General features: G+C 37.5%; 1 protein-coding gene and 3 long non-coding RNA genes across 10 annotated transcripts; all 4 read right to left on the reverse strand.

Annotated features, from left to right (window-relative positions):
- Nucleotides 1-1,659: 1,659 nt before the first annotated feature.
- On the reverse strand, nucleotides 1,660-4,573 carry LOC111914310 (uncharacterized). 2 transcript variants are annotated; one of them, XR_002857762.3, is made up of 8 exons: nucleotides 4,282-4,572; nucleotides 3,931-3,960; nucleotides 3,585-3,848; nucleotides 3,247-3,363; nucleotides 2,680-2,810; nucleotides 2,503-2,601; nucleotides 2,272-2,396; nucleotides 1,660-1,947 (listed from the first exon to the last, which is right to left on the reverse strand). XR_002857762.3 is itself a non-coding variant. In XM_023910081.3 (8 exons), the coding sequence occupies exons 3-7, from the start codon at nucleotides 3,620-3,622 to the stop codon at nucleotides 2,285-2,287; spliced, it is 483 nt and encodes a 160-aa protein (XP_023765849.1). In that variant the 5' UTR covers nucleotides 3,623-3,848; nucleotides 3,931-3,960; nucleotides 4,282-4,573; the 3' UTR covers nucleotides 1,660-1,947; nucleotides 2,272-2,284. The 2 variants fall into 2 exon arrangements, 1 of the variants encoding a protein (XP_023765849.1); XM_023910081.3 differs by having other exon boundaries at nucleotides 2,680-2,796; nucleotides 4,282-4,573.
- A 1,440-nt stretch (nucleotides 4,574-6,013) lies between these two features.
- Nucleotides 6,014-22,907, reverse strand: LOC111914309 (uncharacterized). Of its 5 annotated transcripts, XR_008225355.1 has the most exons (8): nucleotides 21,559-22,907; nucleotides 21,444-21,477; nucleotides 20,734-20,889; nucleotides 20,498-20,637; nucleotides 20,387-20,425; nucleotides 20,214-20,290; nucleotides 19,092-19,304; nucleotides 6,014-6,151 (listed from the first exon to the last, which is right to left on the reverse strand). It is a non-coding gene; the product is annotated as an uncharacterized LOC111914309 (long non-coding RNA). The 5 variants fall into 5 exon arrangements; XR_002857761.3 differs by lacking the exon at nucleotides 6,014-6,151 and having other exon boundaries at nucleotides 18,921-19,304; nucleotides 20,734-20,914; XR_002857760.3 differs by lacking the exon at nucleotides 6,014-6,151 and having other exon boundaries at nucleotides 18,922-19,304; nucleotides 20,734-20,878.
- A 1,355-nt stretch (nucleotides 22,908-24,262) lies between these two features.
- LOC111914308 (uncharacterized) lies at nucleotides 24,263-26,818 on the reverse strand. 2 transcript variants are annotated; one of them, XR_008225354.1, is made up of 4 exons: nucleotides 26,306-26,818; nucleotides 26,156-26,201; nucleotides 25,675-25,873; nucleotides 24,263-25,591 (listed from the first exon to the last, which is right to left on the reverse strand). It is a non-coding gene; the product is annotated as an uncharacterized LOC111914308 (long non-coding RNA). The 2 variants fall into 2 exon arrangements; XR_008225353.1 differs by having other exon boundaries at nucleotides 24,263-25,873.
- A 17,774-nt stretch (nucleotides 26,819-44,592) lies between these two features.
- On the reverse strand, nucleotides 44,593-45,628 carry LOC128128138 (uncharacterized). The gene is made up of 2 exons (XR_008225798.1): nucleotides 45,370-45,628; nucleotides 44,593-45,127 (listed from the first exon to the last, which is right to left on the reverse strand). It is a non-coding gene; the product is annotated as an uncharacterized LOC128128138 (long non-coding RNA).
- Between the last annotated feature and the right edge of the window lie 26,461 nt (nucleotides 45,629-72,089).

A 72,089-nucleotide genomic window follows, 5' to 3' on the forward strand; every position in this document is an offset into this window, starting at 1 on the left:
CAACATTTATGTCTTTCACAAAGCTTTCCTTGAGTATTGAACCCGACAAAAGTTTGTAACGTATTTAGGGACGGACGCAGAAATACATAGTAGTTGTTACTGAGATGAATTAGATGGTGCCGATACATGAAAAATAGATCAAAACAAAAAAAAATCAACTTTTTTTTTTCACTGTGGACAGAAAAAACAGATGTTGTCAGTGTCACACCGGAACCCGGCTAAATCCACATTTAGCGTCATCACACAACTCACCCCTAACCATTATATAATCAATTAGTATCATCGTGCCCATTTAAATCAAACTCTAGTGAAGACGTGTACCTTAAATTTTCCCTCTTAAGCTCAAAAATTATATGCAAGGATCAAAAATGGATAAATACACAACATAAGAAGAGAGAACACAAAGGGCGCATTTAGGAGCCACTAACGCAGCTCTATGCCTACATTGCATTCGGCCAAATGATCCATCTTGATTCCAAATGTTTTATATGTCTTCGATGTTCAAGTCACATTTAACAATATCCACATTGACTTGCATATACTCCAAGCTTCATAAACCAAAAACTTGGTACTTCCTCCTCCAATTTGAGATGTAGGGACCTAACTTTTGCCAGCATATACTACATTAAGGATGAGAATTTGGCCCGAAAACTCGAACCGAGCCGAAACCCGAACCGAACCGAATTAGGGCCGAATAAACAATTCGATTCGGGTTTCGGGTATCTATATTATGTTTATTCGATTTTCGGGTTATTCGGTTCTAAATACCCGACCTGAATAAACATTTATCCTCCCCTTTTTCAGATCGACAGAAATCAAAATCGCGATTCACACTTCTGTCTTCATCGTTCATAACAATAAAAAATAAATAAATAAAAAACCCTCGGTCGTTCTCGTTATTTCAAAATCGACCAATCTTCTCATTTATTTCCAAACTTGAAATCACTTCTGTCGATGCTTCCTCTTTTTCAAACTTTCAAAAATCAACCCTTCCTATTGTTTCTAAGAATTCACAAATTTCTATATTGTCTAGTTATGAAAAATTAGGCTCCAACTCAAAAAACTCAAGTAAGAAATTAATTCTCAGTATTTTATTCTACTATGTAAACGTTATTCTTTTAATGTGTTATGTTAGTTTTTGAATGTTTTATGTTGATATATAAAACCACATTGTTATTCTATTATTTAGGTTATTCGGGTTATAAAATCTTAATACGGTTTATTCGGTTTTTTCGGTTATATTAGGTCATTGATCATCTTTTACATGTATTCGGGTAATAACCGAACAAAACTGATTAATACCTGAAACGAACCCTGTTTCACCCTTATTGGTTAATCGGTTCGGTTTTCGGTTCATGCAATTACCCGTATTCGGTTTTTGGGTTATTCGGGTTCGGATCGGTTCGGTTCCGACCCGGATAACATCCATAACATCCCTATACTAACATCATACAAAGTTTTAACTTATGCTAACATGTCTGTTGAATTCTCCTTGGTATAAATCCTTAGGATAGATGATTTGCTTTGCTAATATGGACAACACTTGCTTTGGCCTCTATGGCTACACTATCTCTAAAACACTCAACCATATCCTCAAAGTTTTCCACAAAATCTTTGGCCTAAGTCCACCAGTTTTTGCCATCTTAATCAGACTTTGGATTGTTTTATGTTGGATTGCAATCAAAAAAATAAATTTCCATTCAGCAACATTTCTTAATAGATATGATTTATCCATACAAGGCTTAATGAAATAAAAACAAACAAACCCTAAAACTATTAGCCCAAACAGGCTCATAAACAACCAAGCTTCAAGGCCCAATAGGCCCAACTAAGCACCAATCTAAACCTATTTTTACATCTCATTTCATATGGGTTATGGCACTCGCTTGTGACTTGACCGAAGTTTGTGTAAAGTTGAAAGCTTTATTCCTTCGTGCACTCTGTAGCCTGTGCAATAGATCCATTCAATGTACGACAACAACCAATTAACTATAAGAAAGCAAAGTAAAAAAAAGAACCACAAAAACTAGTTGCTTTGCAAACCCAATGAATCTAAAAGGTAAATTACATTTTCGGTCCCAAGGTATATTTGATTTGCAATTCTTGTCCTAAAACGTTTTATCTTGCAATGTGACCAATAACATTACAAGAACCTCAAATAAGGACCAAAATTGCAAGAGAAGACTTGTTGTGACCAAATTTGAAAAAACCAGCTACACTCAAGGACCAAAAAATAACAAAAATAAAAAACAACCATATTCGGTTACTTACCAGAGTAACAAAATTAAGAAGGCTTTTTCCACATCTGCTCTTCATACTTGGCTTCTGCATTATTTGGCCTTTCACCATTACACTTTCGACACACAACATTCCCCGCATAATTAAAGAAATCACACCTATCCAACATTCAATCAAACAATAAATTATTAAATTACACCTCAAGAGCAGGGGCAAAATGGGTATTTCACTCTTTTGACATTTTCAATTGAGAAAAAGACTTACGAAGGACACTCCCACTCTCCAGAATTCAGTTGCCTTTTGGGACGTTGCTCTCTGCAACGTAAACACTTTGTGTTGCTTGCAAAATTCGTAAATTGACACCTAAAAAAAGTATATTTTCATCATATAAAGTATTTACTTTTTTATTAAAAAAATGCATAATAATGTTAATAGGCATACTGTGGGCAGTTCCAGTCTCCTTTCTTCATTTCAACATCATCAATTCCAACCCTTTTAGGCCCCTCAGTTTTGCATTTTAGACACCGAATGTTTCTTGAAAAATTCATAAAATTGCACCTGCATTTATGTCACTATAGATACAATTGTTTAGTTGACTAGAAATAATAAACCAATATTCAAGTAATCGAAAACCTAAATTACATTTTTGGTCCCTGGGTATAGCTGGCTTTTACAAATTTGGTCCCAAAAGTTCTACTCATGCAACTTTGGTCCTTACTTTGGAGTATCGTAACAATTTTGGTCCTCCTCCATACTGCCCTTTATCTGACTAGTTTGGTCCTCGACCCAAGTAAAATGACTATATTGACCTTTATCTGACTTGGGAATTGAACCAAACCGTTAGGATACTTCAAATAAGGACCAAAATTGCAAGAGAAAACTTTTTGGGACCAAAATTGCAAAATCAGCTATATCCAAGGACCAAACATGTAACTTACTTATACATTTATAATCTAGATTTAGTAAGAGTTACTTGACTAAAATATATTTAAGCAGTTACAAACTTACTGAGGACAGTTCCAATCTCCTTTTTTCATTTCAACTTCATCAAGACCAGGTTTTAAAGGACCTTCTTCATTACATTCGCGACACTTTTTATTCCTTGAAAAATTCAAGAAATTGCACCTACAAAAATATTAATTGAAGTACACATCAATTTAACTGCAAAATTGCCCAAAATATTGTGGTTTTTATGCAACTTGCCTTTTTTTAAATGTACAATTTTACTAGTATATGTATGATAATTTCTTTTTGGATATAAGTACTTAATTGGGACACATCCAATCTCCTCTTTTCATTTCAACATTTCTAGAAGAATCGCGTTCTTTAAAATCAAAATTTTGCACCTTTCGAGCAACTGTTGCAGGTGGCTTTTGAACTTCATAGAAAATGGCTGTGTCACTAAGTTCAGTCAACTCCAAAAGCAATTTTCTTGCAGATGCTTCAATGACTTCTGCCCCTAAAGTCTTCTTATTTGAATCAATAACTGGATCAATTGCATAGTTTAACAAAATGCGCACAATATCTACAGTTCGAGCACCCAATTCAATGTCTTTTAGAATCAAATAGGCCCTATCACATGATCCTCTCAAGATGCAAACACCACATACCTGTTAAACCAAGAAAAAAAAATGTCATGAAAAGGGTATAAGTTGATTAAAACTGAATAAAGTTTATGGGAAATTGACATACATCTCCTTCATCGAGTTGTAGATTCTAATTCTGCAAAAGAAAACATATAACATTGTTTGAGATTCTAATTTCTTGATTCCCAAATTCCAACAACAAGAAAATGGAGGAACAATTCAAATTAATTAACAATCTCAGCTCATTTAAGACAAACAACAAGCAATTGGAGGAACAAATCAACAATCTTAGCTCATTTGGACAAACAAGAAGCAATTGAGCAAATGGAGACTGAACAAGATTACACGAAGGAAGTCAGGAACATATAACATTGTTTGAGATTCTAATTTCTTGACTTAATGACTTTCTGATTTTTCTTCCGTGAACAAGATTACACGAAGGAACAACAGAACTTACAGAAGAGAAGACTGAAGATTGAAAGTCTGCTAGCTGCTGCCGCCTGCTGTGTTGGCGTGTTGCGTCTGCTGTGGAGGCCGGAGGGTGACCTGCGGTGGCGGAGCTGACAGTGGACGGTGGTAATTGTGGTGTGAGGCACTGAGGCCGTGAGGCATCTGACGACTAGAAGCAACCAATGAAGAACGGTTTCAACGGAAGATGAGGATCGGGGTTCGATACTTCAATTCACCATTGAGTCGTCACTCGTCAGTCGTAAGTCCTTCACGTCTTTCCAATTGGGCAGAGGGGCCAAAGCCCAATTTTCATACACCTGGCCTATATCTCGAAAAATGATACTTAGTTGGACTACTTGGTCAGGGGGCCAAGAAGCCAAGATCCCTTCAATTCACCATTGAGTCGGTCCCTCGTAGTCGTATGTCTTTGATTTACTCATGATTTTTTAATTTATTTAAATAAACATACTATCAACCCGACCCTCCTTACTAAGGATGAGTAGAAAAAACGGGTACCTGTTTTCGGAATCGGAACCGCCTTGGAACTACCGGTTTTGAAACCGGAACTACCTTAAGCGGTTCCGGTTCCGATTCCCAAAGTGTTGGAACCGCCTACAGCGGTTCCGATTCCCGTTTCAATTCTCAATTTCTTAAAACTGTTACCCACTGGATAACCGTCGGTTCCAGTTCCAATACCGGGTATTTGGAACCGCCGGTTACCCGGTTCCAATACCGGCGGGTACCCGCCTTTTCTAAAGCAAATATATATATATATATATATATATATATATATATATATATATATATATATATATATATATATATATTATTTATTGATTGATGATTTTGTTTTTAAAAAATAATAATTTTATTTACTTTAGGTAAAGACGTAAGACTTCTTGCTTCTTAGGGTTTTTCCCCAATTCATTCTAAAAAACGCCGACACCTTCACAGTCTCACTTTCTACTCTCGTTCTCATTCTTCACTCTGGTTCTCGTTCTTCAAAATTTCGAATGCTCATTAGCTCATGCTCACTTCACGTAACCCTTTTTTGAGTCTTGTTGAGTAATCAAGTTTACAACATCCTATCCCGGGCAGTCTTCTTCTTCCATCGCATTTTCCTGCTCAATCGGCTCAATCGCATCTTCCTGTTCAAGGTTAGTTCCATTGCTTTGCACATGTTAGATTTTTATGTGGATGATAGCATCAGTTACTTCCATTCGATTATTGCATATGTTAGATTATTATGTCGATGATAGCATCGCTTTGCACAAGAACCTTTTAATTGCTAACTGTTAATGGTTAACTGACAAAACTTTGTAACACCCAGTTTTAGATTGGCCTTATTAATTGGGGTTGCGGCTCAATCATTAGTTGTCATGGGGATTAGAGCTTTGGGAAAGGAAGGATTTAGCCCATTTTGAATGAAGTTGCTATGATTCAAGTGACCATGTATTCGATTGTGTCTTCGAGAGCCAAGGGTATGACTGTAAATTAATATCTAGGCCTGTTATGCACTTTAGGTTTTATTCGAAAGGTTTTAACACTCGAGTGAGTAGAAAGGAGCTTAGGGCTTATCGCCACCTTTTCCTGGATATAAAGTTCGTCGGAAACGGACTTAGAACAGAGAAGATATAGTACTTTGAAGTTCCTGGCAGAATTGGTCCCTGAATGGGAAAAACTTGCATTTCAACCCATGCTGTAACATCCATAATTTTTACACCAAATTTAAACTTTTTTCGATCATAATAAAAACCAAATAGTATTGTTTACAAAATGTTTTCAAATCACTATCCATCAGAGTGTCCCAAAATCATAACGTAAGGATGAGGAGCGGTACGGTCACGCCTTCGCCTTGCCATGATCTCCTGAAGTACCTGAAACAATAAACTGAAACTGTAAGCTCGAGGGCTTAGTGATCTACCCCCAAAATACTAATACCACACTGACAAAGCCATGTCAGTAACCATTTAACAATCAATCAACATGCATATTGGCCATCGGCCTGACTGGACCGCCCTACTGGGCCTACAGTCTATCTGAATCCATCTCGAGCCTTCGGCATGACTGATCCGCCTCATGGGCCTGCAGTCTCCCCGGACCGCTCATAGGGTATGTCGGCCTTCAACACAAAGTAGGACCGCCTCAACCCAACCAACAAGCAAATAACCATGTGCGCATAGCTATCATATACTGGCATATACAAACATCAAACGTATCTATCACACTGATCAACAATCATAGAATTCTCTCGTAACTAGAGTGCTGACCTAGCAGGTCACTAACATACTAATCCTTGCGGATCATAGAGCACAACATACTGTCTACCCTGATTCCGATCTAACAGATCATAACCACATATAGCATATCGTAACATCAACAACTAAAGGGTCAACCTTGGTGCCGTAGACCCTATCGATATAGTGAGAATAACTCACCTTGAAAATATCAACTCGGAAGATACACTTCAACGCTCGGATCACCCGACACAGGCTCCACCACCTATGATCATAGTACAATATACTCATAATTCCTTAGCCTTATAAGGTACTCCATAACCCACCAATCAACCCCTGGTCAAAGTCAAAATCCTCAGTCAAGGTCAAGAGTCCATGTTGACCCCTACTCGCCGAGTACCCTTGGCTACTCGCCGAGTTCCTTGAAGCACAATCCAACTCGCCGAGTCATCGAGGTGACTTGTGGAGTTCCTTCGATTCTCATTCAAACTTTAAGGCCACCCGTCGAGTTCCTTCCTTGCAACTCGACGGATACACACGCATACATATTCTAGAGAAAACTCATCCGACTCGCCGAGTTGTTCTTCAACTCGTCGAGTCTTATGGTAATCTTCATCGGACTCGTCGAGTTGTTCATCCAACTCATCGAGTTCACGACCATCTTCATGTGACTCGACGAGTCAACCTTGCGACTCGCCGAGTCCATTCAGTCCTCTTTCCATACAGACTTGTTTTGAGCCATGCAACGGCTCCAAATCATAGATCCAAGCTTCTAGGGCATGCTTATCACGTAAAGTTGCAAACTTTACGTGCATGCATGGCTTTAAAGTCTCTAAATGCCAAATCTAAGCTCTTAAGTGGGCTTCATGCCTAAGAGGGACCTCAATCACGAGCAAAACTGTAACTTTATGCTTCTAGAATCCAAGGAGGGTCCAGATCTGAAGTTACAACTTTAGATCTAGCCCATAGCTCATCATACTAACTTGAAAATCCATAAAAACCCTAGAAACTCAATCAAAAGGGAAAAAGGGAAGTAAAGATGGCACTTTGATACCTCCAAACGATGCTAGCTGAGGTAAATCCTGCTTCCCATGCCTTCCTTGCTTCAATTCTTTTGCACTCCTAGCTTTCTTCCTCCAAGATTCTCTTTCTAAGCTTCAAACACCACACCAAAGCACCCACACACACGTATAAGGACTCTTAGGACTCTCTAGAACTGTAAAGAGGCCCAAGGGAGGCTAAGGTTCCTTTAAATAGGGGTGCAAACCTCGGAATTTAGGGTTTCATCTGCCAGCTCCTACTCGCCGAGTCCCAATATGGACTCATTGAGTAGGTCACTTAACACGCGATCCCATCCCGCTGCTACTCGACGAGTAGGTCAACCAACTCGTCGAGTAGAGCTTAACCCAATAATCTTATTTAAGCAATACCTGAGAATCGGGACGTTACACATGCATGCAAAGGTGGCAACCGGGTGAGTATGCCCAACTTATGTTGGGGTACGCCCAGCGTAGAAATGGTAAATGGTCGCGGGTGTTGGAGACGTATGCCCAGCGTACGCTCAGTGACACTAAACCCTAATTTTAGGGTCAAGCAATATATAAAGAACATTAGGACTTAAAACCTAGCCCCTTATCAGCCTCCCTAACCTCAAAGAAACCCTAGAATGTCTCATCCCTTCATCCTTGTGTGATCTTGACCTTGAGAAGCCATCTTGGTGGGTTTTAAGCTTGGAAGAAGAAAGAAGAAGTGGCAAAGAAGGATTTGGGGTAGCTTGAGCTCATGGATCCAGGATAACATCATCATTTGGGACTCTTTAGAGGTATAAAGCTCATAACTTTCCTCAAGAGTGCTTAGATCTAGTGTAGTGTGGTTTTGATGTCCTTTTGGTCCCAAGTAAAGAACTTTATGGTTCCAACCCGGTTTTTAGACTTAGAGTTGCCACTCTCGATTCAAAATGAGTCCTTAAGGCAGAAAGTTGCCATCTTGAATGTCTTATTGGGTTCATGCATGAGTTAAGATCATCTTTATGGGAATGGAATGCTATTTTGGAGTTTGGGTTTATTAGAGTCATACAAAGTCACCAAGTCAGTGACTTTATGGATTAAGACGTTGAAAAGGACTTGGATCTGTGATTGTAGCTTTTGGAATAGATTATTAAGAACTTAATGGGATAGTGACTTAACAGGGGAGTACGCTGAGTGTACATGTAGGTACGCCCAGCGTACACACGATTTAGCTTGTACGCTTAGCGTACATGGGAGTACGCCCAACGTACTCATCAGATATGGGCTTGACGTGTTTGGGCCTCAGATTGGGCCATACTTTGGACTCTGGGTCTTTGGGCCTCACTGGGCCATCAAAAGTCAGATAATTTGGGCCAAGAATATGTTTGGGCTTAAGGTAAGGCCCATTAGAGGGATTGGGCCCAATTTAGCAAATTAGGCCATTAGTGGGCCAGTGGTGGACCTTTATGGATTTTGGAGCTTTGGGCTTGATTGGTTTTAGACCATTAATGGGCCTTCATGGATTATATAGTATGGACCTTGATGGGTCGGGGGTGAAACGGTCATTTCACCCCAAGTATGGATTATGGATCATGGTTTAGGACCCAATTGCTAATTGGGTGATATTGTGATATTGATAGCTCGGGGAGTCGCCAGAGCAGCAGTAAGGATTTCTAGCAGTGGACTTCAGCAGTATGAGGTGAGTTACCTTCTGATAGAAGTGGGTTTAAGGCACCAAGGTCGGCCTACTAGTAGGAGTTTTAGTTGAGATGATTGTCTTTGTGATAATTATCCGGTATGTTGTTATTTGCTATGATAATGTGATAGTATGTTATGATGTTATATGATATGTGATAGCAGGGGTAGGATAGACCTCAATACCGGTCGAAAGGACCGAAGGGGTAGTTAGTACCCAGTTATGATAGACAGTTTATGTTTTGTGCTATGTTATTATGTGGTAGTAGTATGGGTGAAATAGTCCCCGGAGACCGGTCGAAAGGACCGAAGGGGTAAGCCAACACTCATATATGCTAGGCAAGGTTACCGGTCGAAAGGACCGAAGGAGTAGGCCAACACCCAAATATGCTAGGCGAGGTTACCGGTCGAAAGGATCGAAGGGGTAGGCCAGCACCCAGATATGCTAAGCAAGGTTATAGGTCGAAAGGACCGAAACCAAAACTACAAACCGTAAATATGCTAGGCAAGGTTACTGCTTCTAATTGGGAATTTAACCAAAATACAATTAGGCTTGCTTTAGCAAAAATGATTGTCATTGATGAGCAACCATTTTCATACGTTGAACGTGACGGGTTTAGATATTTTTGTAGTGTTGTTGTTCCATAGTTTTGTATCCCGTTACATTTCACAGTTGCTAGAGATGTTAGTAAAGTGTTTTTTAGCGAGACGGAGCTTTTGAGAAATACCTTTAAAAGTTTGAATTCTAGGATTGCTCTTACTACAAACTGTTGTACTTCTGTGCAAATTTTAAGCTATATGTGTTTAACTGCTCATTTTATTGATGATAATTGGAAATTACATAAAATAATTTTGAATTTCTATAATATCGATAGTCATAAAGGAAAGGAAATCGGGAAAGAAGTGGAATCTTATATTCTTTATTGGGGTATTGAAGAGAAGGTATCATGCATCACTGTATATAACGCAAGTGTTAATGATGTAGTTGTTGCTCATATAAAAGATAATCTAATGGATAAACTTGTCTTAGGAGGTGAATTTTTCCATATGAGATATGTTGCCCATATCTTAAAATTGATTGTTAAAAATCATCTTGAATTGATTAAAGATGCCTTTGTTAGGATTAGGGGTGCAGTTAGATATGTTAGAAACTATACGGAAAGATCTAAATTTTTTGATACTTGTGTTTTAAAATAAAAAATTATGAGTAAAGCATCGGTATCTCTTGATGTACCAACACGGTGGAACGCGACTTACATTATGTTGGAAACAACACTTAAGTTTGAAAGAGCTTTTAAAAGAATGAGACAAGAAGACCCCGCATTTGAGAAAGATTTTAAAGATGGATTTCCATCCTAAAATGATTGGGAAAGTGCTAGATATTTATCTCTTTGTTTGAAGAAGTTTTCTGAAGCCATGAAATGGATATCGGGAACTTTGTATGTTACAACTAGGGATGAGATTTAGAACCGGAAAACCAGACCAGAACCAGAATCATACCAGAACCGTTAGAATCGGAATATATAGAACCAATTTCGGTTCTGAGTTTAAAAATTTGCTTTATCCGGGTAATTCGGGTTTGGTTCCATCGGGTCTGGGCAAACCGGGTCTAAAACCGGAATCGGTGTTAGGAACCGGAACCACTTTTACAGTCGGAACCGGTTTTTGTGAAATGTTTAAAAGATGCATGTCTCATTCGTTTTAACTCCGATTGACATGTTGTGACAACCTTAAATTTATCCCGTCACAGTAAACCCTTTTCCGCTAATAAAACTCGCTTTATTAAATTGTTCCGTTAACCTTTTGGATTAGGTTAATTAAATTGGGACTTTTATCATGACCTCATGAGTGTCCAAACGAATTAGAAACGCATGAAACATCCTCAGTATCCCTTTGAAAAGTTTTTAGATTAAGACCACGTCGAATTACGACCACTTAATCGGGTACGACCATAAGTCCCGTTTAACGTCGGTATCAGGTAGACTTCCATCGGGCCACAAACTCAACCCCTATATAAGGGATTGAGTGGTTACATTGAAGCCTTTCCCACTGTTAACACTCTCTCTACTCTCTCTCTCTATCTACAAAGCCGATTTGGATCCAAAAACGCCTCTTTCGAGCTCCATAATCGTAAGTAATCTACCCTAGCTTGTTGTTTAGCTTGATATACATGCAAATTCATGTTTAAATCATCCAAAAGCCTCAAAGTTATTTGTTTACATCCCAAGAACACTCTTGGACAACAAACACCCATAAGTGGGGTTTTGAAGCCCCAAAACCCTCCCAAATCACTCCTAGTGCTTAGCTATGACTTAAGGGCTTGCATGTACAAGTTTAGAACACCAAAATCTTGTCATTTGAGGAATAAACATGGTTTTATGGTCCAAGAACATTCTTGGACCGTAAACCCCTCTTCATAGGTTGTGAACACCATTTAAGGTGTTAAATTGCCCCTTAAACACCCCTATGGCTTGGAATAATGTCTAGAACCAACCACCATCGAAGTAGGACCCTTAAACACCAAGGAAACCATGACCTTAGGAGATTACGGCCATAAACCCCCCAAGGATTGGTCCATTGGCCGTAAACTCCTCTAAGGAGGTCAAATGGTGCCCTAACTTCCTTCCGTGGCTTGTATATTGGACTAGAATCATGTGTGCTTAACGTAGAACCATTAAATCATGAAGTAAGGGGACAAGTAAGAGTTTACGGCTGTAAAATCTATGTTTACATCCGTGAACTCCCTTAAATGGTTCATTTGAAGCCTTAGCCACTTCCTATGCCTTAGAATTGAACCTAGCCTAATCCCACAAGTGTTATAAGACCTTTGAGCAACCAAGAACACACCACCCATGAGTTTGCGGCCGTAAACTCATGGGGATATGGTCATTGGGCCGAAATCTCCTTTAAGAGTTTACTCTTGAAGAGTAAACTCCCTAACTAGGCCATACACCCCCTTATTGCAACCCAATAGCCTCCCAACACTTTACCAAAGTGTTTTTCCTCACATTAGGATGGTTATGTGTGTTTAATTAGTGTTATGATCACTAATTATATGTAAACATATGTTACTAGGTCATTTAGTATGTTCAAGTCTTTACTTGACACTGAGCACTCAACCGACACCTACATCCGATCCACTCGCAACAGGTGAGTTCATACCCCTGAAATAACCTTTTAAATGATTTTAACTGCTTTTATAGGGGGGAATACAAGTTGAACTGTACAGTTATTAGATAAATCACATGTGATTAATAACTGTATAGCAAAATAGATTTTGCATGTTAAATTGTTTTTATCCAGCTTAAGATTTCCAAATCATGTTTTCGAATCTTGTTAAAGTATGAATATCCCTTTTAGATCATTAAAGGTTATCCAAAGTTGTTCAAAATTTGCTTACTAAAGAGACATCCAATCGTAATTTCTTATTAAAGGTTTTCCAAAGGTTTTATTCACTTAAACTGTTTTATAAGAATCATTTTCAAAGTTGTTTATGAAAGGTTTTTCAAAGGATTTCCAAAGGTTTTCAAAACTTGTTTTACAAAATGACATCAATTCGTAAATTTCTTAAGTGTAAAGGTTTTCCAAAGGTTTTACCAAAGTTTTCTTCTATTCTTTTATTTCGTTAAATGCATGCCTATATTTGTATAGTTATATAAATAATGTTTAAAGGACTTAGGAAGGCTAGTTCACCCTATTTCCTTTTCCTTGTTGGGATGTGGTCTGGTGGGTATCGGTTATCCGTCCGAAGGTCGTTTAAACATTAGTTATATATCATGTACACATTTATGGACATAAAAGCTCTCACTCTCTCTCTCTCTCTCTCTCAGCCAATTCATCGCCTTGAGTAGTACAGGCATCCTTCTATTATTCATGTTTCTGGAACCCTAGTAACTATTATAGGAATAGTTAGGAGACTCTATCTCTCCCTTTATCTCTCTCTCGATCGCTACATCTCTCTCTCTCTCGATCTCTCTCTCTTTGACTTTAGAATGTGACACACTATTTCCCTCTACGACGCTTCATTGCGCCAATGCCATGTAACCAGAGTCTCCGGGAAGGAGAGCGAACATCATGTGTATAGTTCTATACGGGACTGACACTCCCACACCCAGACTACTAGCTACAGTCCGCGCCGGTAAGGCCCATGGGTGACATAATGACACTACCTCTACGCATGACCTGGAGGGTCATCGGATACTCTATCGTCGATCAACATGGTTACATACGAGTTCACATTCACCTTTTGTTTTAGACTTTGCTAGTTGTATCGTTCATTCGATACTGTCTGGAGTCTGTGCTTTCTTTTGTTAGACTGAGCCAGGCGTATTATTCATTCGATACTCTCCTGGAGTCTATGTTTTCTTTTGTTTTAGTCAGCAGTGTTACTGCTGAGGTATATATTATTTTCCCCTAGTATTTTCACTTGTGATTTTTCTCATTATTCTTTTTGAAGTCAATTATGTATTTTGGTAATGATAGTAATTTGGGGAAAACTACTCCTTAAAACATAAATCTGTCGGGTCTTGGTAGAAGACTGCTTTTATTTATAAAATATAGGATTTTCTGGAAAGGACACTAATACACCATAGATTCTAAACTACTATCTTTCATAAAGTTATTTTGATTAAAAATGTGTGTTTATACAAATGACACTAAATACTTATGGACTCACCAGCATTATAAAAATACTGATACTCACTTTCAAAATAACTTATATTCTCAGGTCATCGATAAATAGGTACATCCCGGGAGCTTTTGCGAAGTCAGCCTAGAACCGAGGTGCATCTATGTTATGTTCTGTATTTACTTTGAACTGCGATGAAATGTAACCTATGTAAAAATTATTATTATTAATGCAATGGTTGTTGTACTTTGATTACTATACTGCATATGTTGTGATACTTGACATGACGTCATCCACCCCAGAACGTTTCCGTCGTTCCGGTTTTGGGGTGTGACACATGCGGTTTTTTCCAATGTGTATTTTAGAGTTTGTAAATGATTTTAGACTATAAATTTTCCACTTTTAGTTTTATATTCATTGACTTACAGTCGCCTAAAGTCGAGATATCAAGGCTGAAAGTTTTTAGTTTTTCAGTTTTTTTGTATTTTGTGAATGTTTTAAAACATGCATATCTAATTCGTTTGAAGTCGGATTGACATGTTCTTTTTTTTTCAACTTGTAATTTAGAGTTTGCACATGATTTTAGACTATAATTTTGTCATTTTTGGTTTGATATTCAATGATTTACAATCCCCGAATTCGGGATATCAAAACTGAAAATTTTCAAATTTTTAGCTATTTGTTTTTGTACTTTGTATTCTGTGAAAATGTTAACACATACATATCTCATTCGTTTAAAGTCAGATTGACATGCACTTTTTTCCATAGTGTAGTTTAGAGTTTGTACATGATTTTAGACTATAATTTTGTCAATTTTGGTTTCATATTCAATGAGTTACAGTCCCCTAAAGTTGGGATATCAATATGAAAATTTTCAAAGTTCAACCCACTAAGTAGTAAGTAATTACCAAAAAATTCTGGTTTTTTCGGGTTTCCTGGTTCTACACCCACTTTATCCGGTTCCAACCTACCCACTTTGATGTTTCCGGGTTTTGCGGTTCTAAACCCACTTTACCCGATGCCGTACCCGGAACCGAACCGGAACCGATTCCTATATACCGGTCCGGTTTCCAATTCTACAAAATCCCGTTAACCGATTCCGGGTTTTACAAGTCCGGGTCCATCCGGTCTGGGTTTGGACCCACTTTCATCCCTAGTTACGACAAATATGCATTATCATGAGATATTAGGTGTACTTGCTTCCTTGTTGGAGTGGACACAAGACGAAGATATCAATATTGTTCTTATGGGTGATCAAATGAGAAAAAAGTTTGACACGTATTATGGAGACTTTGGAAAAACAAATGTAATGGTGTTAGTTGCGGTTGCTCTTGATCCAAGGTATAAGATGAGGTTTGTGAAGTTTTCTCTAAGAAAAATCTATCCTTTAGACTTTCGTAGTAATTTGCTTCCAAAGACGGTGAAAGCTTTGATTTGTACTCAAGATTGGTTGAGGGCATCAAATGTTTGTATTGACCTTGAACAGTTATTGGAAGATGGGGAAAAATATGAGGAAGGTAATATGGAAGATACACTTTTATTTATTATTTTATTTTATGTTTCTTGTATAATATTTAATATTCTAATTTGAATTTTTATGTTTAATTCCATTTCAGAAATCAGTCTCAATATGGAAGAAACACATGGAGGGAATTAGTAGTTGCTATTTTTGATGTTGGGATGTAACACCCCGAATTTATAAGACCTGGAAAGGAAAGAAAACCTCAAAATAAGGAAGTGACTCGTCGAGTAGGTAAGGTGACTCGACGAGTAGAAGCGCAACTTGGATCACGGGTTAAGTGACCTACTCGACGAGTCAGAGGACTGACTCGACGAGTTGGTCAGGTTTTGGGAAAACCCTAAATATGGGCCTTGTACCCTATTTAAAGAACATTATAACCCTTCATCAGCCTCCTTGATGCTCTCTCAAGTCCAGAACGAAACCCTAGTGCCTTTCATGAGTTTGTGAGCCATTGTGAGCATTCTTGAGTGTTGTGAAGCTTGAAGAAGAAGGTGAAGCCTTGGGGATACAAGAAAAGACTAGTACATCCATAAACCTCTTGCATTCTCCTCCATTTTCTGGTAAGAAAGCCTCCACCTTGATCATTATGCATGTAGGTCTCTTCTTTGTCACTTTGGGGGGGGGGGGGGGGGGGGGGTTGGTCCAAGAACCCTAGCATGAGAGGAATGGACGTCCCAAGAGCTTGTGTTTTCAGATCTAGCACCCTTAAGGGCTGTTATGGCATAAAGGTGCAAGCTTTATGCCATAGGAATCCCCATGCAAACATATGAAGTGTTCTCTTGGCCTTTTTAGCTCAAAAGGCCATGGATGAAGGAAAAAGGCAGTAGCTTTGCATGGTTATGAGGTGGTTGGGTCCAGATCTATGTTTTGGAAGCTTTGATACCCTCAGAAATCGTCTGAATAGTTTGGGACATAGAGGGACTCGGCGGGTTACTTGTGGGGATCGGCGAGTCAGACCGTTTTCTTGCCCTGAAACCCTTCGATTAAAGGGTATGAGTTGAGTAGGTAAGGGACTCAGCCAGTCTGGGTCCATAGTGAACACGAAGATCATCGTACTCGATGAGTTCAAGGAGGAACTCGGCGAGTCTAAGGCAATCTCTTTAATTTATGAAGGTGGACTCGGCGAGTTCGAAGAGAAACTCAGCGAGTCAGATGAAGGAGGGTCCCGATGTGTTGAAGGTGCACTCGACGAGTTCGCGGGGAACTCGCCGAGTAGGATCGAAGTCCAGAGTATTGTGTGGATTGTGGGACTCAAAGAGTTGGTGGTTTAACTCGGCGAGTTGAGTCAACTCAGAGCATTGACTTTGACCTAGGTTGACTTTTGGAATATTGTGGTCTAAATGTTATTTTGGGTATTGATAGTTCGGGAAGCCAAAGGATCAGCAGTTCAGGAGTTGCTGGTTAGCAATCAGAAGTGTTCAACTAGTCTTCAGCAGTGCGAGGTGAGTCTCCTCACTGTGTGCATGGGTATACGGTCACAATGCAGGCCCATTATGTTTATGTTTGTGTACAGTAGGAAGACCCGTGGGTTAGCCCTAGGCGCTTATGGTTATATGTTCCGGGTTACGACCTGATGTCGGGCGAGGCCCGAGGAATGTTAGGATGCTAGAAGTCTTTGTGATTCTTGCATGTGTTAGTACGATAGGTTCCGGACTGAGGGTCTGATGTCGGGGTAAGCCCGAAGCATGTTAGATAATAGTATTTCTCCAGAACGGGGGTCCAATGTCGGGGCAATCCCGAGGAAGTTCCTTATGTTGTATGTTAGATTATACTTGTTGTCTGCGTGATACTTGTATGTGCCTGGTAGGGAGGTGAGTATGGGCGAGGTCCCGTATCTCATCATTAGCTGAGTATGGATGGGGTTCCATATCTCAATGTGAGTATGGGTGGGGCCCCATATCTCACTACTAGTAGGAGTATGGACGGGGCTCCACTACTTCAGTAGCAGACCAGGGGCGGGTCCCAAGTTAGGCGAGGCCTTAGATCAGGGTACAATTAGATTATGTTATGTATGTTCTAGTATGTTATTTGATCGTATGTATGTGTATGGCGGGCGAGGCCCAGAGACAGGCGGGGCCTAAAGGAAACATATATGTATACCGATCGGGGCTTGATGCCAGGCAGGGCTTGATGCCGGATGGGGTCTGAGGCAGGGCGAGGCCCGATGCAGCAGGCGGGGACCCGGTATGTGGTTATGTGTTCTTGGTTATGCGTATATGGTATGTGGTAGGTTGGGGAAATCACTAAGCTTCATGCTTACGGTTTTTTGTTTTGGTTTCAGTTACTTCCGGTAGCGGAAGGAAGAGCTCGGGATGATCGTATGGCACACACCAAGAAGTTTAGCCTGGGATGTTTACTCTGATAAGATGAACTAGTGTTTAGAAAAGATACTCTGATTTGTTATATAACCCTTTTAGTATGATTGAAACGATTTAATACTTATGGTTTAGTAATGATTTAAAAATGAAAATTTGGTCACAATTTTTAGGATGTTACATGGGATGTTGTTGTTTTTGCTGCTTGTTGTTTGTTGTTGTTGTTATTTGCAGTTTTGCTTGTTGTTTGTTATTTTTTGCTTGCTGTTGGTGTTGTTTTACTGTTGTTGTTTGGCTGTTTGTTGTTTCCTGTTGATGTTGTTTTGTTGTGGCTATTTTATTGTTTCTGTGCTGTTTTGAAAATTGTTGAAAATTGTTTGCTGTTTTGTTGTTGCTATTTTGACTTTTGTTATTGTTGAAAATTGTCATTTTGTTATATTACTTGCTAAATTCCAATTGTGTTGACATGGTGATTTAAGATCAAGTTTTTATGATTATTTTAGTTTTATTTATTGAAGTCCTCGTCTCTTATTGATTATAAAAGTTTATTTCAATGAAATGTATACAATAAAAGGTGTAAATTATCAAGAAGTCGGGTACTTGGAACCGGAACCGGTTCCGACAGTTCCGAGAGCGGTTCTAATTTTCTAGGAACCGGTGTAGGCGGTTCCGATTCCAATACCCAAAACCTAAGAACCGTCGGTTCCGGGAGTGGTTCCGGTTTCGGCTAAAATAGGTGGGTACCCGGTTATGCTCATCCCTACCCCTCACCTTACCTTACCTACCCCACCATTTTTCCCTATTTAAATAATAGTACTTTTAGGTAAGACAGGGACCAAGTGCATAACAAAAACAAACTGTAAGGACCAAACACATAACAAAAACAAATATTCGGGATCTTCCGAGTTAAAAAAAATAAGCTAGATACCAAACGTACAAATTACCCCAAATCACAGGGATCATTCGTGTAATTTACTCTTTTAAATAATATAATATAATATACCATAAATGATTTTACAGATCATAATATTTTAAATCACAGACAATTAAGGATTTCTAAATATTTATGATTTATAATATTTTTAGATCATACTATTTTACATAACTAGGTGCGAAACCCCGCTACGCGGGGTGTGGATTTGTTGATAGTTTTGGTCGTTTCTTCATCGGTTATGTGTCTTGTGTAGCGGAGAGGTAGTGTGTGCTTGTTTGTCTTATCAATATTGTAAAAAATGTAAAGCTATGAGTATACACACAATAAAAAAAGGACTTATATTATACATTTTTTAATAATTGGTACAAAACTGTTATGTTTGTTACTATCTGTAGATATTGCAGCAAGAAGGCAAAGGGAATAAAAATAATTCCATTTAAGAGGTATCACCATTTCCGAACAACAAAATCCTTAGCCTACCTTGTTCATATCGAGCCGGACAGGAGAGACCCTCTTTCAAGTTAAGAGAAGCAATTCCGCTTGAAAATAGGCGTTGTAAATCAATTCAAATAGATAGGGGAGTTCCGAACCAGCAGCAAGCCCTTTCTAATGTCCTAGGCAAAGGCAGTGCAGGTGAAAGCCCAATAGATCCCATTATAGTTCCACCAACAAACAATGTATTCCTTACACCTTCTGCAATTAAAGAATATTAACTATTACTACAACACAACACATTAAAAATAAAAAATCAAAACTTTTTACTCTATGTGATTGACCCTTGGCTTTCAAAAAACGTAAGCACATTGATACCTATATTTTCCTGTTTTTTTTTTGCAATTATTTTAATTTCTTTACCAAAAAAAAAAAACAAAATACATTGCCATTTGGCTCATTTTCTATTTTTTGTTTTAGATACAATAAATAGCACTGTACTTTCAGTTTACAGCTTTTTTTTTAAGATTTTTTTTACCAAAAACAAACATTAAATAACGATGTACTTTGTGTTAATGCATTTTCATTTTTTGTTTTTAACAATTTATTTTATTTTTTTTACCAAAAACCAAAGCACATTGCTACTCGTTGCATTTTTTTTTCATATTTAGATGGTATATGTACTAAAAATAAAAGTTTAACAGATCACTCTTGAAAGATTTTACAAAATCGCCAACAAAGTAAAACTTCAAGTTGTTGAAAAGCTTTGGACTCTGTAAAAAGATGTGATATCAGCTCCTTACACCATGAATGTTAAAGAGTAAAACCGTAAAACTGGTCTTACATTATTTTTTACTCTTAGCCTTCCAGGTTTAGGCCCACCAGAACACCCATGGGTGTGTAGATGTACTTCAAACCAGTTCATTAGTGATTTAGTTTCAAATGGACATCAAACATTAGTGCAGTGACATCAAAATGGAGAATAAACATTGGTTTCCTACATGAAAGTACATTGACTAAACTGGTTCTACAAAATGATTCTGCAAACCGGTTCCTAATAAGCTGATACTGAACCAATTTTTGGTGAATAAATGGTTAAGTTTCATTCCATTCAACAAAAAACAATATGTTTTTTTTCATTCCAATAGAATCAATGATTCCATTCCATACCTTGAGCTTGTTTTTGGTTTCCTTCTCAGCACCTTGAGCTTCTTTTTGTGAACCCCATCTAGATCAACACCAAAAAGCTAGAAAAAAACAAAGAAATCATAATAAATATTAGTAAAGATTGTTCAGTTTCCCAGGTCCTTTAATCACTGCATCAGTAACTTTGTAATGATCACCAAATTCATGTCTTCTAATGCATATACGTTTTGTCCATCCTGAATATAAATAAAAAATATATGAATATAATAAAGACCATGTTATTCAAAAAAATATATTTATATTTTTACCAAAGGTCAAGGTCAAATTAAGTTTATTTATGAATCTTTTCTTCTTAAATTGCTTGTGTGGTTTTCACAAAGTGTTCCTCAAAGCTTTAATCAGAGCACAATGTTTATCAGAAGAACAAAATTGGTGGTCTCCAATGATCCTGAAAATCAAAACAAAAAAAGCCTATTTCAGAAATTCAGTTACAGAATATGGAACTTAAATAACTTGATATGACTAATAGAATATCAAGGTTTACCTGAGATATCCTAAAAGTGCGGAAGCAGAATAAATAACATCAGGTGTAGCACCCAAGTAGGTGAGCTACCCTTAAAAATCACATCCACCTTCTGCAATCACTTTCATTCCTTGTGCAATTCTTCGACCCACTGGTCCACTTTTCGCTGCATTTCCTCTTATATAAAATCATAAGTGTCAAGCTACAAAAAATGGCGTGATGGTTTGCAGTTTTGAGTACATACCCATATACAACACTCTACTTTCATTTTTCTATATTTGACAAAATAGAAAATGAAAGTATGACGTTATATTTGACAAAAAACTGAAAGTACATTGGCATTGGTAAAATAGGAAATAAACATAGTTTGCTATTTTTATCTAAATTATCGACATGTTATGAAGAAAAAACGTCAATGTACTGGCTGTAGGCATCGATCTCATCAGTTGATAGCTAAATATGACATTCCTTATAGCTTAGAAATGAAAATTGAGAAATAAAAATAGGGAAATATGATATGTCATACTATAATAATAAAGCATCCGATAGGGAATCATATATTACATTCCATCAAAACAAAACAAACAGACAAATACGACACTCTTTATGGCTTAGAAATGAAAATTAGTAAATGAAACAGGGAAATATGACTTTTTGTAATGGAATAATAAACGCACCCTATAGCACTGCATTTTATAAATTAAAAAGAAAGGATCACATTTGTAGTTTACCTGCAACTGCGTATGCTTCTCTAATTCTTGTCCCCTGTTTGGTAGTAAAATTATCAATGCAAATAAGAAAAATATAAAATAAAAATAAAATGAAGGAAAACATGGACATATTTACCAGTATGATAACCAAATAAAATCCCTCCAACTCCAACAGAATGCAATCAACGTTATAATACATTACCCGTATCGCACAACATCAATGCTTACACCAGCAATTCCCCGATAAGTTGCATCATGGAAAAGAAAAATTAGGTTAATGTATGGTTTCATGCTAAATAAGATGTGCTGTTAACATGAAATAGATATTATTCACAAAAGTTAATACATGTAGTTTTTGTGCAGAAATTCTACAATCATGCCTAACAATTAGATTTTTGCATATCTAAAAGCCATGCAGCAAAACAGCTATATCACATTAAAAAAAAAAATCAATTTTCTAACTTTCAAAACGCTATTTTGGTCAAATAATCCACTTTTACGCTCGTTTTCTTGCTCAACTTTGAAAGAATATCAATCATCACAGGAATATCAGGTTGCAAACCAGCAGCCAAGGTCTAGAAACGTAAACATAGAAGTAGTAAATTACCATATTGTCCTTATCATCTCAAGTTGAATAATAACACATTAAACTACCATTCCGTCCTCATCGGCTCAAGTGCAATCAGGGAAAAGATGGAATCAGGTATAAGGAAAGGAACAATCTGACCACTGTGGATTTACTGATATCCACAGAAACAAATGAAGAAAATGGGTTTTTTTGATTTTCTTTTTAATATTTTTCCTTAAAATAAGATACAAAGTGTTACGTATTATGCATTTGTTTAATATCAGTGTTTTAGATGTTGGCTATTTTGATGTTTTTATGTCCAGATAATGTGTAGGCAAACAATTTAATAGAACTGTTATTTTCATAAATTATTAAGCTTTTACCTTATGATTTTTGAGAGAATGATCCCATGAAGAACGTCTAGTCACATAATGAGATCATGGATTACTGGAGGCAGGACAAAGACTAATATGTGCATAGAAACATTAGATGAATTAAGATTATGTACAAAGAAAATAGTCTTAAACAACATCCGTATGACCATCAAATTTAGTTATAATCAATGTTTGTAACAATAAAGAAGATTTATTCCATATTGGTACTAAAGATGCAGGAAATACATGACTCCGTCCAATAATAAGAGATAACCACAACCTTTCACAAAGAACACTATTCACATCTCTAAATAGCATATATTTTTACGGATGACAAAACTATAAAATTAGTCCTTGTGGTTTGCAAAAAACTTTGGATGGGGTCCAAAAAGTTTTCGACTTGCATGGAAGGTCCAAAATCAAGAATTTTCTTTGGTTTTGGTCCTTGAAAATTTGAAAAGACTATTTTGCCCTTATTATTTCTTTTTTACATTTTCTTTATTTGTATTAATTGTTTTATAATTAAAAAAAAAAACAAAAGAAAAAAATGGGCCTACAAACCCCACCCCACCCCACCCTATATTTCTTTCTCGTGTTCTTTCCCTCTTCATCAAAAAGACATTGACTTTCAGATCATCTCCAAGTCTCTCACCCCATCGAGAAGCCCTAATGGTTGCCACCCCTTCTGGTCGGTGAGTATTTTACCTCTCATCTCCTCCATTCCTCATCCTTCCTGAGCCAGTGGATTTACATCTTGGAGCTTGAAACCTGCCTTAACCTTAATGAAGTCGACAACGTTAAATCTAGTAACAAATCCGAAATCTTGAAACGTTCTAACTTGTGGCGACATACTCATCTCTTTCCCTTAGCCGCCAGAATATTTTAGGGTTTCAATCCAGATTTTGATTTTGTGTCTTCTGCAAATTTCTAGGTTGGTTTAGAATTTGTATTTTGATTTTCTGCAATTCTTGTTCATCATTGTGTTGATCATTTTCTACGATTCGTGTTCACACTGATTTTGCGTTTTCTGCCTACTCATGGAAGAAACCACTAAGTCAATTTTTTTTGGGCATCACAGGTTTTTTTTCAATGGTTTTTAAACATGGATTTAGCTAAATTTTATCATTTGGCTACTGTTGCTCGATTTGTGGTTATCAAGAGCTTGAAGAGTTTGTGTTGGGATGCACTTTGACTTGAGGTCCATCCGGGAACTGCCTCAATTTGTGATTGTAACACCTTCATTTTATTCTTCCTGTTTTGATTACAAAAATACTTTATGTGGCTGTTCTGAAAAATCCAATATTGTATCAAGAAATCGACCCTTAATGACTTTGGTGTCTCCACTGTAATTTTTCGGATTACAATACACTTAATTAGGATGAATTTTGGTGTTCTAATTTTAAGTGTTTTAGGCATAATTGCAAATAAATTTGATTTTTTTGTTGGCATTTGCTTCTACAATAATTTTATACATTTCGATGAATGGTAAACTCATTGAAGAAGAAGGTTGTTGCAGATTCTGGGTTTTTTGTTCATATTTTGTGTGAGTTTTGATTTGCAGGTGATGTGTGATGAAGAAGAAGATGGGAAAGAGAGTCAAAAGAAAGAGAGAGAGAGAAATTGGGGTACGGTGGAGAGGAGGTGGTTGAGATTTAGTTTTTTTTTTAATTATTTAAATACCAAAACAAATAAAGAAAATAGAAAAAAGAAATGAAAAGGGTAAAATCGACTTTTCAAGTGTATTATGGACCAAAAACACAGAAAAATCTTGATTTTGGATCGTCCATGCAAGTTGAAAACTTTTTGGACTCTATCCAAAGTTTTCTGAAAACCACAGGGACCAATTTTGCAGTTTTGTCTTTTACGGATATTCCATTCTCACTGATGCATAGAAACACTAATCTCCAACAAACCCTGCTTCTATATTAATCTAATAAAAATGTATTATAGCATAACTAAGAATGGAATATTATATTACAATAGAAACAAATGTTAAAATGGGTCTCTAAAACCATAGTTAAATATTACTTTAAAACCAAGAATGTGAACCCCAAATGATGTACCGTGTGGGTTGATATCTTTGTGATTCCCGTTGAGAGAGCATGCTGCAAGCCATTTTCTTTAATTCCAAAGATATGTGCATTCTACTTTCTTTTGTATAGCTTATCTTTTCATCTCCTCAGCCACCGCCTGTAATTTAACTGAAATATATAAATTAATTGATATAGTAAACTAAAATATATTCTAATTCATAAGTAATTATTAAACTGCAAAAATAACAATAAAACGAAAAAGGTAGTTATTGTGGGACTGGATCCACTTCCAATTGTCCCATTCTTATTATAGGGAATTTCTTAGCAGCAAGCTCCCTGCTCCACTTCCGTTAAAGCCAACCTATAGAGCTTTCTGTTATTCTTCTTTATTCACTTTTCCAACCTACTAATTGATTCACTTCAACTTTTATTACTTATAAAAATGCAAAAACATCAATAAAGTATTATATTTATTATAACTAATGCCTGGTAAAAAATAACATGAGTTATTATACATATAGTCTATTTTTTGGAAGTAGGTAGCATAAATCCCCGCGGTAACCTGCGTGGACCAATCTTTTATGTCATTTATAGCTGAATGGGTAGGAAATAAGCTTATCATCCCCTGTTGTTGATCAAAAAAGACTTGATTTCTTTGAGTACTTAAATCAAACAATTGGTGTGCAACATAACACATCGTGGAAGGAGGCGGACCATGGAAACGGTAGAAACAAAGAAAAATAGTACAACAATTGAAGACGACATGAATGAACCGAACCCCGAGACAATTTTTTTCTTATTAGGATAAGGAATTAGCAGTTTCTGTATAAAATTGTAACTAAGTACATTTGTAGACAATTCACACTTTTTCATATTATATGATACAGGAAACACCGAAATAAAAATCATAACAAAAAAATCATAATATGAATGAATGAATGTATTGTGAAGTATAAAAACGTCTCCCACTACTACTTTGAAGTCCAAACCTATGATACAAATCTTCTAACATTAACTGCATGTTTTTAAGCTGTCCATTAACAATTAAGAAAGACAACTCCCACTAAGTTAGAAGATATTCTTACCAACATCATCCAACAACATCCGATTCAGGTAACTTGTGCATGAAATACCTAATATGCCCTTCTAATCATCATCACGGAAACAAAAATGGCGTTTTCTCTCCTCCTCTTCCTTAAGCAAACAGTTTTGCATGATTTTTTGGAATGATTAAGTGGTTAAAAAGCAAAATTATTAATGGAAATTAGTACACTTACCGGGATTCTGGAATATATAACGATTGTAAAGCCTTGATAAGTAACTACGTTTGTTCTTTTTGAAGTTCAAATATCTTTCTTCCTTCTTCATAGCTACTACCAAATGTTGTACATCCACTGCACATGATCTTTCTTTTGTTAATACTTCGCATTTGTTGATCATATCACTGCAACTAATGTAAAAGGCCGGTACCATATGCTACAAAAAGGAGCATTAATGGAATCAGTTGTTTATTTACCATATGCTACAAAAAGGAGCATTAATGGAATCAGTTGTTTATTAATTTTAGCTACAAAAAGGAGCATTAATGGAAGGATAAGGAAGGTTTATCGGTGAAGGCAGGGACCAAGTTGCCTATCAGGACGTAGGCATTCTTGAAAACAGCCCCAATCAAAATATGAAGGAAACTAACATCAAAATGATTCAGAATCGAAAACAACCAAAACCAAAAGATGATATAGTGAGGTGAGTGGTATTTACCTGATCGATCTGTCATGTATTTCGGCATATCTCTACATCAAGAGGGCTACCATTTTTTATAAAATTGGAAGATTAGGGTACAGAATATGAAAAACAAAGAATGAAAAAGGTAAAAAAAAAAAAGGAAAGCAGAAGGAGATAGTGTCGTACCAGGAGCCCCTACCATTTGTTGTTCAAAATTGAAAGACGGAGTGTGTTTGTACGTCTTTCATCTGGCGAAACTCGATTTCTCTCAGATAGATGAGGCCAACAAACGTCGATTTCTAGAGTGGGTAGACAACGACCGGTTGCAATTAACTCCTTCCGTCGCCAACTTTTGAACAGATGATTTCAATGATTCAATCGATGCTTACCAAAGCAACCATTGGTAGATTTAGAGGAATTGCAGTGAAGGAAACAGAGGGACCGCTCATGGGTGCATAGAGTAGTGGAGTAGGTTGCCGATGAATGACAAAGACGACCTAGAAAACGCAGACCATCCATGGAGAAGCTGAGATAATGACGGTGGGAGAGAGAGAGAGAGAGAGAGAGAGAGAGAGAGAGAGAGAGAGAGAGAGCCGATAAAAGCAGTAGAATGAGTCTGGGAGAGGAAAATGAAGCTGTGGAAGGAACTGGAAGGTAGAAAGAGGCGGTGGAATGTGGATCGGTGGGAATGTGGGATTAAACTAACCCAGTAGGTACTATACCTGTTCGTAAGCTTGAGGCCAAATGTGAAAAGGCAGATAGAGAACAGGGATCAATTTTGTCAACTTCCTAAGATGTTTACTGTAGCTAACGGAAGATAATTTTAATATATAGTATAATAACATTTTGGTTCATAGAATTTTTAATCATAATATTGAGGATCATATCATTGTTTATCAAAACATTTTAGATCATAATATATTCAAGTAAATCAAGTTTTTCGTCAAAACATTTTGAATCATAACAAATTAACGATCATAAATATGTTGATTTCATAATGTTTTTGGATCACAAATATTTTGAATCATCTAATTTTGGATTGTATTATTTTCAAACATTTTTTTTTAAATTTGTAATATTTTAAGATAAAATCTAATAGCTAAACAACCTTATTTTTTGAAGTTTCTTTTCGGAAAACTTAAAATATATGATATATAACAACACTTTAAAAAGATTTTTTGATTTTGAGAAGGAAATTTTTAACGTTTTGCTTTTTCATATATTTTGGTTTATTTTAGAGAAAATGAAACATACTACCTATGAACTTTCTAGGGTTTACCATTTTAGTCACTTAACTTTTTAAGTGGCTTTATAAGGAAACGAACATTATATTTTCGGGTCGAGTACGTCATTATTTCATTTATGAAGGGGTCAACCGGTCATATGCATGCCACTTGTGCCACTTAAACCCATTGGTTTGCTAATTGTGTGTCACACCCCCAAACCGAAATGGCAGAAAACATTCGGGGGCGAATGACGTCATATACAGTATCACAGCAATGCATAATATATAGTAATCAAAGTACAACAACCATTGTATTGACAAAGTATATGTTTTTACATCTGTGTTCAAATCATTGTATATTGACACCAAAATGTAATGCAAAAGTAAAAGACATGAGTCTATAAGCTCCATCTTGTCAAAACTTGTGGCTATCTGTTTATTGATTTCCTGAGAATACAATTAGTTTTGAAAAGTGTGTCAACAATTAAGTTGGTGAGTTCATAAGTGTGTTTGTAACTGAAATTTGTTTTCTGTTCCTTGATAATGTAAGTATGTTTTCCCAGAAAATCCTATATTTTCTGTGGTAGTATGTTGTAAGCAAAACATGTAAATGTTATTGTACTCTGAAGTAGTAAAATGTAGTTTAGTTACATCAAACCATGAAAAGTATGTTTTCTCTGTACTGAAATAGTATTCTATATTTGTACTTGTATGCAACCCATGTATTTGTAATTGTCTAGTTTTACCAACTATACTTGTAAAATATTATATTATAGTTTTATTATTAAATAAAACTATGTGAAGTTGTCTACTTATTCAAACACTAAACATTTTATTCAATACCAAATTGTGAATTATTATAACCATGCTTGATGACCTAATATAGCCTGAACACGACGTTCTTCAGGCGTCGCAATCAAAACGACATTTGTCACCACAGGCCTGTCGGCCTAGCTGTTGCGAGGAACTCTGGTGCGGGATTGTCAGTCCCGTATAGATCTATACACAAGTGTCACGCTCTCCCTCCATGAGACTCTAGTTATGATTTCAGGACTTGGTTGGTACTTAAATAAGTACTTGAAGTGTGTCTCACAAATGCTATATTGGTGATTACGCGTTGAATAATGAAAAGTTACTTTGTAATGAATAAACTGTAAGCATGTTTCATAAACTATATTTAATGTAATTTATATGTTGGTTTTCTGTAATGTACTTTGAATATGTAAAGTAATGCATATGGTCCATAAACTATACCCATTATAGTTTATATGTTTGTTTTCTGTTTTGTAAGCTGAACCTTGAAAGAAATGTGTAAGTATCATAAACTATACCTATTACAGTTTATATGTTCATGTTTTACTGTAATGGAAACCTTTTTCAAATTTGTAAAAATCTGTAATATAGCTGTTCTGTGACATCCCCATTTTTACGGCCAGAAAAGACCGATTTTGTTTATGCTTTATAAAAGTCAGAGTACTTCTTTTCATAAAAATGTTGCGGAATTTGTTCCTAGAAAAACACGATAAATACGTTATTAAAACATTTTCGAAGAAACGTATTTTATTCATTTTAAAACATTTGGGATGTCATTGTCAATACAGAAACATAAGCATAAACAGAACTTACATTTATTTACACTAGTGATCTACATCTCTTTAATCTCTCAGTGTAATGTGACTTCATATCAACACCTGTGATATAAATAAACTGAGTGGGTCAGGTTGGGAAACCTGGTGAGTACATAGGGTTTTCAACCCACAATAATATAATTATTAGGTTTAAACAATCAAGCAATTAAACCCAATTACCCATCCCCATTATCTTCTTTACTCTTAAGGATCTACCCTAAGAATCAGCTATTTCTCGTTCATTCATTCCTAAGGAATCGGCACGAAGTCCATCATTACCAAAGCTTATAGATTACAACTGGTGAACACATAGTCCAAAACATCTAGTAAACACTTAGTTCAAAAGTAACTAGTGAACACACTTAGTTCAAAATACCTAGTGAACACACTCAGTTCAAAGATACGTAGTGAACACACTCAGTTCAAAATACCTAATGAGCACTTAGTTCAAAAACACCTACAGGTTACGAGCTTACGAGCGTTCCACCGGACCGTCTAGTATCGCCCATGGTCATCATCTATACTCCACTAGATGACTGGATCATTGGCAACATTGATGTCTCCCATCGTGTTATCACAAAACAACTATTTCATCTACCCATGTTTTACCCAACACATTTTGTAGATATAAAATACATATACAGTTTAAATCATTTAAAACATGTATAAAAATCTTTCACCCAGCATAGACAGCAAGTATTCAGACAATATGCACACACATCACATAATTTATATTAAAATACTTCATATCTATGTGTAAGATGAAAGAGACTATGCACTCACCTGAGAAGGTGGTGACTCGGTACTCGGACAACGCTTCGTTTACTTTAAAATAATTTCCTTCGACGAAAGCTAGTATTATTATCACTAGATTTTAGTCTAATATTTACCGTGACTAATTATTAGTCTTATTATTATTATTATATAAGCGTTTAAACAATACTGACCAACCACTATGTACAGACACGGGCCAGACATAAAACACCGGAGGACAAGACCATTTTGGCATATAGCACTTCTGAAATCCAACAACCCTATGCGGCCCTTTAAATCAGATTCCCTGTACCGCGAGTAGTTAAAAAGATATTATAACGACACTTATATAAGTCATAATAATAGCTCAAATATTTATTATAAATTTATAATAACAATACTAATTTTAAATATAAACTTTATTTAAAATAGGATAAGCATAACTAACTTACAAGGGGATTTTAGCTAGGAGTCGGGCTCTGTAGGGGCAGAACTTCGTCGCTGAATCTTTCTAAGAAAGATTCGTGCATCGTTTCAGCGCTCACCTTACTATACTAAAACTACAGAAAGAGAAGTCGAATCACGAGGGACCGAAATGCTCGGGGGATAAGGAGAGAAAGACTCTTGAATCAAGCGAATGGTGCAAGAAATATGAGAGCCCAAACCTCTTATTTATAGTAATTGAATTTACAAAAACTACCCTCCATAATTACTTAATGACCTTATAGTTATATAAACAACTAAACATCCCTTTATAATACTATTTTAAATAGATTTAACAATATTTGCACTAAACTAATGTCGAAAGAACTCAACATTAGTCTTATAATGACCGCATCGTCGATACATTTCTAACGATATATACATATGTATATATATGTGTACGTATATATGATTTATACTTTATTTTAATACGTAAATATGCTATTATAATTTGTAACTCGTTCATATGAACTCCGTTTTTGACGTTCTTTATATCCACGCGTAGGTGGAGACGTACTCTACAACTTTCGTTTAGACTCCATCGGCTAATTTTGACTTTATTTTTAAAGTTATATTTTTAACAGACCGGGACAGGATTGGTCCGTTAAATCCTCATAACTTCTTCATCCGACGTCCGTTTTCGCCCATCTTTTTCTCGTTATGCTACTCGTAATGAGATCTTTGATTCTTGTTCAGGTCGTGTCGGCTAAAAAATGCTCGATCTAATATTCGAATTTCGGGCTGTACACTGCTAATCCAAAACTTCGAAAAATCATAACTTCTTCATACGAAGTCAGATTTGGGCGTCCTTTTTATCGAATTTCTTAGTTTAACATATTCTACGACTTTTGTTTAGAGCGCCAAGGCTAAATCTCGCTCTATCGTAGATTCACTATTTACGCCTCCCGGTATCGAGCCGGTTCCGTCACGAAACTTCGACGGGTCATAACTTCTTCGTTATAACTCGGATTTCGGCGTTCTTTATATGTACGGAAACCTAGTGACATATACTACAACTTGGTTCAAATTATTTATAAGCTTCTGTCGAAAAGTCGTTTTCGACACTTATTGCCTCTAATTTGACTAGCCAGGATCTGCGGACGTTAGATGTTCCTTGAAATCCAATGTTTATATCCAAATGGTACTAAAACAGTTTACAAATATCATAACTCCGTTTAATAGTTTGAAATCACTTTATATTTATATAAATATAATATTTATATAATTATGATTAAATAGACAGTTAAATAAATAATTTTACCCCGAGTCCACAACCAAACAAGGAAAAGGAAATAGAGTCAAATTATCAATTCTAAGCCTATTGAACCGTAATTGTAACATGCACGTTTTGAAATCGTGTTTTGTAATGAATAATATTATAAAATATTTTGTGATATTGAGTATTGATTTCTAACAGATATTTTTTACTCGAAATGAAGTAAAACTATGTTTAAAATAACTCAGAAAGTATTGGAAGTCTTATGAGATTTCCAATCAAAATGCAAATATTAAAAGTTAACGAAAATATAAAATTTGAAATAAGTAAAATTTATTATTGAAAGTTGTAGATAATTACGTTAGAAACATTTAGGGGAAAACTTCATCGAAATCCGAGTTATAACGAAGAAGTTATGATTTTTCTAAGTTTCGGTATACCAATAGACAGTTGAAAACTCGAAATAAAGATCGAGTGATTTTTTAGCTGACACAACCTAAACGAGAATCGAAGGTCTCGTCAATAGTAGTGCAATGGTAAAAAGACAGACGAAAACAGACGTCGGATGAAAAAGTTATGAAATTTTAACGGACTTATCCTGTCCCGGCGTGTTAAAAATATAATAATAAAAATAAAGTCAAAATTATCCGACAGAGTCTAAGAAAAAGTTGTAGATCATAATTTCACCTACGCGTGGATATAAAGAACGTTAAAAACGGAGTTCGTATGCAAAAGATATAAATTTTACAAGTTTATGGCATGAAAATCGAGGCTAGCCCGATGAGGTACGCCCCGTGTACAAGAGCTACGCCCAGCGTACTGAATCCGACAAACACATATCATGCATTCTTGACACGTCCAAGGCTCGGGTTCTGATCTAATGACTCCTCACTAGTACGCCCCGCGTACGAGGGTTACGCCCCGCGTAGATGGCCGCCTCGCGGTACGCCCATCATACCAAGGACTACGCCTAACGTAGTCAACAGCTTCACATACTATAAATAGAGGCCGAAGGCTTCCAGACTTTGTTTAGAATTCTTACACTTTTACACCTTATATTTTCTCCAAATTGTCCCTAACACCCCCGAATCCCCGGTATCATTCCCGACACCTGGAGCAAGTCCCGACACCCCAAAGTTCCCGAGAAAATTATATTTTCAAGTCGAAACTCTGCCCGTGTAAGACCGGTTTTCAACTAAAATCCCCGGTTTTGTCACAGAAAGTCATATTGAGAACCGAAGTTTTGCCCAAATTAATATTTTAAACACCGGTTATTTCAAGGTGAGTTCAATATATATGAACCATTGTATGTTATGTGTTATATATGCTATGTGCTTTTCCATGTTATCATCTTGTGTTATTATTTCTGCTATTCTGATAGCAAGGCTATACCTCCGACCACAAAGTGTATGACATAAGCATCACTTGGGTATTGGTGTGTACTGTTGACCATGAAGTGTATGACATAGACATCACTTTGGCATCGGCAGTATGCTAAGATAAGGCTGAAAGCCTGGATATTCTAGCAAAATGATATTCCTGAGTATTTTTTGTGCCACTTGGGCTGAAGTTTTATTGATGTATATGAAGTATTGAAATTGTTATGTCTTATTGATTGATATGGAAAGTCTATCGCATGATTCACATATATTTTTATTGTTCCTTGTTCCTCTTTGCTTTTGCCATATTGAAGTATATATATGGCATAACGTTATATTGTATCTATTATTATACTCACTATGCATCACCGATTACCCCTCTCAATGTTTAACAATTGCAGGTGATAAGCAACCAGTATAGTTATATATTTTCGGAAGATTTAGAATAGTTTATGCTATTACTTTTATACTTCAGTTTACGTTTGTATAAAAACTTTCATATCCTAGGAAGTTTTGTAAAATATTAAAATTTAGTCGGTTTGTATCCAGTCGTTTGTAATCGAAATTATCAATGTAAATATTATTTATGAATATGCATTTAGCATGTTTTGGAGTAATAATGTTTCGAGTATGAAAGTTTAGGGTCTTTCAGTAATTATATAATTTATACATATATAAATATATATTTTTAACAACAACAATAGTTTTTAAAATATTGAAAATATTTAGATATTAACACAATTTTTATTGTGTTACACTTGTATTCCCCCCCCCCCCCCCCCCCCTAAACAGTGAAAAATTATGAAAACGTAAGGATATGAACTCACCTTATATGTGAGTTCTCGGTTGGTTGTGTATTAGTTGTGTATATCTTCGGGTTAGAACTCGTATTATAAATTGTATCCTAACAATATTGTATTTAAATCACATATAACAATTTAAATACTAAGTTTAAAGTCTTAAACAACACTTAATTATTGTAAGAAAACTTACAATGAGCCTTAGATTATTTGTAGGTGTTCTTCGTGTATATAAGAAGATGGGGTGTTTTTGGTTGGGTAAACTTACTGGTGTTATTCGGAAGACTCTCGAAGAACACAAAAATAATGGTGATAAAGGAAAAGAGAAAGTCACCGGAGAATCTTCTAAAGGGGAGACGAGACGCCCCTCATTCAAAACTTTCAAGAGTAGTGGTGCTACATAGTTTTTTGGTGTCCTTAATCCCATAGTTGTTCTAACTTGGATTCAGAAAACAGAGAAAGTATTTCGTATCTCTCATGTGGATAATGAAGACAAGGCTAATTATGCTTCTGCAATGCTCATCGGAGAAGCATTGGTCTGTGGGAAGCAACATATGAAGCTCTCAACGAGTATGACCAGGAGAATATATCATGGTAGATGTTCAAAACCCGTTTGTTAGGAAAATATTATCCTCTTGATATGAGGAGGATATTGGAGAAAGAATTTCTCGAGCTTAAACAGGGAGGAATGACTGTGAATGAGTATGAAACTCAATTCAACCAAAAAGCACGGTTTGGTGCAAAGTATATTCCAACTGAAGACGAGAAAATTCAGTTATTCATGGAGGGACTACGGCATGAAATCCACGATTTCGTAGCCAATCAGGATGTTCTATCATTTAATAAAGCCAATGAATATGTGTGACGACGCGAGCATGACTTAGAGATACGTGGTGCCACTTTTTCTGTTCTGAAGCATCCACGTACTGATTGAACTGCTCCTCCTTCCTCTATTCCACCAGCTCAATCCGTTCGATCTGAACCTAGTAAGCAAGTGCAATCTCAGAGTGCTTTTTGTGGCCGCGGCAGGTCACAATCTTTTTCTCTTCAGTCTCCATCTTGTCGAAATTGTGGAAAGAATCATCTGGGTGAATGCAAAATAGAAAAAGGATTTGTGGTTTGTTATGGATGTGGAGAAATAGGCCACAAAAAGCCCGTATGTCCAATAAAGGGTGTTACATGTTTTTCTTGTGGTGTTACTGTCCACAAGAAGCGTTTCTATCCTACTCTTACTAGCCAGATTGTAACATCCCGAAATTCAGGTGCATCTCTTAAACCCTTCTTCTTTCCCAAGTTGTCAAGTTTAGCCCTTAAAAGAAAGTTATGGCAAATGAGTATGTTGGGCGTACTGAAGAGTACGCTGCGTGTACTCATGCGCTTAAGTTGTACACAGACTCGCCTAGGTACTCTGGGCGTACCTAAGGTTACTTCAGGCGTAACTGGCCCAGATGCAAAACCTTAATTGTGGCTTGAGCCCTTTATAAGGAATGGGATGGCCTTGTCCTCAGCCACCATTTCAGAGAGTGAAACCCTAACAGAGAGTCTACATTCTTTCTAAGCTTTTGGGGATGTGTTTTGAGCTTGAAGTTCCTTTGTGTGTTTGTGAAGAAGGAGAAAGGACCTTGGTGGAAGCTAGTCTTGGTGTGCAAGCATTGGATCTGAGCTTTTCAGAGGGGGAAACATCACTTGGAGGTAAAAAGCTCAGAACTTTCCTCTTCATTTTGGTTTTGTGTTTCATGGTCCAATTCCTTAGGGTTTTGTCCCAAGATGGAGACTTTTTGAGTAAATGGTCTCCACAAGCCTTGATCTGCCCCATTTCAGCTTTGGATGTGTTGTAGATGCAAAAAAATCCAAGCTTGGTCGTCATTATGGAATCATGCATGAGTTATGATCTTTATGAGAAAAGGGGATAAGAGGTTGGAAGAAGTTATAACCTTTTTGGCCATGCAGAGGCCTAAAGGTTTCGACTTTATGGTTTAGAAGGCAGTAGAGTGCCTAGATCTGTGATATGGACCGTTGTCTTAATCAATTCAGACCAAAACTTTGGAGAATGGTAAACTGGGACTTACGTTGGGCGTAATCCCAATACACGCCACGTAAGGGGTCGAGTCCCGCGATTCTGGTTAGCCGGAGTATGCCCTGCGTACTGCTTGTTGTTGACTTTCGTTGACTTTTAGGGTCTTAGTCAACAGTTGGACTTTTGGGACCATTGAGGGGTAAAATGGTCTCTTAGCCTTTTGAGAGGACATAGGAAGGGATTAGTCTAGCCTTAAGATTCGTTAATGATTTGAAACAATTACTTTATGTGATTAGGTGGGGCTAGGTCGTTGTTTCAAGATTCAGGGATTGAGCACGTGAGTTACTAGACATCAGATGGGGTGAGTCTTCTCACTATACTGTACCTAGAAGGGTACCTATGTGTGACTGGAAGGTCTTATATGCTATGAGATGTATGTGCTATATGTTGATATGTGATATGTATGTGTTATGTATGCTATGAATGATAAGGACCGGAAGGTCAAGATGATATGGACCGGAAGGTCACGAGGACATGGACTGGAAGGTCAGGAGGTTACGGACCAGAAGGTCGATACGAGTAGGACCGGAAGATCTACCGGGATTTGGGACGGAAGTCCCCTGAGACACTTGGACCGGAAGGTCCCACGGAGTTATGGCCTGGAAAGGAGTACGTGTTTCATGTGGTATTTTGGGGAACTCACTAAGCATTTATGCTTACCATGTTATGTGATATGTGTTTCAGGTACTAGCGAGGATCGCGGGAAGGCGCCGACATGATATATACACACTGATGAAGATTTATGCACTTGAGATTCTGGGATATGTTTTATGATGATAACATGGGATACATTATGTTTTGATATTATCTTGTGAATAAAAGTATGTTTTAAAAATGAAAAATTGTTTTGAAAATTCACGTTGTTTCAAGTTGGTATCAGAGCCTTGGTTTGAGGGATTCGGATGCACCTTCAGGCATATTTGAACTCAAACTGAGGATTTGAGGAAGTTTTTCATAAAAAGGAACAATTTTTCTAAAAGAGTAAAAGACTTTGAGAAAAACAGAAAGGAGCAGTATGTACGATCAGCCAACGCCCGAACGGTGATTTCCCAAAATGCCCTTAAATTATGTGTTATGAGATATGATATGATATGGTATGCATGCTAGAGTAGGCTAGGTATTCGTATTAGGACTAGAGGGGCCTGATTTGTGATGCCTTAGCCTACGAGATTACTGCTGCTATGAGATGCTTCAAGAGTGAGTAGGTAGCAGCGAGGAGCTTATGAGAAGTCTACCGAAGGGTAGCCTATGTCTAGCGAGATGTAGAGTACCTGTGATCTGGGATCCTAGGAGGAGGACCTGGAATGAATGTTGATGCGGTGTGGAAGTTAGTATTGGGCTCGTACTACTGAAAACATTGGATCTTTGCGCAGTCCAAGTAAGAATCCTTAGAGTACCAAGGAACAAGTAGGGTTGGGTGATCGAGTGCGAGTATACTCGATCGAGTCTCTAGTATCTTTGTGTTGTGTTTCAGAGACATCATGGTGGGTACACATCACACCCCAGAGAGCAGCGGAGTTAGCGATGACGAGATTTACATGATAATTCGTGATGAGGTGTTCACGACCATACGTGAGGTCATACACGAGATGTTTGGGTCTATCGAGATCACGTTGATTGAGAAGTTCGATGAGTGATACGCTGCTGATTCGGAAGTTGCTGCTGCTGTAGCCACCAAAGTTGTCGCGACTGCTAGACCACGAGGGGGTGACTCGTTGCTGTACCGGGAGCTCAGCAACACAAAGTCACCAGGGTTTGATGGGTCAGGATCCGATAGCCGCGAGAGGCAATATCTTGGTACGAGTACCATGATAAGTAGCAGATTGAGAAGTGACGTCATGGTTCGAGTACCAAGAGTTGTAGCAGGTCGAGAGGTGATGTTATGGTTCAAGTTCCATGATGTGAGAGGGATTAAGAAGAGGGAACATGGTTTGAGTACCATGATTCGCAGAAGATTAAGAGGAGATAACATTGTACAGGTACCATGATTCATAGCAGATCGAGAGGTGGCCACACGGGTTAAGTATCATGTCAGGTGGTGGATAGTGTTTCTAGTTTTTACCGGATATTCTGTGGGGATTGCCTAGACTGAGATCAGAGGTGAATGAGTATGGGGCCAGAAGGCCATGATGAACAAGTTTTAGTGGAGCATCACTTGAAAAGGAAAATCGAGTGAGCTCTGAGGGAATGTGGGTGATATGTCAGATGGAGTCGAAAGACTTAGGGACGAGTAGGGATGGTGCGTTATGGGAGAATACGGTTTGCATCGGGCGACCGGCCCATAGTGGAGAGGTCACTTTCTGTGATCCGAGTGGTGCTATTTCTGTTTCATGTGGGAGACATAAAAGGTGCTGAGATTTCGGTTTTGAGTTCGGGGGTGAGCCCTGTGGGATTGCACGGATGGTGACCTTCAACCATAGTATATGGCAGTAGGTTTGCCGCAAGGTAAAGATATATCTTGAAAAGGTCGTCAGTGGGGACTGAGATGGTCCAGGACCAGGATACACCCTAATGGAGTATAGTAGGGCATGTGTTAGTTGCAGCGTCGGGCGACCAAGATGAGTATATCAGGGCAGTGACCCTTATTAACTTTGATGGGTATTAAAAGTGAAAAATATGGTTTCTGATCTTATGATAAGTGATGTGATGGAACGCTGGTTGATGAGTCGATGATGAGGAGTACGATAGATCATTACTTTCAGACTAAGAGTCAGGGTAATACTGGACAGTTGGGGGGGGGGGGTCCGGTGATGGAATGGTGTGAGATCCTGAATGACTAGAGACAGTCACGGTGGGAAGTTCTAAGGATTTCATCTGAGTTTCAGGGAATTGAAGCTACTCGATCTCTATCAGAAGATCATCGAGCGTTGCGTAGCACCTTCCAAGAGTAGGTGCGATGATTACTGGTGGAAACTGTCTGTGTGGGGGAGAACCGAGTATTGTATTGAGGGGATCAGGGATTCAATTGAGAATGGTTAGAGATCTGGATATAGAGACCGGCGGTGCGAATTCATTGAGCCCGAGGTTGTTGGTGACTGAGACGAGGTGCAGAGCAAGATAATGCATGTGTTATGTTTGAAAAGTATGAGTGCCACCACGGAAAGTGGCCGTTGATTGGAGACCTTGGGGTGAACGAGAATTCTTCAAGGTCATAATGGTGAATTCGAGATGGTTGGCTCGTAGGGTGAGTTCGGCGGTTGAGAAATTCTGGGTAAATGATGGGGTTGTTATTCAACTTGGGAAGGGCAAAAGTTGAATAGACAACCAATTTCAGGTTGTGGCACAGGAAGATCAGTGGATGAGACGAGTCGTCGTGAGGTTCTATGTAGTGTATCGAGGTATCCGAATTTAATGCATTGGCTTTCGGATAAGTTTGAGTCTCGAGTGGAGACGGCAAGTGGTGGGTTGAGCATCGATGGTTCCAGCAGGAGCCTTTCGGTTAATGGAAGCAAGTGAGATTGTCCAAGCATTTGGACTGTAGCAGGGAAGGGTGTTTTGTTATGACAATTTCCGCCAGATATAATGGTTCATAATTTGGGTAAGTGCATGCACCTATCTATGATTGATCCGCAGATTGTTAGATAGAGGTTGTTGTGATGCTATGGGAAGCTGTAGTACTCACTAGTCAGAGGTTGTTGTGATGCTACGGGAAGTCATATTACTCACAAGTAAGAGGTTGTTGTGATTCTACGGGAAGCCGTAGTACTCACTAGTCAGAGGTTGTTGTGATGCTATGGGAAGCCGTAGTACTCACTAGTTAGAGGTTGTTGTGATGCTACGGGAAGCCATAGTACTCACAAGTTAGAGGTTGTTGTGATGCTACGGGAAGCCGTAGTACTCACAAGTTAGAGGTTGTTGTGATGCTACGGGAAGCCGTAGTACTCACAAGTTAGAGGTTGTTGTGATGCTACGGGAAGCCGTAGTACGCATTAGTCAGAGGTTGTTGTGATGCTACGGGAAGCCGTAGTACTCACTAGTCAGAGGTTGTTATGATGCTATGGAAAGCCGTAGTACTCACAAGTTAGAGGTTGTTTTGATGCTACGGGAAGCCGTAGTACTCACTAGTCAGAGGTTGTTGTGATGCTACGGGAAGCCGTAGTACTCACTAGTCAAAGGTTGTTGTGATGCTACGGGAAGCCATAGTACTCACTAGTAAGAGGTTGTTGTGATGCTACGGGGAGTCCTAGTACTCACTAGTCAGAGATTGTTGTGATGCTACGGGAAGCCGTAGTACTCACTAGTCAGAGGTTGTTGTGATGCTACGGGGAGCCGTAGTACTCACTAGTCAGAGGTTGTGGTGATGCCACGGGAAGACGTAGCACACGCTAGTCAGCGAGAAGTTGTTATGGTAAAGTACTCTTTGATCGGAGCAGGGCGTAGAAGAGTTTTAGGGATGGGGTGGCCCTAATTTATGAGTTTTTGGGAACCTGGTGGTCGGAAAAAGGGCGAGACGGGGGTCTCCTCAATGATGGGGAAATTAGTTCTGAGCTGAGTGCTTCGTTGGGACGAGTGGTCCCAACTCTGGGTCGGACCAAACTCTCGAGTTTAAGTTTGGCTCTGGTGGTGCGTTGGATAAGCGAGATGAGATTATGGGTTCAGAGGTGGGTTCCATGTTGAGGAGTATTGTTTGTCATCCAATGTCTTAGACCGGTGTGGGTCGGTACTAGGGTACAGGAAGTACCACAAGTTGCATGGAACGATGAGTAACAGATGACAGAGGTCGGGGTTGAGTCGATCTCCATTTGGGAAGGTAGCATTCGCTTAGGGTTAAGCGAATTTCGTTAGTTGTCTATCACTTTGGGCCGATGTGGTTATAGTAAGGAGGAAACCATGGAGAATAGGATGACCCTGGAGGTGCAACTGTTGGGTCGAGATTAGACCTGGTACTCAGTGTTAAAGTGGGATACGAGGATGCAGCTGAGGCTTATGATTTTAGATGTATGAGGACTTCTGAGCGAGCATGATTTTCTGGTGTCAGAGAACAAGATGTTGAAAGTTTATTGTTCGGATGGATTCTGATAGTAGTTCAGTGGTTGAGCCCTGGTGGGATGTGAACACTTTCGTCCCTTGGGGCGTGATTCAGACTATTTTGGTACGTTGGTATGAGTAATCGGTAGCCGATTGTCGGATTTGTCTTGTGAGGATCAGAGGAGCAGTGAGTTCTCAGGGTTTGATGTTCGAGGAGCGAATATCATGGTGATGGCGTGAGTGGGCGGTCTGGCGGCGGGCCAGGCCACAAGAGTTTTCCAGATCCTGGGAAGGTCAGAAAAGGGGTATTATAGCGTCAAAGGGGTCGGTTTTGTTCCAAACTTGGAGTTCCTAGTCGGATCCAGGTATTCATGGAGAAAGATATCGTTTTGGTGTGAGAACCTCATAGTGGTGCTTTTCGAGCGGTTGGTTTCTATCTTTATGGTTTGAGGAGCGATTTCGAGGGCGAAATCTATTTCAAGTGGAGGAGAATTGTAACATCCGGAAATTCAGGTGCATCTCTTAAACCCTTCTTTTTTTCCAAGTTGTCAAGTTTAGCCCTTAAAAGAAAGTTATGGCAAATGAGTATATTGGGCGTACTGAAGAGTACGCTGCACGTACTCATCCACTTAAGTTGTACGCGGACTCGCCTAGGTATGCTGGGCATACCCAAGGTTACACCGAGCGTAACCGACCCAGATGCAAAACCGTAATTGTGGCTTGAGCCCTTTATAAGGAATGTGATGGCCTTGTCCTCAACCACCATTTCAGAGAGTGAAACCCTAAGAGAGAGTCTACATTCGTTCTAAGCTTGTGGGGGTGTGTTTTGAGCTTGAAGTTCCTTTGTGTGTTTGTGAAGAAGGAGAAAGGACCTTGGTGGAAGCTAGTCTTGGTGTGCAAGCATTGGATCTGAGCTTTTCAGAGGGGGAAACATCACTTGGAGGTAAAAAGCTCAGAACTTTCCTCTTCATTTTAGTTTTGTGTTTCATGGTCCAATTCCTTATGGTTTTGTCCCAAGATGGAGACTTTTTGAGTAAATGGTCTCCACAAGCCTTGATATGCCCCATTTCAGCTTTGGATGTGTTGTAGATGCACAAAAATCCAAGCTTGGTCATCATTATGGAGTCATGCATTAGTTATGGTCTTTATGAGAAAAGGGGATAAGTGGTTGGAAGAAGTTATTATTGGAATAGTGTCTAAGCCCGTAACTATATTTGGTATGTACTTGACCTGGTTGTGCATGATCCTTTTGGGTTGCCTTCTCCAAAGCAACTTGACAAGGTAATTTAAGGAGAAAGAGAGAATATTATGGTTTATTAATATATTATAAGAATAATATATTAACGGAGAAATCATATTTATTTGATTAGTATTAGTCATAAATTAATTTGGTGACTAAAAGAGACTAATTAAATAAAGGGGTATAAACTATCAAATGCATGATAGTTGAGTTTTGGGCTGGAGAACCTAATGGACTAAGGGGGAACAAAATTATGATGGGGATCCATCATATTTTCGTCCAAGGGCCCTAATCTAGAAGGTTCTATGGGTTGCTTGGTGATTAAGTCGTCCATTAGGGTTTATGCTGAAACCCTAGTAGCTAGCAGTATAAATAAGACCCCTAGGCTATGGAAATCGGCTACCACTTGATTCTAAGAGAACCCTAGGCCGATTTCTAGCATCTCTCACCCTCTCTCATATTGCCTTCTTGCTTGTGGGGTTTGTGAACCATTAGAGGAGTTACATTTGTGACTCTAAGCTCAAGATCAAGAAGACTACAAGGATTCAAGCTACTTGGAAGAGGTAAACCACTTAGATCTGTTTTCTTATGGTAATTTCGAATTATATATGATAGAACTAGGTTTGTAAGTCTTGGAATCAAAGCATGTACAATAGAGAAACCTAGATCCAAGCATTAGGGTTTGTATGAGCACATAGGCATGTTTCTTATGCATAAATCTCATCAGTGGTATCAGAGCCATGATTGGTTTCAATTGTATGTGATGCTTAACTGTTTTGTTTGCTAAAAATTGAGTTTTTTGCCTCTGCCTGACTCAACTCGGCGAGTCCAGGTTTGACTCGACGAGTTTGTGCGTCAGACAGAAAGTATTTCGGGATTTAGCTGTTGTTTTGACTTGGATTTGATGCCTAAATCATTTTTTGAAGTTAAAATACGAATTTTATCTTAATTAAATGATTATCCTTGCCAAAACAATAGATAATTTCAAATATTTTAAATATTGGTTGTTTATATGATAAATATGGATTATTAAAAACTAGTAGGTGTCCCGCGCGTTGCGCGGGGTGGAAGAAGATAGTTTGTTTAGTATAACAATGTACTTTCATTTGAAGCTATAATGTTGTATTTGGATGTAAAAAAAAATAGTAGGATGATGTTGTTATAAAAAAAATGAAATACTTGAAAGTACATTGCAATAGGTGGACCATGATTGCCCTCATCCTCCTGCATATCTTAATTCCTTAATTACTATTGATCTTCGGTTTCAATAGCTAGTATTCACCAATGTCATTAACTTAATCAGTCTTAAGGTTAAATCATTCTTTTCAGTTCCATCACTAACATTATAAGACGTTTTCCAATTATACATTCAACATCTGTACACAATTGTAAAATTTTCATAACCATAAGCTAAGGTTAGGAAATTTCTAAAAAATTAGTTACCAGACACTCACATTTTTGCCAACAATAGTAGTGATAACAATTATAAGTACAAAATAAACCTAATAACAATCATTTCAACAATATGTAATACATTTTTTAGTTTTATTTGAAGAAATTTGTTACCAAATGTGTTGGTTACATTAAAATAGTTTTTTGCCAAGTTTTTTGCCAAGCATCACCAAGGAATCAGGTTTCCATACCTACAATTCCAGCCACATTTTCTGAGTATAAATTGCTTACTCTAATGAACTTTGGAACAAATTACTAATAAAAGAGCACATCAATATTGTATCTAGGTCAATATCAAGGACGAAACAGATACATTTATAAATTATAAACCCAAGATTATGTAATAAATCAGAATACAAGATATAAAACTCAAATAGAAAGACAATCAAACAAAAATTGAAGTTTGGAGCCGGTGGTTTTCTGGTTTGGCATTTTTGGCTGGTATTACATGTAATTTTTTTTTATTAATTTAAAGATTAGAAAAAATAAAATGATACCACCATCTTTATCTCTGTTGTAGATGCTTCCTTTTAACCCTCTGTTTCTTCTTTTGAGGCTATATCTCCTTTTCATTTTCTTGCAGTATGTTAATATTCCAAAGAAAATATGTAAAAAATAAGGAAAAACTTAAAACTAAAAGCATAGCTAGATTCACGCAACTGGTTAACTCATTTTTACAAATAAAAAAAATGCTATTTCTTTTTTAAGGAAATGTAAGGAACAAAAAAAAATGATAATCCCTTTTCAAATCGTTTTATCAGATTAAAAAATAATAACACGTTTTTAGGGACAAAACAAATTCTACCTTACCAAATGTTTGATTCCCAGTTAAGTAATTTTCTAAACCATCTTTTGTGAAAAACAATTATGTTATAAGTTTTAAAGCAAACCTAGATTACACAATAACATATATGAACTTAAAAAGCTTGACTGGAAAGACGATCACTAAAATAGATTTGAAGTGGTGGCTATGATATTGCTCACTTTAATCCAATATCTAAAAAAACAGATCATTGCAGAAAAATGGAAGCTAAACGCTTGAATCATTAAAAGCATTCAAAGTGGAAGTTAAATCAAAGAGAAACTGATCATTGCAAAAGGGTAATATCAGAAACTGCCAAATCGAGAAAATCATCAAAATGTTGAATATAATTTTTGAAAGCGAAAATACGTGAACCGATGTGAAAATCATGCATACCTGTTATGTATACCTACTAAGCACCCTATCATTTTCTTCCTAGCCTTCCATATCTCTATCAAGATCAACACATAATAAATCACATAAAAGTCCCTGGGACATCAGGAGGTCCTATATTCCTAATTTGGTCCATGTTTTTTAAGTCATGGGACAATACTTTGTGTATACAAAGAATCTTTTCATGAATAAGAGGATAAACATGGAAGCAGTTGAAACAGTCGGTGAGTGTCTTACATAAATGGACATTGAACCTTCTTCGCCTCTTTAAGCGAGTTTGCATGATATTTCATTTTTTGCTCACTCAACAAATAAAGAGCAGCATACGCTTGTACCCAAGGGAAAACCTCCAAAGGCATCCCGTTGGGGTCACAAATATTCTCCTACAGGCGTCTTTTAAATATGTGAAGAACACTTTCCGATGAAAACCGACTTCAATTAATCATAACCCAGATTCATTAATTACTAACACAGCTTCAATCGATCGAAAAACAGGTGTTTTGTGCTCGAAATGGACGTGTTCTAGCCTGATTGAAGTGTGTCGACTATTCTTTCAAGCATTTCATCAAGCACTTAATATGCATCTTCAAATCTGCCAAGTTTAAACAACAAAAACAATATAATAAGCCCCAAATTAATTTATTTTTAACAGAGCATGTTTGTCCGAAATTCGGAGCATACAATGGATTTAAGAAATTCATAATCAAAGTTCAGCAAGCAATCATAATTATAGAAGAAAGAAACCAATTTCAAGGAGAATGTAGAAAATGAGAACATATACAATAGATGTTTGGAGAAATAAATAGATTTCAGGGAAGAGAGTTGGAAGCTTACCTGTGACACTGTTGGTGGAGGAAGACGCTAGATTGGTTGAGGAACTCGCAAGAGTGCGAAGGTGGGGTTTGCTCAAGTGTGGTGGTTATAAGCTTCTCACAAGCTTTGACAATGGCAGAACCAAATGGAAAAGAAACAGAGTATATGAGGCAAAAATGCTTCGTATTATTCAACTAATGACTGAAGAGGGGATTACAATTTATATGGAGCATAATGCCACTGACTTGAAAGAAACAATGCTAAAAATAAGGAACTAATCTGTTACTACCTAAAGACCCGACACTAAGCCATGTGGCCTTGATTTATTCAAAATAAAGCTACTAAACTGAAATAAACGTGCAGTAATAAAAATGACTTCTGAATTATTGCAACAATTTCCCCCTTAATTCTGAAGTACCTCAATCTTCTTGATACCAATCAACCTGCACATTTCATCATGTTTCACTCTTGGTAGAGCTTTTGTGAGCATATCAGCCTTCTGAAACTTTCCATCTACATGTGTAACCACAATTTCTCCAATCTCCACACATTCCCTGATAAAGTGAAACCTTATGTCTATGTGTTTGCTCCTGCCATGGAAGACAGGGTTTTTCATGAGTTCTAGAGCAGACCTATTATCCACATACATCGTCACTGGGGGAACCTTTTGCCCTGTTATCTCTGTTAGGAGTCTTCGCAACCAGATGCCTTGGCAAGCTGTCAATGTAGCTGCCATGAACTCTGCCTCACACGAGGATAAGGCTACACATCTTTGTTTCTGAGATGACCATGATACTAGATTCCCATTCACATAGAATACCATACCACCCGTACTTCTCCTGTCATTCACATCCTTCCCATGATTACTATCTGAGTAGCCTGCAACTGTGATTCGTTCTTCCCCTTTTGTATAAACCAGACCATGATCCAATGTGCCTTTGATGTATCTAAGGATTCCTTTTACCGCTTGGAGGTGGGATACTCTAGGTTTCTCCATAAACCTGCTTACAGACCCGACTGCATATGATAAATCTGGACGAGTGTGGGTCAAATATCTTAGACCACCCACTATACTCCTGTACTCTGTGGGATTCACTAGTTCATCATCTCCTTCTTTGGTCAATTGAAGTTTGTGATCCATGGGAATTTTCGTTGGATTACAGTCACTCATACGAGTTTTAGCTAGCAAGTTCTTTGCATAAGCTCGTTGATTTATAGTAATACAGTTTTCTTGTTGACATACCTCGATACCTAGATAGTATGACAGCAGGCCAAGATCGCTCATCTCAAACTTTGCCTTCATCTCCTTCTTGAAATCTTCTATGTCTTCTAATCGACTCCCAGTCACTAGCAAGTCGTCGACATAGACTCCGACGAGTAAAGTCTCCCCTTTCTTCTTTCTCGTGTATACAGAATATTCCAAAGGACATCTTTGAAATCCCAGATTCTTTAGGTAGCGATCTAAACACGAATTCCACGCTCTCGGCGCTTGCTTCAACCCATATAGGGCTTTCGATAACCTGTACACCTTCTTCTCTTCTCCTTTTTTCTCGAAACCTTCTGGTTGTGTAACGAATACTTCCTCTTCTAGCTTCCCATTTAAAAACGCTGACTTCACATCTAAGTGGTGTACTCCCCAGCCGTTTGTGCCTGCTAATCCCAAAATTACTCGAACAGTTTCAATTCGAGCAACAGGGGCGAAAACTTCATCGTAATCCACTCCATACTTCTGCACATATCCTTTTGCAACAATCCTCGCTTTGTGTTTGACAATCTTGCCTGTTGGATCGCGCTTCACCTTGAATACCCATTTTAAACCTATTGGTTTCCGATTCCTTGGGAGTTCCACCAATTTCCAGGTTTTGTTGCGTTCAATCGAGGCAATTTCATCATTCATCGCCTGTATCCATTCTTTCTTTTGTTTTGCTTCGACATAGCTTGAGGGTTCGTCATCATTGCTCATGAACATCAGTTCTTCGGGGGGTAGTTCAATTTCGTCGGTATTCTCGAGCAATTCTGAAATAAGACGATAGCGTTTCGGGGCTCCTCCTCCAGTGGAACTCGAAGCTTCACTCTGTGAGTTGATTGGAGAATTGTGCGTAGCGGCTGGAGTTTGAGGGGTACTTGAATCATATGACGGGTTTGGGCTAGAAACCGACATGTGAGGGGAATTGGGCTCAGGCGTTTCAGCCCAATTATCATTATTTTGCTGTGACCCGTTTTCCTGATCAGGGGTATCCGGTACCCACTCGCCATCAAATTCCCCCCCATCGTCATGATCGCCATTTTCAAAATCGAAACCTTCAACTGAGAACTCCATACCTGGAACGGATTTGATCGTACTCGACTTGTTCCATTCCCACTTTCGATTTTCTTCGAAAACGACGTCTCGGCTCACAAACAATTTCCCTGTTTCAGGATCTAGCAACCGATGAGCTTTTGATCCCTTTTCTGTGCCGAGATATACCACCATCTTACTTCTATCTTCTAGCTTCTTTAGGTGACTCTTCATCACTTTCATATGTCCCACACACCCAAACACTTTCAAATGACCCATTTGAGGTTTTCTACCCGTCCACATTTCGTAGGGTGTGCAGTCTTTTAAGGCTTTTGTTGTCACTCTGTTTAACACATACACAGAGTGACTCACTGCTTCTCCCCATAATGCTTCTGGAACATCCATGGTTTTCAAGCTACTTCGCACCATCTCAAGAATTGTTCGGTTCCTTCGCTCGACAACCCCATTCTGCTGCGGGGAATATGGGGCTGTATAATGTCGGTGAAGACCTATCTCTTCACAGAACTTCGAGAACTCATGTGAGAGGAATTCTCCCCCCCCGATCTGTTCGCAGCGTTTGTATCTTTTCTCCTGTCTCAACTTCAACTTTAGCTTTGAAGTTCTTAAAGGACTCGAAGGCTTCATCCTTTGATTTGAGCAAATACACCCACTGTACTCTGCTATAATCATCAATAAGCAGGAGAAAATACTTGTTACCAGATGGTGTTGGTGGAGAGATGGGACCACAGAGATCACCGTGGATGAGTTCCAGTCTTCGTGTTGCTCTGTAACTGGTTTTAGAAGGAAATGGACTTCTTGTTTGCTTTCCCACCAGACATCCTTCACAAGGTCGTGAGGGAATCTTAATTTCTCCAATTCCTTCCACGAGATTCTTGTCTGACATCAATTTCAGAGATCCAAAATTGACATGTCCAAGTCGTGTGTGCCATAACCATGAAGAATCTAGGGCTTCAGTAACCATACACGAGACATTGATTTCTTCTAGACTGATTTTATACAGACGATTTTGAGACCTTGGCACCTTCATTAGTAAGCATCCTGCTTTGTCTCGAATCCACAGGTGAGAATCTTTCAGCTTTATCTCATCCCCACCTTCAGCCAACTGTCCAAGGCTTATTATATTACTGCAGAGATCAGGGATATAATAAACCTCTTTCAGTTTTCTTTGCTCTCCATTTTTACATTGAAATACTATAGATCCTTTGCCTTCAATTTTAACTTTGGACCCATTTCCAAATTTGACCCATCCCTGCACCATGGTGTTTAGAGTTTGAAACTTTCCCTTGTCTCCAGTCATATGATTACTGGCACCGGTATCCAGGTACCAGATGTTTGACTGGAGGTTTTCATCACATCTTGATCGTAGCTTTGGTGTCACATTTTCTTCATTTAGATAGACTTCTTCACTTTCTTTCTTACCTTCAAATGCTGAGAGTAGTAAAGCGGGTTCATCATCATCTTGAATCAGATTGTTCTCTTGATTTCTCTCCTTCCTTGGATTCTTGCATTCAGCAGCAAAATGTCCAAGCTCTTGACAATTGTAACATTGCATTTTACTTTTGTCAAAGTTGCTTGAACCATGTTCACCTCTGCCACGACCACCACCTCTACTGCGTCCTCGTCCTCTTCCTCGTGAACCGTTAAATCCGCCTCGAACTGATTTGAATTTTGAGTCACCACCTCTGTTTTTCTTGGTTTTTTCGGACCATTCTTGATGAGTTAGAAGCAATTTCCGATCATCAGTTTCACCAAATCCTTTCATCCTCTCTTCATGGGCTTTTAGACGGCCAATAACTTCTTCCACAGACATCTCATCTAAATTACCGAATTGCTCGAGAGTCGAAGCAATTTGAAGGAACTTGCTTGAAATTGCCCTAAGTAATTTCTTCACGACATAAGACTCTTCAATCGTCTCTCCCAATGTTCGCATAGTACTTACTATGTTTGTGATTTTTCCTGCGAAATCATCCACACTTTCTGACTCTTTCATTGTCAACGCTTCAAATTCAGCCTTCAACGTTTGAACTCGAGCTGATTTCACCCTATCTGCTCCCACGAACATTGTTTTTAGAGCTTGCCATGCCTCTTTCGCCGTCTTCTTCTCCGCTAGTACCATTAGAAGGTCTTCGGGTATTCCTTGATAAATGACTGCCAATGCCATGTTATCTTTCTTTGATTCAACGAGAGTATTTGCAGTTCTAGGCTCGACTGCATCCCATACACCCTGTGCCAGCATGAAGACTCTCATCTTAATCGCCCATGCACCATAATTCGATCTTGTCAGCATCGGATAGTGGAGTGTAACTTGACCCTCTTTCTCACCATTTCCACTGCTGCTACCATTCGTCATCTCTTCACGAGATTGTATTTTCATAAACTACCAGATTCGCTCTGATACCAAATATAAGCTTCTCACAAGCTTTGACAATGGCAGAACCAAATGGAAAAGAAACAGAGTATATGAGGCAAAAATGCTTCGTATTATTCAACTAATGACTGAAGAGGGGATTACAATTTATATGGAGCATAATGCCACTGACTTGAAAGAAACAATGCTAAAAATAAGGAACTAATCTGTTACTACCTAAAGACCCGACACTAAGCCATGTGGCCTTGATTTATTCAAAATAAAGCTACTAAACTGAAATAAACGTGCAGTAATAAAAATGACTTCTGAATTATTGCAACAGTGGTCGTAGGTGGAAAGCAAATAGAAGCATAGAAGGAGGCGATGGTGAACGGATATTAATGGAAAGGAACTGAGACAGGGGAGGCGGTGAAAAGATGAGGAAGAGGAACACGTAGATTGCATCCTGATGAGTCGCGTTCCTTTAACAGTTGACCTTTGATCAGAGATATTGACTACAATTTTATGAGATGATTAAAAGTGATAAAATTCACAAACATAAAAAGTCCAGGGGGAGAAAACGGAAAACAATACCAAAATGGTCAATAGAGAAAAAAAAAAAGGACCAAAATAGACAAAAAGTGGGCAAGTTAACTGTTACTTTCCTTCAGAACTTTAATATATATATATATATATATATATATATATATATATATATATATATATATATATATATAATTATTTGGTAATTATCTTATTACTAAAATAAGACTAGGTAAAATATAGATAGTTATGAAAGTAATTGTTTAATTTGAATTATTTGTTATTTGATCCCATGTGTTTTAAAATGTTCAAAACTTGCCCTCAAGTTTTGAAATTTAAATTTTGTGATTAAATGTTTAATTTTGAATAATTTAAATTTCAAACCCTTAGAATTTTACAAGTTTAAAATTCAACCCTATACTATTATATATTATTACAAGCTTAATTTATATATATATATATATATATATATATATATATATATATATATATATATATATATAACTTAAAATGTTAGTCTTATCGTTAGTAGGCCTCATTCACGAAGCCAGTTTATAAGGTGGGTATAAGGTTGCTGCCTATAAAATGGTGCTTAATGGGTGTACACTCACACCCACCGCTTTCTTGACTAGTGGAGGGTCGTTAGTCGAACGGGTAGGATAGGGCAACCCTCTCCTCATTAAAAGTATGATGTAAGATACAAAGTAACTACATGTTTTTCAAATTCTCAATCTTAGTTACTTTAGGGTAAAATATGAAAATGATGCAAATCCATGGAATTACACTTCGTACCCTTGTTAAACGTTGATGGAGCGTGTGTGGTTAACCGGCACATCAATTTAGGGATGACATTGGTAGCGAAGGGTGACTCGATGTTTGTCATAGACCAATGGAGCGTGTGTGGTTTACCGGCACATTGATTAGGTGAGTGCACCATGTTGATTCACATGGTTATTCACAATTTGTTTGTGATCCTCAGTATCCCAGTCGCAAATTTGAAATGCATATCGAGATTTAAACATGCCATTGAAAAGTTCAATGAATCTCAAAGATCTAGGAGTTTTCAATACATTTAAAACCTAAATTGCTTTTTCGTTTTTCATGGTGAGAATTAGTGAATCGTCATTCACTTACCTTCAAATTATTTACTTTTAGAGTACTGCATCCCTTTCTAAGTTGTAAATATTGTTGTTGGATCCTAGCCCTAATTTCTCATTTGGGTGTTTAATTAGGGATTCATTTCTAATCAAACTTTGTTCCTTTCTTTTTCAGATGTCTGCAAACAACAACAACAACAACAACGCTTCTGGGTCATTCTCGTTGATGAACCTGTGTCAGAAAGTGATATTTGATGGGTCAAACTTCAACGAGTGGATGAGGTATATTTGCATGATCACACGCTACGAGGACAAAGAATATGTCCTCGATGAAAAGCTTGAAAAGATCATCCTAGATGTTGCTACTCCTGAAGAGTTGGCTTCCTTTGAGGCGCACGAGCGTGATGCTACGAAAGTTCACTGCATCATGCTGGCCACCATGAACCTCGAACTCCAAAAGTCCTTTGAGGACATGTATCTGTATGAAATGCATCAGGGTTTGCTGGACAGGTATCACCAGAGCGCGAGGCAAGAGCGCTATGAGATCATTACTAACATGATCACCGCTAAGATGGGGAGTGGAGAATCCCTAACCTCTCATTTGCAAAAAATGCAGAGGTATGTTGATCGTTTTCTCAAACTTAATGTTAAGTTTGATGAGGATTTGGCTGTCGACATAATCCTCCACTCCTTGCCCTCCTGCTACAACCAGTTTAGGATGACCTACCACATAAACAAGGAGGAGGTCTCCTTGAGCAAGCTCCAAGGACTCTTGAGGACTACAGAGAGCAACCTCAAAGATAAATCCGTTGCACCATCCCCTGTTGTGGCCGCTCCTGTGATGGCAATAGGTCAAGGAAAGGGTAAAAAGAGGAAGGCTCCATGTAAGAGCCACCATAAGGGGAAGCCCCGAGATGGTTCGTCCTCAAGTGGTACCAAAGTCGGCCCTGCTAAACCCTCTTCCAATCCCAAAGAAGCAGAGTGCTTCTATTGCCACCAAAAGGGCCACTGGAAGCGAAGCTGCCCTCAATATCTGCAAGACATAAGAGATGGGAAGATTAAGCCCACCTTTGCAGGTATGTATTCTATTAAATCTAATAACTCGTCATTTTCTACTTCATGGGTTCTTGATACAAGGTGTGGTTACCACATTTGTTCTAATATGCAGGGCCTAAAAAGAAGTAGGGAGGTGGAACATGGAAAGATGAACCTGATTATAGGAAACAGAAGATTGTCGCCTGTGACCAACGTCGGTGTTTATTCTTTAGTGTTGAGCAATGGGTTAGGGATATATTTAAACAATTGTTGTTATTCGCCAGATACGGCAAGAAACATTATTTCATTTCATGGGTTGTTTAGACAAGGTTTCAGATATTCTTTTGATAATAGCAATGGTTCTATTAACGTTTATTTGAATGGTGTCTTTTATTTCAATGCATTACCTTGTAATCGGATTTATGAATTTGTGATGGTTCTTGATAATTTAGGAAATAATGTTTTGAATATTGATTCGTCTACTAGTCTGGACAAAGCATGCTTGTGGCATTGTCGCCTTGGCCATGTCAACAAGAAACGCATAACCCAACTCCAAATGGATGGAGTGTTGGATTCATTCGACCTTAGGGACGATGACATGTGTGGATCTTGTTTACTTGGGAAGATGACCAAGTCACCCTTTACTGGCACTTGTGAAATGGGTGAGGGTTTATTGGATCTCATATACACCGATGTGTGTGGGCCCTTTAGATCCACCACAAGGGATGCTTGCCGCTTCTACGTGACTTTTACGGATGATTATAGCATATATGGATATATCTACTTAATCAAGCAAAAGTCAGAAACCTTTGAAAAGTTCAAAGAGTTTAAGAATGAAGTGGAGAATCAGTTGGGTAGGAAAATCAAGATGCTTCGGTCAGACCGAGGAGGAGAGTACCTAAGTCTTGAGTTTCACGACTATCTACAAGAATGCGAAATTGTTTCGCAATTGACGCCTCTGAGGATGCCACAATTGAATGGTGTGGCTGAGAGACGTAACCGGACCTTGTTGGACATGGTTCGTTCTATGATGAGTCAGACTTTGTTACCAATAGCTTTCTGGGGGTATGCCTTAGATACTGCCGCCCATATCCTTAACTTAGTTCCCACCAAGAAGGTTTCCAAGACTCCTCACGAGATGTGGAAAGGGAAGGCTCCCTCGTTGGCACATAAAAAGGTTTGGGGTTGCGAGGCTTTCGTAAGACGAGAGACTCACAATAAGCTCGAACCTTGTAGTGAGAAGTGTTATTTCATCGACTATCCGCAGAAGTCTTTTGGCTATCTTTTCTATAGACTGAGTGACAATGTTGTTTTTGTTTCTAGAAGAGGAGTTTTTCGAGAAAGGGAATTGATAAGCCAAGAAGACAGTGGGAGGCAAATTGAACTTGAAGAGATTCAAGATCATAGCAATGAAGGAACCTCTGACACTGGCACTCAACTTGAGGAGGAAACTCCCGTTGAACCTGTTGACGAGTCCTTACCTCTTCGACGTTCCACTAGGGCTAGTGTTCCACCCCAGTTTTATGGTTTTCATATTACTACTGAAGGGGATACATTTATTAGTGATAGTACACTAGTAAATTTGGACGAGCCTAGCAGCTACAAGGAAGCCATGGCAGGCCCGGAGTCTGCGAAATGGAAAGAGGCGATAGACAGCGAGATTCAGTCCATATACGACAACCAAGTTTGGAATTTGGTTGATAATGTACCGGGTCGTAAGACAGTCGGGTGCAAGTGGATCTTCAAGAAGAAGACGGACATGGATGGGAAAGTGCATACTTATAAAGCGCGATTGGTTGCGAAGGGCTTTACTCAAACTCCCAGAGTTGACTATGATGAGACCTTCTCGCCAGCTGCGAAGATAAAGTCTATTAGGGTAATGCTTGCAATAGCTGCGTTTCATGATTATGAAATATGGCAGATGGATGTGAAAACCACTTTCCATAATGGAAAGTTAGCTGAAGATGTTTACATGAATCATCCAGAGGGTTTTGTCGATGCGAAGCATCCAAATAGAGTATGCAAGCTTGAGAAATCCATATATGGATTGAAACAAGCGTCTCGCAGATGGAATCTTTGTTTTGACGAGAAGGTTAAAGAGTTTGGCTTTCTGTGAAGCGAAGATGAATCTTGTGTGTATGTCAAAGCCAGTGGGAGTATAGTGAGCTTCCTCGTATTGTATGTCAATGACATACTGATCATAGGAAACGATGTCCCAACCTTGTAGGAGGTCAAGTCCTGGCTTGGGAAATGTTTCTCTATGAAGGACCTCGAAGAGGCTGCTTATATTCTAGGAATAAGGATAGTAAGAAACAGAGAAAAGAGACTGATAGGACTCAGTCAGGATACATACTTGGATAAGGTACTAAAGCGTTTTAGTATGGAAAATTCCAAGAAAGGGGAGTTGCCAATCCAAAGCAATACCAAGTTGAGTAAGACTTAGAGCCCGAGTACAGAGGTAGAGATAGTTGATATGAGCCGAGTACCTTACGCTTCCGCAGTAGGCTCTATCATGTACGCTATGACTTGTACTCGCCCTGATGTGGCCTTCGCTTTGAGCATGGTCAGCAAATATCAAGGGAAACCTGGTAGAGCCCATTGGATTGCAATTAAGAATATTCTTAAGTACCTACGAAGGACCAAGGAATGGTCTCTAGTCCTCGGTGGGAGTGATGACTTAAGGGTACGAGGGTACAATGACACTAGTTTTTAGACGAATCGGGATAATTTCCAATCACAGTTGGGCTGGGTCTTTACCCTAAATGGAGGAACACTGACTTGGAAAAGTTCATATCGACAGAAAATACCATTTTATCAGACATCGGGTAGAAGCGGGACTCCTCGTTGTGAAGAGGGTATCATCAGAAGAAAACCCAGCAGATCCCCTTAAGAAGGGACTGAGTAGGGTCAAACACTTACAGCACGCTAGGAACATTGGGCTGAAGGATGATATAAGTTTTGATTAGATAGGAAACGTCTAATAGATAGTTTGTACTTGACATTTGAGGAATAAATAAAACTGTGTTATTTACGAGTAAAGCTACTATCTTGTGTTGGTTATTTATCTATTTTTCCAATTTTGCATGTTTTGACTTCCTGAATGATAGGATTGTTCAAACAGTCCACAGTCGGTCATATTTTGGAAGTAAATATGAATGAAGACTGTCATGAATTGTTTGTAGAGTGTCTAAAAGGTTTTGAGCATAGAAAAGGTTTGATGCGAAGTTCATGAGTGCTTATGAATATGATTTGAGCATTGGAATAAACCCGAGTTTGCTGGTATCACTTCGTGGTGTTTTGCCTTAAGTGATCGCAAAGCGATAATATTATATAGTCTTAAAACTTAGAGATATGGTTGTTGTTTACTGGTTGGTTGTGCATTGATGATGTGTAAACGCATCAATAACTTGATGTTATAAAACACATTGTTGTGCATGATTCAATTAGTGAATAATAGATGCATATGAGTCGAAGCTCCCTTTTGTTCTATGAGAATGAAAGTGATATCTTGGCCACTTGATGATATGGTTTGACTTATGTGTCGGGCCCAGTCAGAATGAAGTTGATGTGTTCAACTAAATTCTTTTTCAAACAAATCAGAAATCGAGAAACAAGTACTGGACAATAAGCATTGTCAGCATGATATCCAGAACAGAGGATTATACGATCCCTTATCTAAAGGACAAGTTGATCAGAGTTGACAACAGAGTATAAGAGCTACGATTGCTAATCGGATTCTGAAGTCATATGTGAGATATAGTTACTAGACTTATCCAAGTGGGAGACTGTTGGAATAGTGTCTAAGCCCGTAACTATATTTGGTATGTACTTGACCCGGTTGTGCATGGTCCTTTTGGGTTACCTTCTCCAAAGCAACTTGACAAGGTAATTTAAGGAGAAAGAGAGAATATTATGGTTTATTAATATATTATAAGAATAATATATTAAAGGAGAAATCATATTTATTTGATTAGTATTAGTCATAAATTAATTTGGAATTAATTTGGTGACTAAAAGAGACTAATTAAATAAAGGGGTATAAACTGTCAAATGCATGATAGTTGAGTTTTGGGCTGGAGAACCTAATAGACTAAGGGGGAACGAAATTATGATGGGGATCCATCATATATTCGTCTAAGGGCCCTAATCTAGAAGGTTCTATGGGATGCTTGGTGATTAAGCTGTCCATTAGGGTTTAGGCTGAAACCCTAGTAGCTAGCAGTATAAATAAGACCCCTAGGCTATGGAAATCGGCTACCACTTGATTCGAAGAGAACCCTAGGCCAATTTTTAGCATCTCTCACCCTCTCTCATATTGCCTTCTTGCTTGTGGGGTTTGTGAACCATTAGAGGAGTTACATTTATGACTCTAAGCTCAAGATCAAGAAGACTACAAGGATTCAAGCTACTTGGAAGAGGTAAACCACTTAGATCTATTTTGTTATGGTAATTTCGAATTATATATGATAGATCTAGGTTTGTAAGTCTTGGAATCAAAGCATATACAATAGAGAAACCTAGATCCAAGCATTAGGGTTTGTATGAGTACATAGGAATGTTTCTTATGCATAAATCCCATCAGTTATAACCTTTTTAGCCATGCAAAGGCCTAAAGGTTTCAACTTTATGGTTTAGAAGGTAGTAGAGTACCTAGATCTGTGATATGGACCGTTGTCTTAATGAATTCAGACCAAAACTTTGGAGAATGGGAAACTGGGACTTACGTTGGGCGTAATCCCAGTACGCGCCGCGCAAGGGGTCGAGTCCCCCGATTCTACGGTAACTGGGACAAGTACTTACCTCTTGTCGAATTTTCTTATAATAATAGTTATCACGCTTTAATCAAAATGCCACCATATGAAGCATTATACGGTCGTAAATTCCGTACGCCATTATGTTGGCGTGATGTAGGACAGAAAATCCTTGGAGGCCCTAAAATGATTCAAGACACCACCGACAAGATTCAAATCGTATGAGAAAGATTGAAAGCGGCCCAGGATCAACAAAAGTTCTATGCAGAAAAGAGGAGACAACCAATAGAATTCCAAGTAGGTGATTCTGTAATGTTGAAGGTATCCCCATGGAAAGGCCTTATGCGATTTGGGAAAAAAGGAAAGTTGAGTCCCAGGTTTATTGGACCTTTCAAAATCATGGTAAGCAAGCATACCGCTTAGAATTATCAGAAGATTTGGCAGGTATACTTGATGTATTTCATGTGAGTTATCTGCGTAAATGTTTGAGCATATACGATGAAACGGTACCATTATCCGAGGTGAAATTGGATAATAAATTAAGATATGTAGAAGATCCTGAAGAGATCGTAAACGAAAGAACGACTGAGCTATGTAACAAAGAAGTAGAGTTGGTTCTTGTCAAGTGGAAACACCATCGAGGCCCAAATTATACTTGGGAAAATAAGAATGAGATAAAAGCGAAATATCCCCATTTATTTTAATCGATGTAATTTTGGGGACGAAATCGTCAAAATGAGGAGGTATTTGTAACCTACATGTTTTGAAATCGTGTTTTGTAATGAATAATATTATGAAAATATTATGTGATATTGAGTATTGAGTTCTAACATATAGTTTTTACTAGAAATGAAGTAAAACTATGTTTAGAATCACTCAGAAAGTATTGGAAGTCTTATACGTTTTCCAATCAAAATGCAAATATTAAAATATAAGGAAAATATAAAAATTTGAAATAAGTAAAATTTATTATTGAAAGTTGTAGATAATTTTGTTAGAAACATTTAGGCGAAAACCTCATCGAAATCCGAGTTATAACGAAGAAGTTATGATTTTTCTAAGTTTAAGTATAGCAGTAGACAACTAACAACTTGAAATAAAGATTGAGTGATTTTTTAGCCGACACAACCTAAACGAGAATCGAAGGTCTCGTCAATAGTAGTACAACAGTAAAAAGACAAACGAAAACGGACGTCGGATGAAGAAGTTATGAAATTTTAACGGACTTTTTATGTTCCGTCCTGTTAAAAATACAATAATAAAAATAAAGCCAAAATTAGCCGACGGAGTCTAAACGAAAGTTGTAGAGCATAATTTCACATATGCGTGGATATAAATAACGTTAAAAACGGAGTTCGTATGCAAAAGATATGAATTTTACAAGTTTATGGCATGAAAATTGAGGCTAGCCCGAGGAGGTACGCCCCGCGTACAAGAGCTACGCCCAGCGTACTGAATCCGACGAACACATATCATGCATTCTTGAACGTCCGAGGCCCGGGTTCTGATCTAATGACTCCTCACTAGTATGCCCCGCGTAGATGGCCGCCTCGCGGTACGCCCAGCATACCGAGGACTACGCCTAACGTAGTCAACAGCTTCGCATACTATAAATAGAGGCCGAGGGCTTCCGAATTTTGTTTAGAATTCTTACACTTTTACACATTATATTTTCTCCAAATTGTCCCTAACACCCCCGAAGCCCCGGTATCATTCCCGACACCCGAAGCAAGTCCCGACACCCCGAAGTTTCCGAGAAAATTATATTTTCAAGTCGAAACTCTGCCCGTGTAAGGCCGATTTTCAACTAAAATCTCCGGTTTCATGACAGAAAGTCATATTTAGAACCGAAGTGCTGCCCAAATTAATATTTTAAACCCCGGTTACTTCAAGGTGAGTTCAATATATATGAACAATTGTATGTTATGTGTTATATATGTTATGTGCTTTTCCGTGTTATTATCTCGTGTTATTATTTCTGCTATTTTGACAGCAAGGCTATACCTCTGACCACGAAGTGTATGACATAAGCATCACTTGGGTATTGGTATGTACCGTTGACCATGAAGTGTATGACATATGCATCACTTTTGCATCGGCAGTATGCTAAGATAAGGCTGAAAGCCTGGATATTCTAGCAAAATGATATTCCTGAGTATTTTCTGTGCCACTTGGGCTGAAGTTTTATTGATGTATATGAAGTATTGAAATTGTTATGTCTTATTGATTGATGTGGAAAGCATGTCACATGATTCACATATACTTTTGTTGTTCCTTATTCCTCTTTGCTTCTGCCATATTGAATTATATATATATGACATAACATTATATTGTATCTATTATTGAACTCACTAAGCGTCACCGCTTACCCTTCTCAATGTTTAACAATTGCAGGCGATAAGCAACCAGTATAGTTATATACTGTCGGAAGATTTAGAATAGTTTATGCTATTACTTTTGTACTTCAGTTTACGTTTCTATAAAAACTTTAATATCCTGGGAAGTTTTGTAAAATATTAAAACTTAGTCGATTTGTATCCAGTCGTTTGTAATCGAAATTATCAATGTAAATATTATTTATGAATATGCATGTAGCATGTTTTGGAGTAATAATGTTTCGAGTATGAAAGCTTAGGGTCTTTCAGTAATTATATAATTTATACATATATATAAATATATATTTTTAACAACGACAATAATTTATAAAATATTGAAAATATTTAGATATTAGCACAATTTGTATTGTGTGACACTTGTATTACCCCCTAAAACAGTGAAAAGTTATGAAAACGTAGGGATATGAACTCACCTTTTATGTGAGTTCTCGGTTGGTTGTGTATTGGTTGTGTAGATCTTCGGGTTAGAACTCGTATTATAAACCGTATCCTAACAATGATTATACACAATATTGTATTTAAATCACATATAACAATTTGAATACTAAGTTTAAAGTGTTAAACAACACTTAATTATTGTAAGAAAACTTACAATAAGCCTTAGATTAGTTCTTCGTGTTCTTCGTGTATATAAGAAGATGGGGTGTTTTCGGTTAGAAGTTAAGGAGATTAGATGGTGTTTTTGGTTGATATTAAGAACACTTGAAGATTTAAAGTGATATCCTATGAAGATTCAAAGGATTTTTGGTTGATACTTGAGAGAAAAGTGGTGTTTTCGTATGTGTTTTTGAGAGCAAAGGAGTGATTTCGGTTGAAGGATGTAAGAATGAAGGGTACTTTTCGGTTACACACACACATACACACACACACACACACACACACACATATATATATATATATATATATATATATATATATATATATATATATAGAGAGAGAGAGAGAGAGAGAGAGAGATAGGTTCAGGTGTTCAAAGTAATTATTGTGTTAATGTATGCATAAACATGGGCCAATCAAAGTTAAATAAATAATTAAATAATTAAATAAACAAATAAGGGTAATTTAGTAATATGATTAATAACTTCCAAAAATAATCCTTATAATCATGTTATTGACTTTTAACCTAATTTTCCAGGTTTATATCTAATTGACTTTGTCTAACCCTAAATTTATCCCCTTCATAAATCGCCCTCACACCCTTACCATCGGCTGACCATAGCAACTCCATATCTTCAATTCGACATCAACCCAACTTCACTTTCTTCGTTTCCAGATTTCCATTCCCGATTTCTAACCCTTTCGCTCCGAATCAACAGATCACAAACCAGATACAAATCTCCAGGTAAACATGAAACATGATCTCGATCTTTTTCTTTCCCTTCAAGACAGGGTGCTAGACAAGCCATTCAAATGGTTTTTGGGTGTACAGTAGCGGTTGCAATGCTGGATGCAAAGAATTTAACAAAAGAAGGGTATGCGGTGAATCATCCTACTGGCCGGATCGAAAAGAGTTTGATCTTTAAGGTTAGAATTCAGAATCGAGGAGCTAACTAGTAAAGGATGTGGTTGTCTTATGGTAATTGATGATGATTATCACCTCATAGGGACATTCACTGATGGTGATCTTAGGTGTACACTCAAAGCTAGCAAAGACGGGATCTTTAAACTTACTGTTGGTGAAATGTGCAACAGGTAACATTGATCTTTAATAACTTTGAATTTGTGAAATAGAGGATGAAATCTACATTTTAGAACTTGAAAATTGGATCTTTTTTTTAATAAAGATTAGAAATGTGTTGTGATTATAGGAACCCAAGAACCATAAGTGCAGAAAGAATAGATGTTGAAGCAATGAAGAAGATGGAGGCTCCTCCATCCCCTGTAATCAATGAAGACAAGTTGATAGGTATTGTCACACTACATGGATTGGTGTCAGCTGGGCTTTGAAGGTTATATATATATATATATATATATATATATATATATATATATATATATATATGCATTACTTCTTCATTTGTATCATGTAGCTATTGAGGAATGCCTATAATCGAGTATTACTGTTCCTTTGATTTATTGATTTTTTACTACTCTTTAAAGACGTATGTGTTTCTAAGTAGATCAATCATGTTGAGGGTTACAAAAAATTCCCCACCATGGTTTTAGTTGATTTGAAGGTTTTGGGGCCATATTTACCCTCCCTTTTACACCATTCCTATGGGATTTAGGGTTTCGTTGTTTTTGTTATGGTATTCTCTGTAATGCAATAGTAGCTTTATTTCTGTTTTCTTACTTTTAAATTGGATTTTACTTCTATAGGTGGTTGAGAGCCGAAATCAACTAATTTCTGAACTTGGAGAGTTAGATGTTGCTGATGAAAATGAACGAGTTTCTATCTTGGAACGTCTAACTATATCATTCTCATTGAATTGTTTTTTACTTTGGACATTTTTCCAACATAATGCATACCGTAACTGAATCTTGAATTCCAATTCTATTAGAACGGAATCACGAATTCCAATTCTGTTGGAATGGAATATGTATATTTTCTCACTGATTTATGCACTGGATTTGTTTCCACAGAAGCAACTGATGCTTGAAGAATGGACCATGAAATTGAAAGTGATTCTTAGCAACATTATTCTTTTAGAATGTATTAGTGTCCTTGTTAGATTTTGATGTTTTTTTCCCGATTTGAATTTTTTTTTTAGTTTTATTCTTTAACAATAAATGTAATTCTTAGCAATTGTTACCCGTATTCTATAAGAAATTATGTAATTTTTGTTTTTATTCTTTAATCGATGGTTCAAGAATTTGTTATTCTCCAAGAAGTTTTTAAAGTTATGATCAAGAACTATGCTCAAAAATATTTTTATTATTTTATGGTTCTAGAATATTTTTATTTTTGATAAATATATTCTATCAGAATATCCGAGAATTATCATCACTACAATCAGATTTTTAAAATTAATAGAATCTATTAACCCTTAAAATATGCAATTTTCCTTTTTTAAATTTATGTTAATTGACTAAAATACCCTTAAGATGAAATTAGATGGTATTTTCTAATTATCTTTAATTTAATAATATGTATTATTCACTTTCTTAAAATATGTAAAATTGATTGTCCCACATTTATACATACAATAACACAATAATTACTTTGAATAGAATAACCTAAGTATATATATATATATATATATATATATATATATATATATATATATATATATATATATATGAAACAAAAAGTGAGGCGGTTTAATGTCTTCGGCCAAGAACACAAACCGAGGAAGGGTTTCTCGGTCAGGAACTCTACCCAAGAAGATGCGTTTTTGGCCGAAAAGGGAAACCTACTGAGGAGGTTTTCTGCTAGGGAGGGCTTTAGGTCTCGTACATTTGCGGTCCGGGGTGAATAAGGAAATGCGAAGGTTTTCGGTTGAAAATCGTTTTTGGTCTGAGGAGAAAGTCAATCCGAGGGTTTTTGGTGTATGCGAGAATCCTCGGTTTTTGGGTGATTTCACTTCTAATTTTTACAACATTTTAATACAAGGTTTATACATATCAAATTGTTTAATTTAACTTTAATAAATTAACAAAACAACCATTTTGACTTTTATTTGATATGTTTGAATTTTGTTGACTTTTACAAGATTGAAAATTACGGGTTGTAACATTGTGTATGCCATGTCATTTAATAATAGCTTTACTTAAATGAGATCGTTTCCCGTCGACTGTTCACCACTTCCATCTCTTTCGATAAACCCTTACATGCTTTCGTCTCCTCAAACCTCAAACATGGATCCCGTATTCATCCAATTCAATATGCATTTCCAAGGAAACTTCGCAAATACCCCATACGCTACACCAGGGAGATTACTTAGAGGTTTTCGGACATCGATTTCACAGGCATGGAGAAGAACGGGTGTTATGAATTTATCAAAATGTTCACTGGGGAAAAGTATGAGAAGCTCTATTACTGCCAACCAGATATTCATTTTCCCAAAGGTTTGACCTTAATTTCCAATGAGATGGATTATGCTGATTTTATATCAATAGCTTAGTGGTGTTATACTCCCTATATATGTAGACCATTTTGGTAATAGTAACATGCAGGAATGGTTGGAAGAACACAAAGAAGGGTTTTTGATAACATAATTGTTGGGTCAAAAATATGGTTTATACTTTACTTTTGTAGGAAAATGTATTTTTCTGTAATATTTTATGAGTTTACGGTCAGTGAGTGTTTACGGCCGTAAACCCATTTACGACCCATGTTCCCCTGGTATATATATAGGTGTTAGGGTGAGGAGTAGAGATTGATGAACGTGAGAAGAGAGAAACTAGAGAGAAGAAGAGAACATTTTGTGTGTGTGTGAATCTATTGAAGGAACTTAATCTAATCATATCATTCAAGATTCATATTATTTTTCTTCTCCTTCTCTTCTATTTGATCTGACATCATTTAATTGATTGGGATTCCGCACCATCAATTGGATTTGATTAATACACAAGCAGATTAGGGACTTACAATTGGTATCAGAGCTTGGATTGTATCAGTCAATTTTGTCATATCTGGAGCATATTTGATCTTATTTTTGAAAGATTTTTGTGTTTTTGGATAAATCTCTGAAAATTAAGGGGGTTTCTTTTTTGCATTTTTCATAAAAACGGACTTTTGATCGAGTTTTGGAGCAAAAAGGGCAAAAATCACTGTTTTAGGTCGAAACCTGCGAGGGGTGGCGGAGTTTGCGGCCGGCGGCTAGGGTTTCGGAGTTCACGGCTCGAGGTTCACGGTCCGGAGTTTGCAGTCCGAGATTACGGCTCGGAGTTTATGGCCTCGGTTTGCGGTCCTCGGTGTTTTACGGCTCGCACGTGTTCAGCCTCGTGGTCAGCAGCATCCTCGCACCTCGCATCGCATCGCAGCTACTTCCTCGCCTCGCATCACATCTGAAAAAAGGGGTAACGGATTTGGGGGTGCCTGGGATCGAACACGAGACCTCTGGTTCATAAACCAAGCGCTTTACCAACTCCTCCAGCCACATCTTTGTTCCTTCCCTCCCAATTTTAATTCAAAAGCACTCCCTTTCGTTCCTAATTTCACATTTTTTACACTTTTAGCCCAAAATTCAATTTTTTATAAAAAAATCCTTTTCATCTAAAATAAAAAAAATATACACATAAATAAAATAATAATAATTATTATAATAATAAAAAAATTAATAAATAAAATTAAATTTTGATTTTTGACTTTTATTTTTTTAACTTTTGACCTTAAATTTTGACTTTGATTTTCAAGTTTGACCTTTGACTTTAAACTTTGACTTTTTCGTTTAACTTTTAAATTTTCAAATTTAGCTTTTCGGTTTGACTTTTATGTTTGACTTTTCAAGTTTGACTTTCGAGTTTAACTTTTTAAATTTGACTTTTAAGGTTGACTTTTAAGGTTTATAATCAAAGGGTTTGACTTTTAAGTTTGATTTTGGCTTCTAGTTGTGCATTTTAATGGCTTTTAAGGTCTACGAGGGAGTTGAAAACATGAAAGAGAGTCGTCAGGATATGTTAAGACAAAATTTCAACATTTTTTATTATATCCCTAGAGAAACCTCAAAACTCAGTTGCAGCGATTTACCACACTCATTACTAAGATGAATATAGCTGGGATCTTATTGACCAAATCTGAGATAAACATACAGCTACTGAATTCACTTTCGAAATTGTGGGATATGAACGTAGCTGTCATCAAGAAGACAAAAGATCTCAATCGTCTTAGTATTGCTGATGTAATTAAAGAGCTTGATGCTTTGAAGTGTGGAAAAACAATGAGTTCCGTAAATGAAGTTTCATGTTCTCAATCATGTGAAATTTCATGTACACCATCTAGTGAAGATACGATTGAACAAATTGATTTAATAAAAAGAGAAGTTGAGGACCTGAGATATGAAGGATATCAACTCAGGAAAGGACAGAAACCCCTGAAGGCTGAATTAGAAACAAAAATAAAGGACTTTAAGAGAATTCAACAAGACTACAGTGAAAAATGTGAACATTATGATTATATCAAGAGACAGAATGCTGAGTTAATTACAGAGCTTGATACATTAAAAGGGCAATTTGAAACTGCAAATTTTGATTTTAAAAAGTTTGATGTATCAAGCGAAGTAGTTGCCAACATGATTGACCATTGCATGCAATATAAACATAATCGGTCAAAGGGTTTAGGATACGATAATGTACCTCCTCCTTTTAATCATACATATAAGTATCAACCTTTGTCTAAAGAGGAGATTGCCAACGAACCATTCATGGTTTATGGAAAGCCATCTGGTTTTGTTTCAGGAGGATTTATTAATGTTGAAAATACTAACGTTTCTACTTCCCCTGCAAATCAATCCTTAAATCAATCCAAGCAAGCACCTGAAGAGAGAGTGTCTGATAGTAAAGTAGCAGAAGATGAGAACAAGGAGAAAACCATTGAACAAACCAACATCCCCTTGAGCTCTGAATATGTTGCTTTGAACTCAACTTCTTCTGATCAACCTGCTGTTGAGAAATATAGACCACCAATTCCAATGAAACAAAGTGCTTGTAGTAACTGTGCTTGTGGGAACCATAAGAGACAAGGCAAAGATACGCCACCAGGGGCAGGAAGAAACAACTTTACAGTGAAGAAAAAGGCATGTTTTCACTTTGGAACACCTGGACACATTACCCGAAACTGTACAAATCGCGCATACATTCCTTACAACGCACAAGGATGGCAAAACGCGCCAAGTGGGAGATACTTCAAAAGAAACCCTTCCAGGTCACGTTCAGACAATGGTGACTGGAACGTGAAGAAGGCCAAGAATCAAACCCACAAGGCAAAGAATCTGAATCCCAATGGCAAGAAGGAAATGCCTGCCAAGAAGCCAAATCCAAGAGATGCTCCAGTGAAACAAAGACCGGCTAAGTCAAAGTCATCTCGAAGATTGGCTTCAAGTTACAAATCAAGTGCCGAGGCACCCATCGGATCGAAAAAGAAATGGGTTAAAACCGACTACAGATGGGTTCCGAAGGTTCACTCTCTTAAATCTCCTAATGCTTCTAACGTTTCTACATCTTTTGTTTATGATAAACAGGATATGTCATGGGAGAGAGTATCGTGAAAGGATGAAAAAGGTCGACTTAGTTTCAAAATGGACTGGGTTCCAAAGACCAACTGATCCCGCTCTGTGTCGGAGCAGCTATGGAGGCATATCATCAGACTTCGGTTTGTTGGTAGTGGCTGTTCCTGGCACAGGATAGGAGGCATCTCTTAATTGTACAACACTCAGAACATTATTTGAGAGTATGTGTCTGTTGCGGGAAGGGAAGAAAGGAAGGGATCACTCATGGGGTTAGTGCTTAACGATGTGAAGAATTTTTGGATCTGTTCTGAGATTACGCGTGCTGTTCTCAGACCTTCTGGATGAAAATTCAATCGGTGACTTACGGTTTGAGTTTTCTTCTCTATATACCTGAGTTTTTCTTAAGATGATTTGCTTTAAAGACTAATATTTGTTTTAGGATAGTTTAAATTTGCGCATTTACTTTCGTTTCTCTTCTATGCACAAATTTAGGGGGAGAAATAAAAACAAAACAAAAATTAGAAAATTTTAATTTAAAAAAATCCAAAAACATTAGAAAATCAGAAAATCAAAAATATGGTGTTAATGGAATGTGCTTGCAGGAGATGTTTTGGGAAGTGATATAATCATGTGAGAACAGGCAATCTGAATCTGTGTAAGGGACTGAATCTGAATTGTCTAGGCTCTTTGTTCGATGCGCTGGTAGGCACGAAAGATTTAAAATGGACTTGACTAAGCATAGATGAATTTAAGGAATCTAGAAACTTGAAAAATCTTGACCTAGATAGATCCATTTTGCCTGACAACACGACGCTCAGATAGGTTAAGCAGGGAGATATACATGAAAATCTACCGGTCACATTAAAAGAACCCGTGTCTAGAACTGTGGATTAACCTTTCCTTGATGTGTGGATTCTGTCCTCAATTCCGGTTTTGATGGGGTGACTGGGGAATTCCGATAAACTAGGTCTGTAGAAAGTTATTTTCTTGCTTTCTGTCAGTTAGTCATATGTTGCCTCCTTTGCGTGATCGAGAGATCCGACATGGACTGTAACATATGCAATTCTATCTCTCTGCATCTTCTATATATGCAATTCTTTCTATCTGTTATCCATATACTGTCTCCTCTGCGTGACTCATATTCCGACCTGGTACACAGTATATGCAACATTCTCTTCTCAATCCCTCTAAAAATTCAGTTAGTCATATATTTCATCCTCTGCGTGATTGGAAGAGATCCGACCTGGATGTATGGCATATGCATTCTAAATCAACCTTATCTCTTAATAATTGTCTGCTCACCCGGTGTAAGGAGTATTCGGGAAGTCCTTGATGGCTGGAGCATATCAGGAAGTGGGAAACACGTTCTAGTGTAATTAAAATTTGAACACATACAGATTGTCTATAGATCTCGCTGCTCAATTTAGGTGGACAACAATATCTTTGGTTGTCGTCAGCTGAATGGTCCTTAAGGAATATTATCTAGGAACTTAGGATCATATTGTCTTGTCACTTATAGTATGTCCTAATTTTGTCACAATCTCTCGTGTTTAAGTGAACCACAATACCAGTGATTGACCAGATCTATTCATGAGGGAGAGGTACTGATAAACGGATAAAGGCTGTCTAAAAACTTTGATCCCAAATCACTCTTAAAGTTAGCTATTATTTTTGTTTTTGTTAAGTTTGTTCATAGTGTTCTTCTAATTTAAATATAAAGGGGAGAATTAAAAATAAAAATAAAAACAAACAAACAAAAATCAGAAAATTCAAAATAAAAAATAAAAAATAGTGTTATTTCTGTTTTATTTCTTGTTCAGAAAAACCAAAAATCCAAAATATTTTTGTTTCTGTTTTATTTTTGTTCAAAAAATATGAAAAACCCAAAAATGTTGTGTGCTAAATTTTCTTTTAGTTTTGTTCTGTCTTGAAAAGTTAATTCAGATGAAGATGAAACTCATGGAGTTTGTGTCGAAGATTTCTGAGCCAAGGCTTCGTCCGTGAGCATCGAAGAATTCTCATTCGAAGGAGCAAGAAATGAAGATTATTCTTTCAACATTCAATCCTTCAACCTTAGAAGCAAGGTGAAGCAGAAATTGAAGATTATATGACGGATTGCATTGAAGCCTCCTCAATCAATCTGCTACTATCGTTGTACCTGCTGAAGTGATCTAGAAGATTTGTTCTCTCTGAAGATTCTCAAGCTGAAAGCGCCATCTTTCAAGAATCAGTACAAGAAGCTTCCTCACCCAATGTGCATTTAGAGTCAAATCTTGAAGAAAAGCTCAAGTGCTCAAGATGAAGTCATTCATTGAAGATTCATCAAGTACATCTTGAAGTTGTGAAGAATTTGAAGATAAATGTTGAAGCCAATCTCCCAATGAAGATTAACAAGAAAAGCCAGCTACTTTTTAGGGGAGCTTGTTGGGTCAATTAAGAAAAGAAAGTTATAAACCAAGGGGGAGATTGTTGGGTCAAAAATATGGTTTATACTTTACTTTTCAAGGAAAATGTATTTTTCTGGAATATTTTATGAGTTTACGATCAGGTTTACGGTCAGTGGGTGTTTACGACCGTAAACAGGTTTACGGCTGTAAACCCATTTACGGCCCATGTTCACCTGGACCATGTTCCCCTTGTATATATATAGGTGTTAGGGGTGAGGAGTAGAGATTGATGAACGTGAGATGAGAGAAACCAGAGAGATGAAGAGAGCATTTTGTGTGTGTGAATCTATTGAAGGAACTTAATTCTAATCATATCATTCAATATTCATATTATTTTTCTTCTCCTCTCTTCTATTTGATCTGACATCATCCAATTGATTGAGATTTCGCACCATCAACTGGATATGATTGATACACAAGCAGATTAGGGACTTACAATTGGTATTAGAGTTTGGATTGTATCAGTCAATTTTGTCAGATCTGGAACATATTTAATATTATTTTTGAAAGATTTTTACGTTTTTGGATAGATCTCTGAAAATTAAAGGGGGTTTCTTCTTTTCATTTTTCATATAAATGGGCTTTTGATGAAGTTTTGGAGCAAAAAAGGGCAAAAATCACTATTTTTGGTCGAAACCTACGAGGGGGTGGCGGAGTTTGCGGCCGGCGGCTAGGGTTTCGGAGTTTACGGTCCGGAGTTTCATGTCTGAGATTACAGCCTCGGTTTGCGGTCCTAGGTGGTTTACGACTCGCACGTGTTCGGTCTCGTGGTTAGCAGCATCCTCGCACCTTGCATCGCATCGCAGCTACTTCCTCGCCTCGCATCGCATCTGAAAAAAGGGGTAGCGGATTTGGGGGTGCCTAGGATCGAACACGGGACCTCTGGTTCATAAACCAAGCGCTTTACCAACTCCTCCAGCCCCGCCTTTATTCCTTCCTTCACAAATTTAATTCAAAAGCACTACCTTTCGTTCCTAATTTCGCATTTTTTACACTTTTAGCCTAAAATTAAAAAAAAAAATTTAATTCCTTTTCATCCAATATATATATATATATATATATATATATATATATATATATATATATATAATAATTATAATAATAATAAAAATTAATAAATAAAATTATATTTTGATTTTGACTTTTATTTTTTTAACTTTTGACCTTAAATTTTGACTTTGATAATCAAGTTTGACCTTTGACTTTTTTGTTTAACTTTTAAATTTTCGAATTTAGCTTTTCACTTTGACTTTTAAGTTTCACTTTTTAAATTTGACTTTTAAGGTTGACTTTTTGAGGTTTATAATCAAAGGGTTTGACTTTTAAGTTTGATTTTGGCTTCTAGTTGTGCTTTTCAATGGCTTTTAAGGTCTACGAGGGAGTTGAAAACATGAAAGAGAGTCGTCAGGATATGTTAAGACAAAATTTCAACATTTTCGATTATATCCCTGGAGAAACCCTCGAAACTCAGTTGTAGCAATTTACCAATCTTACTACTGAAATGAATATAGCTGGGATCTTCTTGACCAAATCTGAGATAAACAAAAAAGCTACTGAATTCACTTCCGAAATCGTGGGATATGAACGTAGCTGTCATCAAGATGACAAAAGATCTCAATCGTCTTAGTATTGCTGATGTAATTGAAGAGCTTGATGCTTTGAAGTGTGGAAAAACAATGAGTTCCGTAAATGAAGTTTCGTGTTCTCAATCATGTGAAGTTTCATGTACACTATCTAGTGAAGATACGATTAAATTTCTTCGGGAACAAATTGATTTATTAAAAAGAGAAGTTGAGGACCTGAGATATGAAGGATATCAACTCAGGAAAGGACAGAAACCCCTGAAGGCTGAATTAGAAACAAAAATAAAGGACTTTAAGAGAATTCAGCAAGACTACAGTGAAAAATGTGAACATTATGATTATATCAAGAGACAGAATGCTGAGTTAATTACAGAGCTTGATACATTAAAAGGGCAATTTGAAACTGCAAATTTTGATTTTAAAAAGTTTGATGTATCAAGCGAAGTAGTTGCCAACATGATTGACCATTACATGCAATCTAAACATAATCGGTCAAAGGGTTTAGGATACGATAATGTACCTCCTCCTTTTAATCATACATATAAGTATCAACCTTTGTCTAAAGAGGAGATTGCCAACGAACCATTCATGGTTTATGGAAAGCCATCTGGTTTTGTTTCAGGAGGATTTATTAATGTTGAAAATACTAACGTTTCTACTTCCCCTGCAAATCAATCCTTAAATCAATCCAAGCAAGCACCTGAAGAGAGTGTGTCAGTTAGTAAAGTAGCAGAAGATGAGAACAAGGAGAAAACCATTGAACAAACCAACATCTCCTTGAGCTCTGAATATGTTGCTTTGAACTCAACTTCTTCTGATCAACCTGCTGTTGAGAAATATAGGCCACCAATTCCAGGGAAACAAAGTGCTTGTTGTAATTGTGCTTGTGGGAACCATAAGAGACAAGGCAAAGATACGCCACCAGGGGCAGGAAGAAACAACTTCACAGTGAAGAAAAAGGCATGTTTTCACTTTGGAACACTTGGACACATTGCCCGAAACTGTACAAATCGCGCATACATTCCGTACAACGCACAAGGATGGAAAAACGCGCCAAGTGGGAGATACTTCAAAAGAAACCCTTCCAGGTCACGTTCAGACAATGGTGACTGGAACGTGAAGAAGGCCAAGAAT

This window comes from Lactuca sativa, chromosome 8 (assembly GCF_002870075.4).
Source record: "Lactuca sativa cultivar Salinas chromosome 8, Lsat_Salinas_v11, whole genome shotgun sequence".
NCBI classification, from domain to species: Eukaryota; Viridiplantae; Streptophyta; class Magnoliopsida; order Asterales; family Asteraceae; genus Lactuca; species Lactuca sativa.

What these genes read in the sequence shown, in the direction of transcription:
- LOC111914310 (XM_023910081.3), bottom strand. Translation starts at nt 3,622, where the DNA reads ATGAAGTTCAAAAGCCACCTGCAACAGTTGCTCGAAAG. An exon ending in GGAGACTGGAACTGCCCACA is followed by an intron (nt 2,602 to 2,679) that starts GTATGCCTATTA and finishes TACTTTTTTTAG; the next exon opens with GTGTCAATTTACGAATTTTG. An exon ending in GGAGAGTGGGAGTGTCCTTC is followed by an intron (nt 2,397 to 2,502) that starts GTAAGTCTTTTT and finishes AATGTTGGATAG; the next exon opens with GTGTGATTTCTTTAATTATG.